General features: G+C 40.0%; 1 protein-coding gene across 1 annotated transcript; it reads right to left on the reverse strand.

Moving 5' to 3' along the window:
- Positions 1–18,033: 18,033 nt before the first annotated feature.
- LOC142103776 (4-galactosyl-N-acetylglucosaminide 3-alpha-L-fucosyltransferase FUT6-like) lies at positions 18,034–50,292 on the reverse strand. The gene is made up of 2 exons (XM_075187972.1): positions 50,240–50,292; positions 18,034–22,944 (listed from the first exon to the last, which is right to left on the reverse strand). Exon 2 carries the CDS (start codon positions 22,935–22,937, stop codon positions 21,885–21,887), a length of 1,053 nt encoding a protein of 350 aa, XP_075044073.1. The 5' UTR covers positions 22,938–22,944; positions 50,240–50,292; the 3' UTR covers positions 18,034–21,884.
- Between the last annotated feature and the right edge of the window lie 21,797 nt (positions 50,293–72,089).

Consider the following 72,089-nt stretch of genomic DNA (forward strand, 5'->3'; position numbering starts at 1 on the left):
TTTTCTTGATGTTTGTCGGCAGTGTTGATTGCTCATTTTATACTAGTTCATGAATTGTAACCAGTAATCACTGCTTTACTTGTTTCATTTTCTTTTAAAAACTCAATAAAAACCTTTTAAGTTAAAAAAATAGGACTGAGGGCTAGATTTACTAAGCTGGTTTGAAAAAGTGGGGATGTTGCCTATAGCAACCAATCAGATTCTAGCTTTCATTTATTTAGTACCTTCTACAAAATGACAGCTAGAATCTGATTGGTTGCTATAGGCAACATCCCCACTTAGTAAATCTAGCCCTGAGTCTTTTATTTTTGCTAGGTAGACAGGGAACTAGTGGGGAGACCAGAAGATTTATGTATAAAAACTCTTTTACAGGACTATGCTTTTGTGTCAAGGCTGTAGTGCAGGGAGAGATAGGAACTTTGGCACTGAGACACTAAAGATAAAGAGTGATAAAACCCACTAAAGCTAATTTTTGCAGTGGAAATCTTACACAAGTTAAAGTGAAGGAGACAGTGAGTTGCAACATCACAGTAAAAAGGAGTGTACAGCACGCATTTACTACATGTGCATCTAGGTTGTATTTACCATATGTGAAACAGAAGGAGTATTTGTAAGTTCTCCAGGAAAGATTTATTATTATAGCAGGCAAATAAAGCAACCAGTATCATTGTTGAAAATCTTGTGTTTTTCATCAAATAAGTGACTCAGGGACTGTGATTTTGGTCTCATACATTTTGTATTTGTGCATTTCCAATCTGGAGTGAACATTTATAACTGATTTTCAAATTGCATATTTCATGTTAAGCTGGGTACACACTACAGAAATGTCATGCAATTATCATACAGATCACACAATAAAAGACTGGTAAGATATCGCATTTGTGAGTATACTCCCACCATCATGTTTTATTGTACCAAAGCACATTGTGTCGTTTGATTTGGTTTTATAAACTTCCTAAAATTCATGATCAACGATGGAGTGATGTTGTGCAAACTTGGAAGTGTGTATGTACTCACGACCGTCAGTCCAACAATTCTGCCGATAATTCTTCCAACAGCGATTCCTATTATTTGTCTCCTATGTGCTTTATTTTTAATTTTAGGGTTATATGTTTTTCTGCATTTTGTTTTTCTTTGTTGAGTAATACATTTGTATATATTTGCAATTTAGAAGACCAATCCCTTTGTTCTACTAGTCATATTATGTGTACACTCTAGTACAAGGAGTATAATAATTTTCATAGTGCTTTTTTATGTTTTTGTATGTGGTTTCTATGTGCCGTGTTGTCTAACTGTAAGATATAAAGCATATGAAAACCAGTGATCTTTTGAGAGCAAATAAATAGTAAACCTTTTATAGATGCTCCATATGTCATCTATTTGTTCTTCTGTGCAAGTGATTACAACATCAGTTGTTAACACATATGCAATTAACATTCTCCTGGGGTTAGATGACCACACTTTACTCACTTCAGCCAGATAAATCACACCAGTCCAGTGCTTTGGTTTAAATAGCCTCAGATAGTTTTATTCACTAGCATGAAAATAAAACAAAACAAACAAAATCTTTGCCGTCTGGTTTCTAACAAATACACAGGCACTCCCTGTCTAAAGTGAGGGACCTGGTGGCCCACAAATATACAAAACGACAGAACTTACAGATCATAAATTGCAGCATCGCTCAAGAGCCATCTGACCTCTTCCCCCAGGTAATGAGACTGAATGAGCTGCTTTGCAGCCTTTTACCAGCACCATGCAGGTGCAACTCCTGATTATCCAGCACTGACACAGGTAATTTAGAAGACCTGGAAATGGGCCTTATGTATGGAGCTCACCTTTCACTCCATACATAACCACAGGGACCCTTACCAGCTTTTCCTATAGCTGAAGACAACTTTGGGAAGCTCCTTTCCACACACAAATAATATTCCTGGGGCTTTAAACATACTAGACAGAAGTCTATGAAATATATATCTGCCTTTGATGGCTTTACCAGAGCTTATGTCAAAATCTATCTATCTATCTATCTATCTCATATCTATCTATCTATCTATCTATACACACACTATAGATTTCCACTCTGAAGTTAAATGATATAATCTATTATGGGCAGTATAAAACATATGAAGGGGCAATTCGCATCACTTTGACCCCGCCCCCATGACAAAATGACTATTTTGTCACAGGGGAGGGGCCAAAATGTTGCAATTCCCAGCGAATCGAGTCATTTTGACACCCGAAGAGCAGGATGCGGGAGACTTGTCTGCTCTCTCTCGGGAGTCCAGGAGACCTACTCAGAATTCGTAAGTCTCCCGGACATTCAGGGAGAGTGGGCAAGTATGAGTATATATGATGTAACTACTAAATGCTACTGATTATTTAAACCTCATTGAAAGCTGTATACTATTTTACAATTAATACAACTATATACTATATATACTGTATACTATTTTACAATGATAGAACTATATAGATAATTTAACTTTGGAGTTTGCTAGAGCCTTCCAACAATATTATTTCATATGTGTGATACAAATCAATATAATTTTTTTTTAGTTGAATTAATTTCTTTTTAACATCATTAATGTTTCTCCTCATTGAATTGAAATATTCTTGCAGCTTTGCCATCTATTCAGCCATATCCATTACATCACCGGAAGCCTGAGAACTATTGATGTTTGGCCCCTCCTTCTCTCCTCTCAGAACTATCGTCTGAAATGGAGATAGTATCTAAACAGACCCGAAATTTAGTTATTTATGCAATGAAATGGGCAGGGTAAATGGGCAGGGTAAAACTTTACCTTGACAGCCATGGCCGTCTCTTTTAGGGTGCCTTCCAATTTGATAACAGCTACCAGTGTGAGTGCTCCAAAAAGACAAGATATTTCCTCATGACAAATTGCACACACTCCACCCACTGTACCCATTTTACTTACACTCTCCAATCCACCCTCAATGCATTCGCTCTAGTACCTGAAAATTAAGTCTCTGCACTCATCTCATCATATTACCTACAACCTGTTCACTTGTTCCTATTCCCTTCCAACTTCTCCGCTCCCTCACTACCACTGTATACCCACTTCTAGCTCACTTATTCAACCTGTCTCTCTCCACTGGCACATTTCCATGCTCTTTTAAACATGTGTTCATCGCATCAATTCTAAAGACATCTTCTGCATCACTTTGCAAATTCATACACTGGGTCTTAATCCAACCTTTCTCTCCAACTATCGCCCTGTTTCTCTCCTCCCATGTGCCTTCAAACTACGTGAGCATCTGGTGTATAGCTGCCTGTCGCACTTTCTCTCCTCTTACTCCATTATTCATTCTCATCAATCAGGTTAACCCCCAACATTCCACTGAAACTCTGCTCTCACAAAGTGATATATGATCTACTTATAGCAAAGTCTAAGGGCTAGATTACTAAACTGCGGGTTTGAAAAAGTGGGGATGTTGCCTATAGCAACCAATCAGATTCTAGATGTCATTTTGTAGAAGGTACTAAATAAATGAAAGCTGGACTAGAGTGGAACCGGATTGGAACCTAAATGTAGACTGCACTGTCTGAACAGAAATAACTGAGAAGACTGCAGACTGCTGGGAACCAGTTTGGCGTCTGAGAAATCAAAGTTGCACTGGCAACAGGTTAGGGCTCTAGGAAGTGCTTTAATCACTAACTTCTATCACCTGATTGGAGGCTGCGGTCAGCTGAACACCCTGTGCCTGGCCTCTAAAGTTACCCTTTGCCAGCAGACTGGTGCCAGTTCATCAATTGTTTGCTGTTCCTGTTCTTACTCTGAGTACTCCTGTGCCTGATTTATCTCCTTGCATGAGACTCCTGCTTGGCTTATCATTTCTTACCTTTTTCTGTGACCCTGACTTCAGCTTCTTTGACTTTGCTTCTGCTTGCTCCTTGGTACTGTTGTGACTCTACTGGTTTCTGACCTTGAATTGCTGACCATGCTCCTGTGTACTCCTTCTATGGAGTCTCCTGCTATCACTTGTGGATTATTCAGCGCCTTCTATAGCTGCTACTGGTGGAGCATTCAGTTGCTGCTACCTCTTGAGGGTTTTCCAGCATCCAACTTCTGCTGAAGACAACATATATGTAAACCTTCCGTTCCTGTCATTTATAGGCTGTGCCTCTGAGGATTTTCCTATATGCAGTGTGTAATAGGGTGATCCTAGGAGTATGGGGTTTTAGTCTCCCTAATATTATATATATATATATATATATATATATATATATATATATATATATTATTCAGAGGTCGGACATCCAAAACAACAACAACCGACACCGACTAAGGATGTACGCAAATACAATCCATTCTTGAGCATAAGGCAAAGGTTCCCTCTTTACAAGAACCACAATGGTGAAAGTCCGGAGAAATGCCAAATAGAACAGCGTGTTAACCCAAAATTTCACGATTGAAGTATGGTAGAATGCATAGAACTTCTGAGTAATTGGTAGTCTTAGAGTTTTTGTCTGAGTCTCAATTTCATCCTTCACTTCTATACTGTCACATACCTGCACTTCTTTAAATACATTCATGGCAAAATATTTAAATATGTATTGTGTGAAAATGACAAGTAGGCTAAGAAAAGTAATAATGAACTGATATTTATATCAGTTATATGAAACAGTTATATTTTTAAATTTTGCTAGAGGATGGTTATTTCAAAATTATTTTATTTTATATTATTTTAAGTCTGCTGCCTCAGTTTTTATGATGGCAATTTGCATATACTCCAGAATGCCATGAAGAGTAATCAGATGAATTGCAATTAATTTTAAAAGTCCCTCTTTGCCATGACAATGAACTTTATCCCCAAACAACATTTCCACTGCATTTCAGCCCTGCCACAAAAGGACCAGCTGACAACAGGTCAGTGATACTCTCGTTAATGCAGATGAGAGTGTTGACGAGGACAAGGATGGAGATCACTCTATCATGCTGATTGAGTTAGAATAACAAACTTTTTTTAAAAGTTTTAAAAGTAGGGTGGTGCTTGAAATCATTGTCCTTCCTCTGTTAACCATGGTTATCTGCAAAGAAACACGTGCAGTCATCATTGCTTTGCACAAAAAGGGCTTCACAGGCAAGGATATTGCTGCTAGTAAGATTGCAGCTAAATCAACCATTTATCGGTTCATTAAGAACTTCAAGGAGATTGATTCAATAGTTGTGAAGAAGTCTTCAGGGTGCCCATGAACATCCAGCAAATGCCAGGATCGTCTCCTAAAGTTGATTCAGCTGCTGAATCGGGGCACCACCAGTGCAGAGCTTGCTCAGGAATGGCAGCAGGCAGGTGTGAGTGCATCAGCACGTACAGTGAGGCGAAGACTTTTGGAGGTTGATCTGGTGTCAAGAACGCCTGCAAAGAAGCCACTTCTCTCCGGTAAAAACATCAGGGACAGACTGATATTCATCATCATCATTTATTTATATAGCACCAACATATTCCATAGCGCTTTACAATTGGGGACAAATAATAGTAAACTAACAAACTGGGGATTGGACTGCTGAGGACTGTAGTAAAGTAATTTTTTCTGATGAATCCTGTTTCAGATTGTTTGTGACATCTAGGAAAATGCTTGTCCGGAGAAGGAAAGGTGAGCGCTACCATCAGTCCTGTGTCATGCCTATAGTAAAGCATCTTGAGACCATTCATGTGTGGGGTTGATTCTCAGCCAAGGGAGTGGGCTCACTCACAATTTTGCCAAAGCACACAGCTATGAATAAAGAATGGTACCAAAACATCATCGAAGAGCAACTTCTCCCAGCCATCCAAGAACAGTTTGGTGTTAAACAATGCCTTTTCCAGCATGATGGAGCACCTTGCCATAAGGCAAAAGTTATAACTAAGTGGCTCAGGGATCAAAACATCAACATTTTGGGTCCATGGCCTGGAAACTCCCCAGACCTTAATCCCATTGAGAACTTGTGGTCAATCCTCAAGAGTCGAGATGACAAACAAAAACCCAAAAATTCTGACAAACTCCAAGCATTGATTAGGCAAGAATAGGCGGCCATTAGTCAGTATGTGCTCCAGAAGTTGATTGACATCATGCCAGGGTGAATTGCAAAGGTCTTCAAAAAGAATCACAAAACTGCAAATATTGACACTTTGCATAAATTTAATGTAATTGTCAATAAAAGCCTTTGACATTTATGAAATGCTTGTAATTTTACTTCAGTATACCTTAGCAACACCTGACAAAAAGGTCTAAAAACACTGATGCATCAAACTTTGTGAAAACCAATACTTGTGTCATTCTCAAAACTTTTGGCCATGAATGTAAATCATAAATCAGCTTTTCATGATAATCTTAATATCCTGCATATGCATATCTGTAATATATTGTTATTGTATTTTAGCAGCCTGACATGTTGAAGAAATGCCAGAGGAATCAGGAGCAACAACAATGCATGTCACAATGCCAGAAGGTAACATATTTCTTTAATAGATGTTTTCAAAGACATGTCTAAAATATATTTATTTAAATCACTTAATATTTCTTTCAGAATCCATTCATGGAGTGGAACGCTCTGAAACACAATACACTACCTATCCTTTGAATGTGGCAATTGAAGGATGTCCATGAGCCATAGAGGAATCTGGTAAATATGTTAATCAGACTTTAATGACATTACACAGATAGTTAATTGTATACATTTTGTTTCTCTTTCCTATGAGACCAACTCTTAAGATGACCAGGAGGGGCCGCACCGCTTATTATGAGGAAAACACATATCACAAGAAACAGAAGGATTACTAAAGTAAGAAATGTACAATAATATTATATGTGGCTTAAAACTAAAAATAGGGACAGTGCATTTATCTTTTTTTTTTTATTTCAGAATCATCACCAAAAGAATATTCTAAAGTGGAACATTTCATTTTTCATAGAACAATTAATTCAACATGGTCATGGAACCAACATATAATATTTGCAAGAAGAATATTTTTTTTGCATTTTCTGGGGGTTTTAATAGACTTTACAGGAAGAATCATAACTGTTTATTCTTCAAAGGTTTCACAGATAAGTTGTCTATCTGCAACAAGCTATAGCAGTGTGCTGGGGGAAAAAATGTTGTGTGTATGTTCCTTGCAGGATAACCCCACCCTTTCAAGCACCTGTTATGACCTATAAATTGAATTGAGCAGCTTCCACTTTTGTATTTATCTGCAACAAGTGTCAGATGGGAGCAGTGGTTGTATTTGTAGTTTCTACTAGTGACACATTGCTATTGTTTTGTCCGCTTGTGACATGTGCTTAATATACAACCACTACTCCCATCTGACCCTTGTTGAAGATAGACGATACTTTACAGGAACACATATAATTGGTGATTCTTCACAGGTAAGATTCCTATTGCAAACAAGTGTCCATCCATGCCTACAGGAATGTCCATCCATCTAGTCCTTTTTGAAGGTAGAAGATACTTTATAGGTACACACATATTGGTCATGGGTGTGGCATCCAATCCCAGTCACTCATATGCAATAAGAAAGATAGAAAGATATGGGTTAATGATACATATCAAATCATGATTTGCTGACAAGACAGAGAGTGATGTACATAGTATGAGTATTTGTTATGCTGATGGTCTGTTCAAAAACTCACCTTTAGCAGCCGTCTTTCCCATAGAGCTTTATACGCTCACCAGTACTCAGATGCCCCCAGGACTTAACTCCAGATGTAGTGTAAGTTTGTAATACAAAACCGTAACGGTAGGACAGGAGGCAGCGTAGATGGCAGTGGATGGTCAGACAAAAGCAGAGGTCAGAGGTCACTAGCAAGCAGAATAATCAAGTAACACGCCAAAGGTCAGGGGTCACTAGAAATACAGCGGGGGTCCAAGGTACAGGCAAACAAATCAGGGTCACAGGCAAGCAGGCAAGGTCCAAGGTACAGGCAGGGGTCATACACAGAAGTTCAATCCAGAAGGTATACACCAAACAGCACAGGAGCAGGTTAGCAGATAGGGAATTGGAAGCTATAACCGGCAGTGAGGCTCAGACCTCACTCTCTTAAATAGTTCTAAGAGCCAATCAGGACAGAGGAGAACAGAGCTGACAATCAGCCTCAGGAGGCTGCTAATTAATACTAGCTAGAACTGGCATAGGTAATAACATAAACCAGGAAGCATGTATAAAAATATAAATGAACCAGTTTAAATAATATGAGAGCTCCCCCTGGAGTTAGAGGATGTCCCTACACCCTCCTACATCTATGCCACAAGGATAATCCCAAAGAATAAAAACAGAGCATAGAAACTAGAGCACGTGCCCGGCTGCTAGATCACGCCAGGATGCGGCATACCGCCGCGGCTCGTGACACTATTATGAGATTATCAACCTTTTTTTGTGGTAGACGCTGGCCTGTCGTCCTGTCTCATGTCAACAGGTATTTCCATCCAGATGTCCATCCTTTATAGTGTGGCATGAAATAAAAATAATCATTAGTTTATTTAATCTATTACACCTGTTCCATTGTTTTAACAAAATATGTCCCACTTAATATAACTTACACGAAAGAAAAAACAGGAATTACACACTGGTGTAGCGTTAAAGCAAAATGTTGTATAATTGAATAGCTTCTCTACGCCTGCTTATACTTTCAACAGAAGGTAAAACTCAAAGTGATATTTTTTTTAGAAAATCGGCACATTAAATTTTGAATTAAGTTGCGTGAAAAAATATTGCCTGAGAAATTGGGAAAAAAGCGCAAAAAATAAGATCTACCTGGTGGGGAAAAATAAAACGTGCCTAATTGAGTTTCCCCCATAGAGCCTGATTCAAGTTCGTAATCGAGCACGGAACTTGAGTGTATTCACACCAAAGAGGATCTCAAGATGCGCTTCAATTTAAATCTTGTTGTAAGTGTTACTTGCTGCATGTTAACAGACAGAACACAGTGCAGGATATGCATATGCATATGGGCAATATAAAGTCCCATCGAAACACATGCAAAAATAATAAATAAATGATAAAATAAATACAACTCATAACAATATAATCATAAATAATAATGTTTTAAAAAAAATATATATTTTTTTATATTAAATAATCAGGATGTTCTTCAAGCGTGCTGTACATATAATGTGTTGCTATATACTCTCTTACTTGCATACAAATGTTCCACTAATTCCGCAGCGCTGTACAGAGAACTCACTCACATCAGTCCCTGCCCCTTTGGGGCTTACATTCTAAATTCCCTAACACACACACACACACAAACACACACACACACACACACACACACACTAGGGTCAATTTTGTTAGCAGCCAATTAACCTACCAGTATGTTTTTGGAGGAAATTGGAGCACACCCACGCAGACACAGGGAGAACATACCAACTCCTCACAGATAAGGAAGTGCTAACCACTACGCCACCATGCTGCCCAACTCAGGACTTGAATTAGCCTTACTATACATTGCCTACATCCAGGGCTGCCAAGAGGAATTCAGGGCCCCAGTACAACAACTTAATGGGGCCCCCTTATAGGTGTGCATGTTGAAAAATTTGGGAGAAAAGCGCTAGGCCCTGAATTCGCCAGAGCGTGACATATGTCTAAGCACTCCTGCCTTTCAAGACATCTAGCACCACAGTGTAGTACAGAAAGAATGCAGTGTGTACACAGAGAGTTCACAGTCTTGGCCTGTACCTTACATTGGGCAGAACACTCACCAAAAATTTACATTGTCCCACTAGAATCACAACATTTCACACACTGCTCCTGCTCTAACCTACCTGTTCTTCTCACTTTCACCCCATGTTGCCGTAGGTTTCTTTAGTTGCGGCTTGTCTGGGTCCCGGAATGTTGGGGGACCCTATTTGGAAAAAAATGGCTACATTTAGAAAATTACAACCAGCCCCACCGTTAAATCAAATGCACCTATGATTAATAATTAGGCCTTCCTCCAGCCCCAACATTAAAATAGTTGTCACGGGCACTAGGAGTCTTTACCCAGGGATCACCAGGTGATAAGCTTACCAGAGCAGTATAGGTGGTAATATGGTACTCTGGTAGCGGGGTGATCACGGAACAGGAGACAGCAGATGATAGAGATGCTCGGGAAAGTCTATGACTAGCAGCACTGGTAATATATATGTAGTAATACACGAGGAACTGAATGGACAAAGGACACGTGAGGGTAGTCAGTGGTCTGCGGTAGCAAGTTGTACCACTGCTATAGTGAGGAGGAATGTCCAACAGAAACGAGGAGGTGATGAGAGTCAGTGGTCTGCGTTTAGCAAGTTGTACCGCTGTCTGGGTGAAGGAATGGGATCCAGGTGAAGTTATCCGGGAAGTCAGTGGTCTGCATTAGCAAGTTGTACCACTGCTATGTGAGAGGACACTGGAACAGGTGACACTGGAAACAGGAATCAGTGGTCTGCCTCTAGCAAGTTGTACCCCTGAATATATATGTGAGGAGGAGCACGGGGAGAGGCTGCAATACAGAGGATACACGGGCACCTTGAACTTGATCCACAATGACATGCACAATATAGTAATGACTGAACAGCACTGCAATAATACAAAGTCATAGAAACTATCCGGGCAAAAGATAACACAGTCAATGATGGCAAAAGTCTCAGCGGATAGTAAGCTCCAGAGGAGAACAACTCAGTCCAGCAAGATATGCAATACACCAGCACAGTCAATGAGAAGTATGCATACCGTGGTTCAGGAGCAGGCTGTCAGACAGGAGTGCAGAGATACCTGAACGGCTGGAGGCCGGCAGGATGCGAAGTCCCTGGAGGGTGAAGCGGTAATCAAGTAGGTGCAGCGCACAGGTCGGTAGACCAGCAGGGGAACAAATACTCAGGAAGCAGTAGTATGTAGAACTGGACTCCTGGAGGACCCTGAAGAGTAGCGATGGTCTAGACGAGATGAAAGCAGTGAGGCGCAGATCCGATGCAGACTGGCGAGTAGAGACCAGCAGGAACACTGAGAAGCACGGAGAGCGGATCAGCTGCTGCAGACACGAGTAGAACTGAGGAGTAGCAGCCAGCAGGACTCTGCAGGTACACGGAGGTAGCGGATAGCAACCAGCAGGTGCAGCCACGATGAAACACGGGAGAGTAGAGCTGAGCTGGAACTGTTGAGCACGGAGAGCAGCGGATAGGAATCAGTTGTAGCAGTCTCGAGGAAACACGGGAGAGTTGAGATGAGCTGAAGACTGTAGCGCACGGAGGCAGCAGATAGGAATCAGCTAACAGTCACGATGAAACACAGCAGAGTTGAAGTGGTCTGAAGACTGTAGTGCACGGAGGCAGCGGATAGGAATCAGCTCACAGTCACGATGAAACACAAGAGAGTTGAAGTGGTCTGAAGACTGTAGTGCACGGAGGCAGCGGATAGGAATCAGCTAACAGTCACGATGAAACACAGGAGAGTTGAAGTGGTCTGGAAACCACAGGAGTAGAAGTGGTCTGGAAACCACAGGCATCAGCAGCGCTGAATACACGAGGAAACACAGGAACACCTTCAGAGGCTCATGGGGAATGAGACTCCAAGATCAGGCAACGAGGTATGGACAGCAGGTGCTTTAAATAGGGAGTGTTGCCTGATCAGCCAATTAAGTTAAAGGAACCGGTACTGAAGGTTTTGAAAGGGCTGCGCATGCGCAGACCCTCAGGATGGTGGACGGCCACGGTTCCTAAACACACGGGAAGAAGCACTCACAGTCTGGTGAGTGACAATAGTATTCCCATTACCACGCAAACAAATTAGCAACCATTAATTAGCCACCATCTACCTCACACACACTATATTGCCAAAAGCTCCCTGTGCCATCACACACACATTACTGTGTCCCTTCATCATCATGCTATGTCCCCTTATGATCGCACTGCGACCTCCATGCTGCCTTTGCCCCTTTCTTCATCCCCCTGTGCCATGCTGCCTTTGTCCCTCTTTTCTTTATCCCCCTGTGCCATGCTGCCTTTGTCCCTCTTTTCTTTATCCCCCTCTGCTATGCTGCTTTTGTCCCTCCTTTCTTTATCCCCCTGTGCCTCTCTGCGTTTCTCCTCTTTCACTTACCTCTGTATTGCTTTCTTTCATCTTTATTTTCTTTTCTTCTCTCTTCTGTCTTCTGCCTTCTTCTGTGCTCGGCTCTTCACTGAATGTCGACATTCATTGCAAACAGAGAGGGGAAGAGGGACGCCGGCACCGCGATCATGTGAGTATTTCTATTCACACATGATCGTGGCGCCCCCCCCCCCCCCCCCTCTCGGCTGCGGGGAAAAAAAAAATTGAAAAAAAAAAAAGTTTTTTTTAAAAAAAAGTAAAAAAAAATCCAAAAAAAATCCAGAGTGAGGTCCCGGGCCGGGGCACCTGGCATGGTAATTAGTACCCGCTCCCCCTTCCTCTCAGCGGCCCTGCCTACCTCCATCCACCCCTTCCCACCACTGGTCTGCCCTTCAAGTCATAGGCAGTCGTAAGTGTCATTTGCATTCGGACATGAATTACATGCAATTTACGTTCATTGACATAAGTTCTCTTTAGGAGCATTCACAGAACTATTTCACACAAGATACAGCATGCAAAGGTACCTACGTCTGAACGTGAATTAGGACCATACACTTCAATAACAATCTTGCACAGTTTAAGATAGATGATACAATATATTATCAAGTTTCCACTACTCTGAATTCTTTGCCTGTTTTATAGATGCATGCAAGCACTTTCCTCATGTATGTGTGTGGTGCGTGTGCCTCACAGGATCCATTACAAGTCCCACGTTGCTCAGTCTAGATATATATATACTGGCTGTTTTTTCCTGTAGGAAACAAATACTTGATAGCTTTATTTTTATACTAACAATAACAGTTGATCTAGGACATGCCCTACCCCAATTATAAATCTGTCCTCACATTTTTGTTTTACTTATCTTAATGAATCAGGCCCGATGTTATTTCTATGCCTACATAGACATACAGCTAGATGCAGATGAAAATTGTTCATATAGCGATGCTTTATTTCAATATTTACTCTGTCATATAACATTAGATGTACCTTAGACTGCTACCGATATCTCCAACCTGTTCTCTACCTGGAACTGGTAGCAAACCAAATGAAGCAGAATAGGATTATGTCTTCAAATGAGGTCATTCTTGCTGTGTGACTATAATTTTCCTAAATTCTTAGCACCTTTTAAAGGAAAAAAACGCTACACTTGTTCTGTACTTCTTTTCAATAGCTGTGTAGCAAAGCACAAAAGTTTTCTGCCAGTCATTATTTTTAATGAGATCTACCGTACAGACTTTTATAGTTGGGAACTTCTCCTATGATTTCAGTCCCGAGGTAAGGATTAGTATCAAGGTTTATTACACCATTCACTAAAAAGTTCAGGCTTCTCACAAATAACTGAGTACCTGTAGAGGAAATTCTGACCTCTTTTCATTACTACGGGCTGTAGTGCACTGTTATAAAATGATGTCGCCTATTTAAAATAATTACGCTGGATGGCACAGGTGCCTTGTATGACTCCCGATCCTTTAAAAATAGAACTTCTGCCTGAAATTGCTCATGACAATCCACGCAATGGCCACAACAGTGTGTTTGCCAGTTTACAAAAGATGATTTCATGTAGAAGTATTAATTCCAGTTCTTCCAGTAAAGTGTAGCCATAGTTAGATGGATCATGCAACATTCTTGCAGGGAGTTACTCTTTAATGATGTTGCTATTCTCTAATGGCTAGTGTATTACATGTGTGAAGTTATCAGCTACTACTACAGTACCTGCTTTTACAAGTTGTGACAGAGTTACTGGTCTGAATGGCAGATATCTATGTCCCAGGCTGTCTGACTTGCATGTTTTTAAACCCAGGAAGATTGATTTATATAGGAGGGAGATTATTAAAGAGTATGTTTGGCTTATGAAAAGCTGGTACGGGTCCCTGGTGTTTTGTATGGAGAGAGCAGGGTGGGCTCCATGCAAAAGGCCCAGTCAGGGTCTTCTGGGCTGAAGCCTCACCGCAGATTGAAGTAGCTTGAGAAAAGTGTAAAAAGTTGGAGGGCCCGAACACAGTAGCTCACTGAAGAGGTTGGAAAGTTGAAAACTGATATTGCTAGGCTAAATGCAGCCCAGAATACAAGTCAAAGTCAATGTCAGAGTGCAAAAGAAGAAGCTGAAAAACTGAGGAAGGAAAAGGAAAATCTTCAGATAGAACTTGATGCCAAAGTCGCAGATATACAAGAGAAAGTTAAGACTATAACCCAGGTTGAAAATGGAAAGCAATACAAGAATCAGTATGAAGAATTTAAGGTTCAATATGAGTACTGAGTATTTCTCAATTCAGACAGCGCAGTCAGAAGGGCAAGCTTCTCAAGTGTTAAAAGGTTTTCGTGCCCAAGCTGAAACAAAGATGTCAGCACTGGAAAACTAAAAAAGGTCTGTAGATGGAAATGAAATCTCAGCAGGAACAAGTCTCAAAAATTCTGGCAGAATTCTCCAAAGTTCAAAAAGACTTTCAGTATGTTACTTAAGCTTTTCAAGACAATGTAAAGCAAATTAACGAGGTTCTGTCTGAAAACATCAGTAGAATACAAATTGTTAAGGATAACTGGGAGAGGTTTGACCTTGACTTTGGGACACCTTTCACTCGGATTTCAGAAAAAGAAAAGTGACCTAGAATTATCCAATACTTTACTGGAGGTTCAAGTCACAAGAACTCTGGAAGCTAGTAATGTTCTTCAAAAGGTGTTGCAGACCGTGAAGGTTACCAACCAGTCTCTGCAGCAGTTGAAGGGGCCAAAAAGTCAACCACATCAGGAAGATGAGTTCCTGTCCTCGTCTATTGCTTCGCTGAAAGTGGTGCAGATGTTGTAGCAAAAGAAGTGTTGAGTACACCCCGCCAGCCTCAAGTTTTGTCATGGCGACCTGCAGTGGACTCTGGTAAGACTGTTTCAGGGGAAAAGGGTGCTGGGCGGTGGAATGAACTGAAATATACAGAGACTGTAGGCTCAGAACCTAAAGATTGGCCAGTTAGGCCAAGAAGGTTCCGGCCTCGTAAAAACTATGGTCGAAATGTGATTACTTGTTTTAAATGTGGTGGTTTAGGCCATATTACGGTTAATTGTTCATGTGCCTATGAATTTGTGCAAAGTGATAATGCTTATGTACATCGCAGAGTGTCTTTGTTTGCCCAGCTAGCCTGAAATGTAGACAAACAGGCTGACAAATTAAGGTGTGAGATCTCGGTAAAAGGTAAATGGGTAAAGGCTCTGCTAGATTCTGGCAGTATGATTTCTCTTGTGAAAGCAGAGTCGGTGAGTCCCTTAAATCGTCCAGGGAAAGCTGTTGATGTAACCTGCATAGTCACTGTGGGTTTGGTTCCTGGTTTGAGGTTTGATGTAATATTAGAGAAGAGATTTTACCCACTTCTGGAAGCTATGGAAAACTCAGTTGGCTGCAAAAGTGAGTAGCTCAAATCAGCATGGTAAAGTCACTGATACAGTAGTAGAGGAAGTGTTCCCCAATTCAGTAGTGTTCCCTTCCTCTAATGTGGTTTGTGAATCAAAAATTTACAGGGGCAGCAGTAGAGCGCAGGGCGTTACACATCCTACTGAAGTAGGAAATATTGTTGAACCTTTTAACTGTATGCCTTTTGTTAAAATAAGGAATTGTGTTTTCGCCTTAGAGCAGTTACAAGATCCCACCTTAAGAAGGTCAGAACGGACTTATCATGAGAGGTTTATGAAGCCGTAGAAAGCCAGTGCAGCTCTGGCAGCTACCTCAGGAACCTCTGTCCCTGTGAGTCCAAAAGAAACCGTAGCCAGTGCTCTCGCACCCTGTCCACATCTTGAGTCGTTAGTGAGAAATGGAGGCGTGCGTAGGGGTTACGAGTGTTCCACCGTAGGTGGAAACAGTGGAGTGGGATATGTGACAGAGTCACTGGTCTGAATTGCGGGTATCTATGTCCCAGGATAACTGACTTGCATGTTTTTAAACCCATGGAGATTCCTAAACAGTATGTTCGGCTTAGGATAAGCTGGTGAGGGTTCCTGGTGTTTTGTATGGAGAGAGCAGGGTGGGCTCCATGCAAAAGGCCCAGTCCAGGTCTTCTGGTCTGAAGACTCACAGCAGACTGATAAGGAGCTGCACCTGAGATGTGCCTGTTAAAAGGTTGCAGATCTGCTTCAATCTGGGTCTCAGTCCTGGGTAGAAGGCTGAATGCTGGAGGCCTCCTGAGAGACACTTTGTGTGTGGGACATAAGGTCCTTCACATTTACGAGAGGGTCTGCACAAATATTTAAGGAAGTTTATTTATGTTTTGCTTACTTTGATTATGCTAATAAAACTGGTTGAGCCCAGTTAATCCGAAAACCCTGAATTTAAGTAACTTATTGCTGCTGTCACCATCTTCCCCAGGATATGGTACCTATTCCCCTCACACGGTTACAAACTTAAAGTTATATTGTATGCTCAGTGTTGTGACAGGATGGTCAGACACTTAGAACTCTAGGACATTTGAAAAATGTGTGTATACTTATTTTACTACCCAAATATAGTTTTAAAAAACAATCCCAAACAGATTGTTTTCACAATAAGTCATTTATTAGCATAATGCACAGGAGATAGTACTAAATGATAGTATATAATGAGTGGCGGTAAGCGCACAGCGGGAGCCAGAGATGCGATGAAGTCAATTGCATTATCGAATAGTCACTAACATATCACATCTAAAGTTTCTTTTCTTGTTTTTTTGTTTCTTTCTTCAAAATAATTTTAGAATGCATAGTTTACTTTATTAAACATAAATATGTCATATTTGTAACTCCACTCTTTTCTGAAGTTACAAATTGATCTGCATTTTATCTCTGATTACGGATTATACTGTGACTTTCCTAGAATGGGACTGACAGTCGGCAGTTGGTTGCAAATGATGATTTATTCGTAGCACTGGGGTCATGAATTCGAGTCCCAACCATGGCCTTATCTGTGTGGAGTTTGTATGTTCTCCCCGTGTTTGTTTGGGTTTCCTCGGGGTGTTCCAATTTCTTCCCACACTCCAAAAACATACTAGTAGGTTAATTGGCTGCTACTAAATTGACCTTAGTCTCTTTCTCTCTCTGTCTGTGTGTATGTATGTTAGGGAATTTAGACTGTAAGCTCCATTGGGACAGGGACTGATGTGAGTGAGGGAATTAGTGGTGCTATATAAATAGCTGATGATGATGATATAGACAATAATATTGGAAAAGACAGATACCGTAACATTATCCATTTATATGATTAATTTAATCAGTTTCCAGTAAAATACATCAACTAAAACTTTTGTTTGCATTTAGAATTATTAATTGGAATGGGGAGAACAATAATCTGAGCACTGTTTAGTGACTGCAACAGACAAACTAATGCCAGCGAACAGTCATATTCTAACAAAACAAATGTCAGAACAGCTGTTTGGATTTATTAGACAGTAAGGGGCATATTCAAATGTTTGTTTTCCGCGCCGCGGAAAAACTATTACCGTTGATACGGTAATAGTTAGCGGTATTTCAGCTTGCGGCTCAGGGAGCTGCGGGCTGAAATCCAGCGAGAAAATTACGGAATTAAGGGGTTTTCCACGCACGATTACCGTAATAACGGTAATCGTGCGCGGACCGCGAGATTCTCACCGTTTCCGCCGAGAATTGAATATGCCCCTAAAAATGTTTTTGACACTATACAAAATGACAATGTTTTACATTTTTGTAAACAGTGTCACTTTGTGTGCGTTGTATATGTTCACCAAATACTAATCTACCTCTATCCTCACTAAAGGGGGTCATGTTAAGTTGGACACAAATTGAATTTTTGGTGTATAATGTGCCTTTTTACTTCTGCGCAAGTGCACTTAGCACTAGCTCCGAAAGTAGTGCCCTGTGCACAGGCGCAGACGTAGAAACAATTTCACTTGACGCTTCATAAGTTACTCGTCCCACTTTGCGACAGAATGATATTTAACACTTTAGTAATTAAAACATGACAGTGTTATGTGGAAACACGTTTATTTTAATTAAAGCAACCAATTCCTTAAAATGTCTGCCTTTATAGCAGAGTAGAAGCATTCACATTAGTCGTAGCACATACATTTACATAAACAACAGACTGAAGCCTTATACGCCATAATTGTTACCGATTAAAATAAAAATAAATCACTTACAATACAAATATATTATTTTGAAATAAATCATATTTTACAACACTAAGTAACCAGCAATAAACAGCAATAATGACAAACAAAACAATTACTAACAAAGTGGGATGACCTCTCCGTTAGTAAAACAGATCTAATTTAAATAGTAAATTATCCAATATTATTTATTTAACAAATTCATATATGGGGTAGTTTTAAAAATATGAACAACTTCACATGTGCAAGAAAGTGCAATGTCTATTAAAAAGTAGTAAAAAGTGTACAAATGTGTGTTACCATCAGATACGCAGCATCCACTGGCAATTTATTATGTTAAGGAGCCTATTTCTCAAAAGGACAAAATGCACTTTTGCCAGCATAAATGGGGGTTTACACTGGTTCCAGGGCTTATAATCGCTATGTTGTATATACTAATGGGGTTATCGCTGGCAATAACCCAATTTTCGCTGGTTGCTGCAGTTCTCAAAGAGTTCTCTGGGGGCGGCAAACATATATTACTCAGCAACGTTGAAAAGTTTTTCTCTGCAATAAACAGTTTCTCACCGAAGCCTCAGGACCATTATCACATAAGCAAAGCAGCAGAAATAAAATAATTTATTGATTAAATAACTTATTTTTGCAAAGCGGGTTTGTTTAAAATAAATAGGGTTAATATCCTATTTATTTTCTAGGGGAGAAATGGTAGCTACAATATAACTTATATATCATGTTTTCCAACATATCTTATGTATAAAAGCTTTTATTTACAGCAGTAGAACTAGCAATGATATTCCTTTAATAAATATAGGTCAAAAGGTAGGTTTTTTTTTGCCGCAAGTAGAGTCAAAAAGTCATGACAAATAGGCCCCTTAATCTTAGGGGCATTCAATTGTTGGCGTTACCCAGAAAAGTAATGCAGCGTGCGCACTATTACCGTCATTACGGTAATAGTGAGTGTAATTACTGTTATTACGGTACCTTTAACGCTGGATTTCAGCTCGCAGCTCAGGGAGCTGCGAGCTGAAATCCGGCTTAGGATTACCGTAATAACGGTAATATTTTTAACGCCATGGGAAACGCCAACAATTGAATATGCCCCTTATAATCTTGCAATGCCTGATGGAACTTTTAATCATTATTAAATTTGCCAACATGGTAATAACCACTCATTTATAGTTCTGCATCAAGAAAATGTTATTTGTTTTATCAATGAGTACAGTAAATTTTCTTTCCACAGTACAGATTGCCTAGGAAACCAGTAGGCTGCTTTGGCTATAATACAGAAGCAGCATGACATGATTTATCAGGATTAAGACTGCAATTAAAGAAGCCCTTTTATGTTACGATTTTGATTAGTCATCTTGACCAAATTGACAGATCATTATAGTATGGGTGAGCTTCAAGATGAATACTCTGCCTCAAAGGTCCCTCTTGTAGATGACATACTATTGTAGGAGGAAGCACTAAGTGATTATTCTGTATGTCAAATACATAATTAAAATAAAGTCTTATTGGATCAACTTTGATCTGCTAAGGAGGAAAACCAGATACAATCAGATTGCATGTGTTGGGTTATGGAATCTCTGAGAGCAGTGCAAAATGTTGATATCCAGTTAGTCGGCCTGGTGCCTGTACATCAGTGCAATTTGACCAAATTTCTCACTGATCTGGTCATTGGGCAGTTGTGTCAAGTAGCTGGGTTAAAAAATTAGCAGCTATAAAAGCATGATTTGTGGGTAGGAAACAAAAGGTATGGGCAGCACAGTGGCCTAGTGGTTAGCACTTCTGCCTCACAGCACTGGGGTCATGAGTTCGATTCCCAACCATGACCTTATCTGTGTGGAGTTTGTATGTTCTCACTGTGCTTGCGTGGGTTTTCTCTAGGTGCTCTGGTTTCCTCCCACACTCCAAAAACCTACTGGTAGGTTAATTGGCTGCTATCAAAATTGACCCTAGTCTCTCCCTCCCTGTCTGTGTGAGTGTGTGTCTATATTAGGGAATTTAGACTGTAAGCTCCAATGGGGCAGGGACTGATGTGAATGAGTTCTCTGTACAGCGCTGTGGAATTAGTGGCACTATATATATAAATAAATGATGATGTGCACTTTTGCAGACAGCAGTGGAAATGTTCTGTTTTTGGTCATTTTAATCAGATCGCCATCCATAATGATGGTTTGCCATTGGTTTGGAGGGTGCATGCTTGTCACAAGAGTAACCACTGTTTTTCAATTTAGTACATTTTAACCCTAGCACCCACCGGCCAGGAGTACAACAAAGGACCCAATGCTACTTCACCATTGGGCCAGGTATCTCTAGGTGTGTGGACCCAAGAATTTATTCGGAATCCCTCATAGAGGACTGAGTCTGAAGTGGAGTAAGTTGGGCTGTAACAGAAGGAAAGGGAGATTTTTATTTTTTTTGCATTATTTATTTAGTTATTTATATTTACATGTTCTGACACGCAAGATAGCTAAAACAGTATGGATTTTGAGCTATCATGCCTCTCATAACCACTTCTTTTTTTCTGATGGGATTTCCAGGGGTTTGGTAAACCACACCTTAATGTGGCCAATTGAAAACAAGCAGTTGTTCATTGGTTTGGCCTTTAGTGACCTGGCAGTTTGAAAATTGTTCCTAAAATGCTGAAAAAATACTGGTTACACTAATCTGCCCTCTAGTAAATTCCCCCCAGGAATATCGAATTGAGAAAAGCATCATAAATTCTTTCTATTTATATTTTTATGGGTGATGCTAATTAAGTGTCTTCCCAACATCAACACAACTAAGAGACCACATGTAGAGCAATATTTAAACTGGACTAGTATATACTGTATAATCCAGTGTTGGTTAACCTGTGACACTCCAGGTGTTGTAAAACTACAAGTCCCAGAATACCCTTCCAGCAAAAAGCTGTTATATATTGGCAAAGCATGCTGGGACTTGTAGTTTCACAACACCTGGAGTGTCACAGGTTAGCCAACACTGGTATAATCTAACATCTTCTGGTACATTTTTGATTCTTTATTTTTTATGATGCTTACTAATTCTTGCTTACTTTTGTAGTCATTATCCTTTACTTAATCTGTTTTCAACTCTATAATTCCCTTTGTTGAATGGCAATAGCATATGATTTAGGAAAACTATCACTTAAAATTGAAATTAAAATAGATCAGTTGCATAGTTTAAAACATATTCAAATTCACAATCAAATTATAATTTAGCAAACATTTCCTCTAGGAAAAATAAAACTAAAAAGATATTTCTGTTTCTACAAAGTTTCTTCCATTGCTAGGACATTCAGTCAACCGGGACTGTCCTGTAGAAGTGGGGTGGTAGAATTTAAACCTGCACATTTTGCCAGACTGGTGAACCTTGAGGGAGGACTGGTATAAATCACATATGTCTAATCCATTATTTTACTGTGTTTCTTGACATCCAGCCCAGTGAGACGGAACAGCAAATAACAGTTAAGTGTTGGGCATGGCAGGTAATTTGGAAAATGGAAATACTTTATGTTGCAATTTGTGGGGGGGTTAAATCCCCCTTTATATGTGAAGCTTTAAGTCCATTTTATTTACTTCTGGGTGTGATTAAACATTATTCTTTATCCCTGAAATATAAATAACCTTCAATAAGCACACGTTAATTTGTAAACATACGTTTCTATTCAAATGCTATCCACTGACAAATCTCTTATTGGATTCCTCCTTTTTTTTGTGCAATGCTAATGTTATAGTTTTGTCATGTGTACCATTTGGAGAGACTTGGTAGGCTTCTATATGAAGGAGCCTTATGCAGTGCTATACAAGCTTTACAGTAATTTATATTCCAATCAACTTCTGCTACTGGCCACAGTTTTGATCTCCAGTTGAAATATTGCTCATATTTCTGGTTGTTTTTGTCAAGGTCAAGCAGGTAGTCAGCCAGTTCTTTTGGACTAGGAAAATCATCAACATGAATGAAGGAATCTGAAGGAATAAACCTTTCATAATTTTCTCTAGTTGAGCCAAGAACTATAGGAACAGTTCCAGATTTGAAAGCATTCTTCCAGAGTTTTTCTGTAATATAATCCTTATGTAGCGAATTCTCAAATGATAAGTAGAACTTGTATTTAGATATGGCAGTATGTATGTCTTGTCTAGCTAAAGGCAGATGGAATTGACCATAAACATCTATGGTTATATGTTTCTTCATTTCTTCATAAAACTGTACCCGTTTGGAATGGGGATTCCAGTTACTGACAACCCAAGACACTAACTTAGACTTTTTTGGGATGGTAAAGTTATGAACTAAGTCATTTTTCTGCAGCCATCCGTAAGGAGTGAAGATGTCAGAATCACTTCTGTAAGACATGGTGAGGTTGATGAGGTTGTCCATGAAGCCTAGGTTAGGGCTATGGCTTGGAGACTCCAAGTTAAACCACACCCAATACTGTCCTTCTGGTCTTGGAATCTGAGGCATTTGAGTTTTGGAACTGCATACATCTCTGTGATGAAAAATTACAGCATTTGCCCTATTATACCAGGTACGGTTGGCTGTCATGAAGCACCTAGGATCATTAAAGGGTTTTGCACACTGGTTTAAAGGAAAGCGGCTACCAAATGGCCATGTCCATAGCAGGACAATCAAGTCTGCTTCTGTCTGGGAGGAGAGCAGTGAGGTAGAACAATCTGACACTATGGTGCTATCTTTATTGAAGGTGCTATAATTAAAGATTAAGAAGACAACGAAAACTTGTAAGATGAATATGATAAAATATTGCTGATATGATTTTGATTGCTGCTCAGCCTTCATTTCATACCTAGAAGTAGGAAACAAAGACAAAATTTAAGAGTAAAGTAAAAGCTAATCCCTAATGTCATATATCAAAAAAAGAAAGTGGTTCTCAAAAAACAAATATAATTGGCCAAGGAAAACAGGAAGTTCTTGTGTGTTTAAGTACTCATTACCACCAATCTGTGCACGAGTAAAGGTGGAATTTTATTTATCTGCTAGTGCTTCAGATCTTGTTGTGTTTGCCGGTTTATTGACTTTGGCTTTGTCCCTCATGATTCTACATTCTCCAACCCATCAACTTCAGCATTGTCCCTCACTACCCATCCTGTCAGGATCCAGTGACTTGAACATTCGTGGTGTGTCTCTGATAGCTAACCCAGCCAAGTGATCCTCTCCCAGGAGCATTCAACACTATTTTGCTTGTGCGAGCTGAGCGCTTTGAGGAACCTATTTAGCTAGGAAAGTTTTCTTTGTCCAAATGCTCATTGCTGAGAGAGTTGTCCAGAATGAGTTTGAGTCATCTGGAAATGGTGTTGCTCACCGGAACAGGAGGAAAGTTCAATGAGAATTGGGGCAATTCTTCCTCCATGTTACTTTCTGCAATGTAAGCTGTCTATCGTACTCTATTGGGAATGCTTGCCTCAAAGCCTCCTGAGATACTGGAGCCATGGAGAATTTCTTAGATGTGGACTTAGCCTGCAAGATGGTGCTACCCTTGCTTCTGAAGACTAGGTCAACTTGCCATAAAAGCTTATAGATAACCAATAATACCAGTTTTCGTAACCCTGAGACTTTGATGATGGGAGTCAACTATAGTGACTAGGAGCTGATCTCTTTCTGCACCATCCACACTACAAAGATTTCAATCAATCTGAGTTACCACCAGTTATACATGCACAAGCCAATGATCAATTGGAGGGCTAAAAAGATACAGGAATGGGACAAGTCATGCGAGACCACATGCCTTCAACTAGCAAATGTGGCAATGGTATGTGGTGCTACCCAAAGAGAGGAGTCTAGACCAGAAAGACTGCCTGAGCAGAACCAAAGTTTCAGGAGGGACTATGACAAAAAATACACAGAGGCACTATTACTTCACAGAGAATGGGACTGCCCAATCGACCTGTTGCCTGGCACTATGCCTCCAAGTGGCAGGAAATACCGTTTATCTGAACCTGAGACAAGCGCCATGACCATCTACATACAGAACAATGTGGAACAAGATTTCATCATAGAGTACAGACTGACAACAAGAACATCCTTCAGCCCCTCACCTTCTTTTCAAAGATGTTCACCTCTGCTATGGCCAACTCTGACATGGGAAACTGAGAATTGCTAACCATCATCACCAAGAAGAGGCATCTTTTGTAAAAGGTCCATCTCTCTATTGTCATCTACCACAAGAACCTGAAGTTTATTAAGGGGAAGAAGAGGTTGAACTTTGAGCAGGCACGGTGGGTGCTATTTCGAACCAGGTTTTATTTAGGTTCATTATTTTTGAATTTATTACTGTTTACACTGCATATTTGATTCATGTCTATCCAGCAGTAAAGAGTTCTAAGTTTATCTAAACATCAACCTTCCACTCTTTAATCTTGGGACACAATTGTGTGAGAGAGGGGCAACAGGAATACATCATCCAGATCATAGATATGCACAGATTCAGGGAAAGCATGCAATACCTATTGTACTGGATACGAGGTTCCCCAAATCACTCAGACACAATATTAGAGGAAAAATGTAAGGATGATTTATTCTGCAGAACAGAATTAAATGCAGCATGGCCCCTTAACAATTGCAGGTCCAACAAGTCAGGAAATCAGTTCAAATATATCCAGTGGGATAGGGACAGCACAGTCCCCTTAACAATAGCAGGTCCAACAAGTCAGGAAATCAGTTCAAGTAAATCCAGTCAGAGAGGTTCCACAGCACATTTCTGGTGGAGCATCACCTCTTGGCCAAAAGTTAGTCCAGCTCCCATGGTAGCCTCTTTTATCACCACCTAATCCCACCTTGGGAACTGCCTGCCCAGGGGAGTTGCAAAAGGTCTTGATTGGTGGGCTGCTTACACTATCCAGCCCCTCCCTCACCTCCCCAGGTGTCTTCCCTCAGGTGACCCCTGCCTGGTCCGGCTCCTGGCTGGCTGTAGAGCTCACTAGTGGACAATAGGGAGCAAACAGAAATAACAATGGTAGCTTAATTCACTCAACTCCTGAGTGTTTCCTATGGAGGTGGAATTTAACACCTGAAGTACTTTTCCAAGGAGATGTTATAGTTACATCACTAAAAAGTGCAGTTCAGGTATGGATTAGATTCAGGGGTTGTAACACCATACACCATGCCCGTTGCTTTACGTTCATTCTTTTATTAGGTTGATTAATGATCACTCACTTGCTCTGCTTTACAAATACTTCAGGTTTCATCCTGCTAAGTCTAGCGGATTGCACCAATTGTTTCTCTCCTGGGAGCAACCAACGCCATGACACTCTGCAGTTCAAAGCAAAATTGTCTTATTCGCAGACAAGCAAAAACAACAAGACAGAAAAACAAAATGGGATTCTTTCATTCATGATCACTGTGGACTGCCAAACATTATCTCCCTAGACATAATCAGAGAGATTTCCATGGTGTCTGTAAGCCCCATTCTTATATCATATAAACACAATAAAAGGGGACGCTCTATATTATAAAAACCTTTTTATTCAGCAACTTTTCTTTTAAAACACAAATTAGGTGCATACCAGAATGAACAGTAAACTTATTTATCAACTCAATGTGATAACCAGAACAGTGAGATACACAGAAGACACAAAGAGAACTGTTGTTTAAAGCGCTTATAGTGAGCCAAGCGATGAGCTGACTCTTTTTGTCAGAAGGACTTCATGGGAGGCAGTGGCTTGCCTTAGACTACTCTTATAGAGTCTTCAGTTACTCCCTGGCTTATCCCAAGATGCAATCATAACCTAAATAAATCAGAGATCCTGTAAACCAAGACTATCTGACACATGAATTATTTAAGGACACAAAGACAGAATGCTAGTAAATGAGATTTAATATGACAAAAAAGTAACAATGCTTATTGAATAAAAATGGTGCTAACAAATTGACATAAATGAATATAAATACAAGAAAGTTCCTTTAAAATAAAACAAAAATAAACAGAGAAATGGAAGAACCATCCTCACATACTCTTTCGCATAATATGCCAGCTGAGGTATGCTAGAATATATGGATAATTTTATTAGGAGCTGACTGATCCTCAAATATTGATATAGTCTAACATATTCCACTGCTGTTTTAGACCTTTTTTCATTGTTGTCCTCGGTAATATCACCGAAAAAGGAGTGTTGGTATGCAAATTTATTAATACTTTTTTATTGCCCTATTATCCAAGAGCAGTTCTAGTAATGGATTCCTAAGAATATACCATAGTCCCTTCTGGTACATAGCAAAGGTATAGCATTGCTTCCACTAACCATGATATCATGATATAATTTTCTGCACATAAACCTATAAAACATCCATATGTTATATGGATTCCTTGGGGAGATAAATTCATTATGGGGCTTGGACTACAAATCATTGACACATGTTATGTTGTTACTGTCAGGGATTACAAATTAGGGTAGGAAAAGTGTTGCTTATGCTTCCCATAAGGATATTCTCTGAACTGGGGGTGACCCAAACATGGTCATTTTTGGCCAAAGGGATTTTTATCTTAAATGAACAATAAAAAGAGCTGATTCCTCTTCTTTGATAAATAGGGCACCTCATAGGTTCCCCCCGCCGACCCAAAAAAACCCCCAAAAAATACAAAAACGAGAGAGAGCTGCTGTGCATGCGCAGCAGCTCCGTTTCGCCAGCGCTGTCCTATACAGCAGCCGCGGCGCTGTCTAAGAAGCGTATAGGACAGTGGCCACTTAGTTTGCGCAGGGGGGGGGGTTTCTAGAGACTCAGAAACCCCCCCCTGCGTGCGCCACTGGGCTTCACAACCAGTATGGTAATCTGATTCTGTAAATCAGTGGAGAAAAAAAGCTGACCATCTAGTAACATGTCTGCCTGTCTTAGTTAAAAAGATCATTTAATTCCAACATTTAAACTTTCAGATAAAAGGTAAAATATATACTTTAGTATTAACCAGACATTGCACTGCAGCTCTGTTGAAGATAAAGAATTATTTCCACACTCCATTACAGCTGAAGCTACTCCTACACTCTACAAGCTCTTTTAGAGAATCGCTTCCCTCCTAACAGAACACCCTACTACATAGAAGTCAAAGAAAGTATGGTGGAAATAGTTATTTAAAAATTCTCAACTCCACTTATTTAATGTATATTATACAGCTCAGTAAAATACAGCATTTAATATTATAGTACTGCCAAATACTGGATTTGGTTGCTCAGATATAGCAACACTGAACAACAGTAATAACAAACTATGAAATTTGTCTTGTAAAGATTACCTCTGAATGTGCTCAACACAGGGTGGTGAAGATGCCTTGACGTTGGCAGGTGAGCTTATTCCAGTATAGCAATGTTGTGCACAAAATTCTCCTACTTATGTATAAGCTGACACATAGTGACTTATATATTGTTTGTTTCAGATCGCCAAACTATAATTTCTTTTGTCTTTTGTCTTTTGTCTGCACATACAGAGTGACATCAATTGTCCTGGCTGCACTCTCAGTCACCTGCCAATCATGATAGGACTGTGGGAGGAGTGTAAAATATAAAAATTTGTCTTGTTCATTGTTCATTGCCAGATAGTTGCTGGTGTCTAGAGAGAAAGACTGAGTCTAGTCAGAGTTAGGTGGCCTGGTGTCATCTGATTCAAATTAGAGATGTTCACTGACCCCCGTGTTTTGGTTTTGGTTTTGGATCTGGATTCACTTCATGTTTTGGTTTTGGTTTTGGCAAAACCGCCCTCATGTGTTTTGGTTTTGGATCTGTATTTTTTTTAGAAATATAGCTAAAGTATGCTAAAATCACATAATTTTGCTCGTTTTTTGTTCCTACATTATTATTAACCTTAATAACACTAATTTTAAGTCATTTGCAGTCAATTTTGACCACCTCACATGTCACAAAATTATTTTTAAACACTTTCAAACAAAGACTGCAGCGAACTGGCTGGATGCTAGGCGACAAAGCAATGACTCAAACACACGGCAGTTCCTAGCACATCTAGGGCACATTGCCACACAGCAGTGTCAGTAAAGAAAAGTGGTGCAATTAGCAATGGAGCAATGGACCTCTCCTCTTTGTGTACAACCTATATAACACAGTACAATGTGACTGCAGATTTACACCAAGCCTGCCAGCCCTAGTATTTGGATTTCACCACTGACAATTAGCAATGGAGCTCTCCTCTTTGTGTGTTACCTATATAACACAGTACAATGTGACTGCAGATTTACACCAAGCCTGCCAGCCCTAGTATTTGGATTTCACCACTGACAATTAGCAATGGAGCTCTCCTCTTTGTGTGTTACCTATATAACACAGTACAATGTGACTGCAGATTTACACCAAGCCTGCCAGCCCTAGTATTTGGATTTCACCACTGACAATTAACAATGGAGGTCTCCTCTTTGTGTATTACCTATATAACACAGTACAATGTGACTGCAGATTTACACCAAGCCTGCCAGCCCTACTATTTGCAATGCAGCAATGGTGCTCTCCTCTTTTTGTTACCTTTATAACACTGTACATTATGGGACTGCATATTTAGAAGACTAAGCCTGCCATACCTATTAATTCTTTCTATTTCAGCAATGACAATTAGCAATGGAGCTCTCCTGAATTTCACTGTAGACATTGAAGAACACTGCTACTCCTCCTCTTTCTATTCTACCTATGATGCTGCCCAACTGCTCTACAGACTGCCAAGAACTGTGCTACCCCTTCTGTGTCCCACTATGAAATGTCGCTAGATCGCCGTGGAGGGCGGTACTTATAGAATCCAAAACTCGCGAGAGTCGAGATCCGACGACGTAACAATGACGTTTTGCCTCGTTTTCAATTCCGAGGGTGCGCGAAAGTACTGACCCGGCTCGGCTCAGTACTCATATCTGCTAAGTTTGGGTGTGTTCGGTTCTTGGGGAACCCATCCTGAGCATCTCTAATTCAAATTGGGCTACTTATCTGTGAAGGGAACAAAAAAGCACCATTTATTCAGCAAGCAGTTGTATGTGTATGCATCCCCAGAAGTGTGTCCATGTTACAATGTATAAAACATCTCAAATTCTGCATACAATCTTTGCCCCTATGATGTGTTACATGTACCTAACCGTACATGATTATCTATTCTTACTGTATAAATGTACATCAGAAGGCATGTATATGTGGTTGGGTGAAAATTATGTATATTGGGCCTATTTCATGTTTGACGCACCTTAAGTTTAAAAACCGAGCATGGACCTTGAGCGCAGTTCTGAAAATATTCAAATCCAAGCATATCTCAAGATATGTTTCAATTTGAATCTGGGTGTAAGTACACTCTGCCTAACTGATTCTTGCCGTATGTTAACTGACAGAACACGCACATATAAACTTCCTTCAAAATGAATGCAAAAAAACCCATATTCTATAAAAATAAATGATCAATAATACAATAATCATTAATAAAAATGTGTTTAAAATATACCGTATATACTCGAGTATAAGTCGACCCGAATATAAGCCGAGGTACCTAATTTTACCACAAAAAAATGGTAAAACTTATTGACTCGAGTATAAGCCTAGGGTGGGAAATGCAGCAGCTACTGGTAATTTTTTTAGATTTATTCATTATTATGTTTTTAATTTACATCTCTATATGCATTTTTATATCATGTGTGTTGTTTGCTTGTCGTCTAAGTAATGGATTGTTAACCAATTTATGACTTTCCAAAATGTATTTAGCGCACCTATACACTGTGGTGAAAAGGCTTTAACATGTTAAATGGTTGAAAGATGTTACAATTACCTTGGTGGTGTAAGGGGGTTCAGGGTGCATTGAGTGGCATTAGGCCATCGCTCCAGTATGTGGTGTGCCACGGAAATCCTCTATCCTTATGGTTCAGTCTGGATTCCGTGGGACTTGGGGGTGTTGCCTGCCTTCCATGCTCCAGAGTTCCACGAAAAAGGAAGGCAGCGATGGGAACAGCTACAGTAAATCTCAAGCAGGCACTGCGCTGCGCCCTAGAGTCTCTAGGGAGCAAAGCTCCACAGCCGAGTTTCTGGCTACAGCCTTTTCCTTCCCCCGCAGTGGAACGCATGTGCGTTCCACCAACAGGAAGTTCGGCATTTGGAACGCAAGTTTGCATTCCAAATGCCGAACTTCCTGTTGGTGGAACGCACATGCGTTCCACTGCGGAACTTAACAACTGAGGGACGGGACACCAGGTAAGTTCACCCGTGTATAAGCCGAGGGGGCCTTTTTCAGCATACAAAAATGTGCTGAAAAACTCGGCTTATACACGGGTATATACGGTATTTTTTTTTAATATTGAATACATAATTCATGATGTTCATAATGCATACTTTACATACAGGGCCTGATTCATCAATGAACACAAAGTGAACACAATTTGTGTTTTATAAAACCGAACAGTAATTGCATGCACGTTTACTCGTATTCAAGTAGAAGCAGATCTCAAGAAACGCTTCCAATTGAATATGGGTATAAGTATGCTCTGCTATACGGTATTTGCCGTATGCACACAGAGAGAATACGCACATGCATATGCAGGGCTGCCTTCAGAAAAAAAGCTGTTGTACCGGGCCCCCTGGTGAGCCCGGGCCTGGTACAACAGTACCCCTCGTACCCCCCTGATGGCAGCCCTGTGCATATGTGCAATATAAATTCCCATCAGAATGCATGGGAAAAAATAAAGAAAAACACTCTTATTCATTAATAAAAAAATAAAATAACTTTTTTTATATTTTTTTTAAATAAAATACATATATCAGGATGTTCTGTACATAAAGTGCATTTTTGCAGTTGCTCTTACTTGCAAACACATGTTCTGTCATGCATATGCGTCTGTTATAACTATCAAACTTACACCTGCTCTGTAGCTGGTGCCAGTGATAAAGCTAAAAGTCACCTCAGAGATGCTCAGAGCTGAATCAGACGAATGTGCATGTACTTGATCTTGGCATGCCCTAGGCATGTATATTGCCTATGCCCTTTCACTCCCAAGTTACGCTCTTGAAATCGTAGGCTGCCAGAAGTGTCATTTGCATCCAAACTTGAATTTCATGCAAAATATAGCACATAACGGGACATTTCTTGGTGAGTCAGTCCCACAATGCATTTTTATATTCTCTCTTACTTGCATACAAATGTTCTTTGTTATCTAGTGGCGCAAACATGTAGTTTTTTTAATAGAAAAACAATGCCATGACAGTCATAACTATGAGTCGGCACTAATACCCTGTAGCTGGTTTAAATGATACAGCTAAAAAAAGTAATTTAGAGAAGCCCAGGACTTGAATCGGCTACAACTACATTGGCACGTCTTACTGCACATTGCCTACTTTCATCCAACGCTCACTCCCATTCTGCCTGTCACGGCAATAGGGATTCTGGGATCCGTCTCGGGACCCTTGGGACTAGCTGTGGCAGGGATGAAGTGGAAACTAGGAGGCCGGATGAAGGTCTTGCTCATAGAGGGACTGGACTCAGCACTGTAATAAGCAATTGAAATCTGGACCTGATAGACTGGAACCTGGACGCAGGAACAGAGAGACTGAACCCAAGACCAGAGATTCAGCATCCCCAAGGATCCAGAAACTCAGAAGATTATAGTACCAAAACTGGGACTATGAAGGCACCGAACTCAGGCAGCAGATTATCAGAGGTGACTATCTCCTGAACTGGATAAACCTGGAATTGGCTTTGTGCAACTCAGGACTCAGAATCTGTGTCAAGCCTGGAACTGGAAGCCTGTACCCAGGGACACAGAGAATGCTCCATAAGTTGAAAGACTCAGAACAGTCACCTTCCATCCCAAATAGCCACTAGGTAATTCCGAGGAATAGGCTGAAGAGAGCTGGATCCACACGAGGGGTGAGAGCTGGAATCTGTACAGCAGCAGTTTAACATAAGCAAACACATTGATTTAACCAGTTCCTCTGATCAGTGAGCCATGTCACACTATTTCTAGGAATTAATTCACAAACACATACTTGCAGATTTATATGCCTCAAGAATTAGCTTGCACATGACAATGTGAGGAGACCCAAGGTGGGCCATCTGACTATATTCTGATTCAAGGATTATGCCAGAGGTGCTCCAAATTGGTGGAGGAATCAACAGAAGGTGCATATTTTTTATCCTTGCAAAAAATATATGAGTGTAAAAAACTTTCTCTCTCTCTCTCTCTTTCTTTATATATATATATATATATATATATATACAAGTTAACCCGTGCATGATACTCATGCATTCTAGTCAAATCAAGCTACTTAAGGTGTTAAAAAGGTTCTTGTCATGCATTTGGGCCATAGCCCAGGCCTCAACCACCAACCACTCCCCACTGTCACCCCCGGCAACCACCAACCACTCCCAACTGTCACTTCTCCTTCAAGAAATGTATATATAATTTTTTAAAATCTTTATAAACACTTTTAACAATTAACAAATTAAATTAAATGAAAAACATCTTAGTATACCAAATTTCAGCCCTTTCTGATTTTTTTTCCCACACACACTAAGAATTTAGTAGGTCAGTGTATAACTCCGCCCAGCAGGTGGCGCTGCAGCTTGATTTTATATTTTCCACACACACACAGACAGACTAACACACGCCACTAGACATTTATATTATAGATATATATATATATATATATACACACACACATATATACATTTTAGCCCTTAGATATCATAGGATTCTGCATTCTGTTCCAACTCCAACTGACCCTCATCTCATCACTTACTTTATGTCCCTTTTTTTTTTCTTGGGATTTTTTGGTCTGTCATCTACTACCATCCTGGTTCACTCTCATGTTTCCTTGATGCCTTCTCTACCTGGATAACTTTAATTCTCTCTTGTATGACAGACAGATTTTAACATTCCAAGTGCTTTCATGCTTCTCTCTTTAACCTTCTCCTTTGAACTCTTGCTGTGTGATGACTGTTGCACTCATTCTAATGGCTAATTACCAATTTTTCAAACTACCTTTTCTTTCTTCCTGACCATAATCATCTATTCTTTAATCTTACTATATATACTTCTCCGCACCTGTCCACACACCACAACAATGTTCATATGGATCCCTACCAAAATTCATACCCTACTATAGACATCCTGAGATAAATATCTATGTATATATATCTATATATCTATATATCTATATGTCTATATACACCGATATATGTATATATATATATATATATATATATATATATATATATATTATTTTTTTTACCTTGCAAATAATTGACCCACTCTGCTTTTTGAACGGTTATGCGTTCTCTCATGTATTTTAGAAATGGTGCCCAAATGTAATTTTTACCCTGGAACCACTAATGTGGTTAAAGATAGGGATGTCTTTTGGGGGCATAAATGAATACACATTTTTTTTAAACCATTATATATGGAACCCAGTAAAAAAGAAGTAAAATATACACTTTTCCAGAAGTCTGCCCACATGTTACCCTTATATAATTAATGTAACAAATATATTTCATTATTAGCTATTTTATGTTTTGAGTATATAAAAAAAACAAATACATGTTCTTTTTGCAAATGTTTATTTAGCTATAGCACAAAGCTGTAGATATTATTTTTCACACTTTTACTTAACAATTGAATACCTTAATAAGTTGAGAAGAGTCATTAACAATGTCACCTGATGTCTCTTGCACATATAGCAACTTTTCCACCCCAGTAGTCCTAGTATAATGAACAGGTCCCTAAGCCCTCTCCTCATTATACCATTATACAAAAGAGTGAAAAATATAAAACAACCATGCCCAATTATCAAATAAAATGGAATGAAATGCCCCACAATATTCTTGTTCATCAGTTTATTGGCTGTAAAGTATTATATTTTCCTTGATCCTTTGTAGTCCGAATGGGAAAATAAACCTGAAAAATCCCCCAAAAAATGACCATTCCGCACACTATAAACTACCAAAGTAAAATAACTAAAGATTGAATTCTCCTGGACTGACCTTCCCACCACCCAATCATAAGCAGCTAGAGTGGGTAAATGCTTGTGATTGGCTGGTAGTGCAGTTGAGCCTACTTTGATAATTTCACCTTGGTGGTCTGCAGTGCATGGACGGATTTTAATAATATTTTCAGGTTGCTTATTTATTTTTGTAAGACTGGGGATCTCTGGTGGAACAAAAATAATAGGGGTATTTTGTACAAAACACTTCAGGTTACATTCTGCTGGCGAAGCATGGGAAGTTTTACTGTCAAATGCAAAATGAGGTTAAAATTCAATGAAATGTAGAATTATGCAGGGTACCCTTTGATGCACATCCACTGTTGCCTAAACTGAGTTGCTATAGCTTTGTGTTTGAAGGCAGATAGAGGAAAAAACTGTGAGCACTGATAGACTTGACCTGTCTAAAAGGGTTCAACGTGGAACCTGATTAGATGACCATGGCTCCTGACAAATCAGGTGCTGATTTCACTGCACACATCCAGCTTAGGCAGTGGACATCTCCCACAAAGTCATCACTATCATGCTGAAGTCTCCTCCCCGTTATTCACTGGGGAAATATTTGGGTTATACTTCCCAGAAAGGAGGTTTCCACCAAAGCTCTTTCTGTGGAGAGGGATTAATTTAAACAGGGGTAGGTGTTTAAAATTAAACAAACCCTTTAATATCTTTTATATAAGGATACATTTTTTAAGGCATTGATAGACACATGCACAAACCACAGTAGACTTACAGATACAACATAAATGACTACTCTATGTATATTTATAAAAATGAAAATGCTAATAAAATAATTAACAGAGTGAATAATTTTTGGATCATTTGGATGATTTAGAGGGAGGATTGGCTATTTGCACAATTGTGACAGGAGGGGTTGGGGGGGAAAGTGCCCATGCTCTGCATTGTATGGTGGTAACTAGCATGCTCTCTGTATTGTATGATGGTCACAATGATCCTCTCTGTGTTATATAGTGGTCTCTAGAATGTTTTCTGTATTGTATTTAGGGTGCTAGGATAATTTTGCATTGTATGGTGTTCTGTAGGATTCTCTCTGTATTTCAGATTGGTCACTGGGATGCTCTTGGTAGTGTATAGCGGTCAGAACACTCTCTGTAGTGTATATCTGTCACTAGGATGTGCTCTGGGTGCCTCATGTAGAGTTGGACACAATTTATGCAAGAAACGTAGGCTTTAAAAATTCTGTAAAAAAATCTAAATACACATTTTACATAGTATTTGGAGCTGTAGGTATCTTAAAATACCTACGACTTTGCATAGTAAGTAAAATGTGTTTGTGTGAGCAACATGAACTTAAATGTGCAGAGACGACAGTCATCATCATCAAGTTAATGATTATGAATGATGTGTGAATTTTTGGATGCTTCCAAGTACACCAAAATTCTTGAGGGAAACCTGCGGCCCTCTGCTAGAAACTGAAGATGGGTAGGTGATTCACCTTCCAGCACGACAATGACACTAAACATAATGCCAAGAAAACAACACAGTGCCTTAAGGATAGGAAGATGAATGTCCTTGACGGGCCAAGTCAAAGCCCTGACTTAAATCTATAAGACAATCTCTTGATGGACTTGAAGAGAGCAGTCCATTCTGCTCACCGCAAAATTTGTCTGAACTTGAACAATTCTGCAAGGAAGAATAGGCAAATATTCCCCAATCTAGGTGCACAAGGCTGGTAGAGACATATCCAAACAGACTGGTGGCTGTATTTACAGCAAAAGGTGGCTCTGTAAAGTATTAAATCAGGGGACTGATCATTCTTCCAACCCTGCTATTCTAGTTTTTCACATCTTTTATTTATTTTCAGAACTGTTGCCTTTTTTTCCATTAGTTGAATGTTGTAATGCGAAATGTGTTAATAAAGCTGGAAAAAGTTTGATTTAATTTTTTTAAATTTCCATGTTATAATGTGACAAAGGTACTGATTTTTACAGGGAATTATGATTTTATATAGGCACTGTATATACAAAAATATACTGTATATATCGGGCAATAACATTCCCTGGCAAGAACATTCTACCTAAAGTGGTTGAAACATAATTATTTGCATCAGATTTGCATCAGATTTACCCACTGGTGCTAAACACCACCATCTGCACCTTGGGAGCTGTTCCTCTTGCAGCCCCTACAGGTGTACAAGTCCCTGCTTTTCCTGAACCCACTCATGTGTTGGGTAGCAAACATGGTGTGGGGTACGTGTTTATTCTGTAAAACACATATCTTCTAATTTGAAAACAAGGTCTCTATGCCATGCTCACAATCTGCATAGACTGATTATTATTATTATCGTTTATATATATAAGGTGCCACAAAGGGTCTGTGGCGCCGTACATGACAAATACAGAAAGCAGTGATCCATAACGCATAACATGACACATAAAAAAGAAAAAAATACAAAGACCTGCTGAATGAATACAAATACAGGTAACATGGTAATGTGCATCAAATTATATGAGGACAGTGAGTGAGAATGATGGTAGTAATCCGCGGGATCTAGTAGTAATTTAAGCTTTAGAAAACAGGGCTAGGGAAGCAGGTCAAGAGGTGCAGAGGGTGATGGAATAGTAGAAGCAAAACTCAAGGAAAGAGGGTCCTGCTCGTGAGAGCTTACATCCTAAAGGAAATGGAGAGACACAAATAGGGTGACACCAACTGGGGGAGAAACTTGGGACAAAGGAGTTAGGAGGAAGGCTGATAGGCTTGAATAAAGAAATGAGTCTTAAGTGCATGCTTGAAGCCTTTGAGAGTAGAGGCTAACCTGATGGAGCATGGGAGATTATTTCACAGCTGAGGAGCAGCCCGAACAAAGTCCTGGATGGGACAAAGTGGGAAGAAGTAATCAGTGAAGTAGTGAGGCGACGGTCAGTGGCAGAGGCGAGGTGTGTAGGTAGAGATAAGGTTCAGATGTGGGGGGGTTTAGAGCTTTAAAGGTGAGGATGAGAAGTTTAAATTTAACTATGTAGGCCATGGGGAGCAAATGTAGTGACTGGTGGAGGGGGACAGCAGAGATAGAGCGGGGGAGAGAGAAAAATGAGGTGAACAGCAGCATTGAGCATAGACCTAAGAGGGGCAAGGTGAGAGTCAGGTACACCAGAGAGACGGGGGTTACAGTAGTCAAGGCTAGAGATTACAAGAGAGTGAATAAGGGTTTTGGTGGCTTCAAAACTAACATCAAGACTACACCCCCAAGCTGTCCAACTATGATCCAAAATCATATACCACATCACTTTTTTACAGTAGTAAAATGGAACTGCCCTTTGAAAAACAGAATTCCTGGGGAGAATGGAAATATGTGGAAGTAATTGCACTCAGGGTCAGACTGACCCACCAGGAAACTCCTCTGTGGGCCCCACTGTCGTGCCAAAACCATGCACAAAGGATCAACATGCGATCACCCTGGGACCCACAAATTGTCATTAGTGCTGTGCTCCAAAGTGGAGAAAGTGGAGGAGCAGGCTGTGCAGCTCTGTAATACTGAGGAGTTTCCTGCTCAGGCAGGAACTTCCCAACAACCCTGCTGTGCTCTGATTGGCTGAGTGACAATACACAGTCACTCAGCCAATTGGAACACAGCATGCCCCTTACCTGCACTGAGGAATTGTGAGGCAAGCACACCAGCAAGAGGTGTGTGTGGGTTTGTATGTGTTTGTATGTCAGTGTGTGTGTAATAAATGAATATGAGTTATTGCGTATGATAAATGCGTAGAGTGGGAGTCAATGTGTGTGTCAGTGTGCATGAAAAATGGGTGAGTGTTTGTGTGTGTGCCACTGTGTATGTGTATATCCTGTCTGCAAGGGGTTAAGTCCTCATCATTTGTTCTGGATCCTGAACACCCGTGCCTGATCATTATAGTCTATTTTTCAAACAGACTGGTGACAGTTCATCAATTGTTTGCTGTTCCTGACCTCACTCTCAGTACTCCTGTCATATATAAACTATGCCTCGGAGTATTTTCCTATATTTAGTGTATGCTATAGCTGGTACTCATGCAGCACTGAATTTCTGTTGTTTACTCAGTGCAGTAAAGGCAAACTTGCCTTTACAAGGCATCACCACTTTATGTTTTCCCTGCAAAGTCGCTGATTTCCGGCAATTTGCAGAAATCGCTCTTTCATACATTTATCGATAGTACGAAACATCAGAAGAGAGAAGACAGAAACAGAAAGCGAAAAAGAAAGATAGAAGAGATTACCTTAACCTTGGTATAGGTAAGTGCATGTACAGTATTTTTTTAATATATTGCTATTACAAATATATTAATGTTTTTATTTTTAGAATTAAAAAAACTTTCAGATGGTGCAAATTTGTTTAAATATATGTGCTATATAAATTATATTATAGTAAATGTTTTTTTTTTTACCTTAATAAAAAAATGTTTTTCTTCTGGTACTTGTTAATTATACTGTTGCTTCCACTTGAGCCTCTATTTTCAAATCTTCTGCTGCCTGCTGACGTGATGATTTAATCCCCCTGGCAGCGGGGTATTATAAAAAAGCAGTTCAAGAGGAAGAAGCAGCGCAATGCTGAGGAGCTACAATGATATCCGTATAGTTAACAAGTACCAAAAGGAAAAATGTGCCCCCCTCCCACATCTCCTCTAGTTGCTGACCTTGTCCCTCTGGTGGCTGGCCTTGCCCGTTCAGCTGCGCACACACAATATTAAATGGGCTCTGTGGCTGGATCGCTATTAAATAACTTTTGGTAAAAATTTATTTAAAGCAAAAAGCGCAGGGCACTTATTTATGTAATTGCACGTGCACTTATTTTTAATATTGTGCATATTGTGAGATAGGAAATCGTTATCTCTAAGACCAGGGTAGAAACGTTGTTTTTTCTGTTTAACCTTGCTATAGGATATGCCTATTTCTGATGCATATATCTGATACAATGAGCCTGTGTTTACCAAGCATTTGGTGTATTGTGATGTGGGGAAGTGGCGTGTTTTGGGTTTTTTGTTGTTCTGTGGAAATGTGTATACGGCGACTGTCTGAAGTATTCATGCCAGCCAGACCTTTTGACTTGCTAGTGAGTCTCCTGCCTCTGAAATAAGATCCAGGAAATCACAGCAAGGTTTTTAAGAATTTTATAGCTAAGTATAAATATTAGTGGCTTTGCAATGCATGTAAATCCATGTTTGTGTAAATAGAGTACATCCTGATTCTAAAAATAGACTATTTCGGAACTGTATAAAAGATGAGCTGTGTGAGTATGTATCATTCTGATGTTCCATCTGACCTGACCACTGATACCTTAAATCAGTGGGACTGTCCTTGTCAGGACACTTGAGCAATAAACATCACTCTGCTTCAAAGACCTGCTTGACAACTTCTTCAATATTGCTATAATCCTGTGACCTGCCGATTAGACCCTAAAATCTAATCCGTTCTCCGGCTGATTCTGAGGTTTGGACCCAAGCTTTTCCAGTACCACCGCTCTGCCTGCTACCTGCCGCTCTGGTCAGTATGATAGGCCAGGGAGGATCCATCCACAGCAATCTGGATCCATAGTAAGAGGTCCAGAGTTACCAGCCCAAGTGTAACAGCACAGGAGTACACTAGGAGTGACAGTTACCCAGAAGGAACGTCGTTCTGAGCGCCATAAAGGAGCTCAGTGGAGGCAGCATTATAAGCCCTCCTACTGCGGCAAGAGGGTGCATTTGGGATAACAAAAGGGAACGGTGGCAAAGTAAGCTCAGTCGGTTCCCATCAACAACAGACAGGCGGTCCGTCCTGTCACAGGCTCCTCCAATACATTCCCCTGGTGAGCCCTTCATGACCCAATCCGACAATGTCAGCACTTTCCACTTTCTGTCAGGAAAGTAAAATAAAAGCTCTTCAAATCCAAAGTTCACTTTACTATAACTTTTAGACCACTTCCTTAATTTAATCTTAACTTTTTCATTTTTGTCTTGAAATAACGATCAAGCTTCATTTGTGTCTTTAAATGTGTTACTAGTATCATTCTTTAATCACAACATTGTGCCCCGCCAACTGTGGTATGATGAAACAATGTGCATCATCTCACACCACCCACCAGGGCATGATGAACTGATTTGTATAATCATACTTGCGGTAGACTGTTATGGTCTCACCCACCACAACTAATAGAGTTACCTTCCCCTCTGAAAAGTCAACCACTGTGGTTCCAATTGTATTTTAGTATTGGTTGCCGTTTAACTCACCTAATACAGTTAGGTTAGATACACATTGAAGAATTGTCCGACAGACTTGTTATCTACAACGATTGTACCTGCGACTGAAGGTCCAATCAATTGGACAATTCATGCACACATTAAACAAATTTACCTTCAGATCTGTGCTCTTCTGGTCCAGTAGTCGTTTAGAGAATGACAGCACAATAGTCACTCGTTCACTCATTCCTGTCACACTGATTAATACCACCTTGTTATAACTATCCACATGTCCTTACGAATTTCGTTAGCCTCTGTGATTCTAAAACAAAATTTTCAGTCTCAGAACTAGCAAACAAACTATTCCATCTACAGCACTCGCTACATTTGTTCACCAGGGCATGTTCATTGCCGGCATCCGCTGAAAAGATCATGACTCTGTAAACTCTATGGAGATCGTGAGCGCAAACACACTACATGATCGGCAGGTGTTTGGAACGAGATTATTAACCAGTACGACCAACCAAATGAAACGACAATCGGCACTTTGGAACGATTGTCGTTCATCGTATGAGTATAAACACTAACGCGATGTGTGGCCCCAGCGGTCGTTTATCGGATGATTGGCCTCATAATTGGCTGAAAAACTGTGTTCTATATATAATGTGTAATACCCCACTGTACAGTGCTGCAGAATATCGTGGCACCCTATAAATAAACAATAATAATAACATCCTTAGGGGACTTAAGAATCAAAAATCAGTGGACTAATTGGCATGGTGTGCCACCTTATATTACCATTTTTACATTGTTTGTATCTACTTATTTTTTCAACACTGTTGTACGTATTACATTTTTTAGTGATTGAGATTTCTTGAGGCTAATTAGCATATAAACTGGATTATATACCTGCAGCCATATTATACTATAACTAATTATACATGAGCTCATTACATACATATATAACTTCCCACTGTCACCCCCGACAACCACCAACCACTCCCAACTGTCACTTCTCCTTCAAGAAATATATAGGTCAGTGTATAACTCTGCCCAGCAGGTGGCGCTGCAGCTTGTTTTTTTTCCACACACGCCACTAGGTATTTATATAGTAGATATATATATATATATATATATATATATATATATGTGTGTGTGTATATACTGCCCTTGATTACTAAGGAGATGAGAATAGAGAGTACATCTCCCTCTTTTTAATTAACTGTCCCATTAGAGGTAAATGAGATATATATGCACCTATCATCCCCTTTTTCCCCTTTTCTGATCTAATTTAGTATGATATGCCACCTAGTATAATAATGAAAAACCTTCAGTGTGTACCTAGCTTTAGGCGGCTTTTGGTATCAGGAATAGTAGTTATAACAGCCATTAACTGATGTTTAATTTACACTTCGCCAGCTAGTACACTTGCCAGATCATGATACACTCATATAAAAATCAGTGACTCAACTCTTTAATCATCAAAGCAAAACCAAATGTTGCCCTGTCATTTTTTAAACAATATTCTATAATCTGATAATGATCTTACTTTCAAGTAAAACCAAAACAAATACATTATATTTCTGTATGTAGTAATAATGTGTAATCTTTCACCACTCCTTGGGTGTCCAAACAGATCTGTTTACAGGGAAAATAATTATAAGTTGTCCATCAATGGCATGAATTATTAGCAATAACTAGCAGCTATAACTTTTAGAGAATGCATACAGTTGTTTTTTTATAGGTATTTACGTCTGACTGTATCATTAAAAAGTGGAAAATTATCTCAGCTAAACACAATAGAGAACAATAATAAAAACTATAATTTTCATAAAAAGAGGACTAAAAAAGGACTAAACAAACATGTTTTTACATATTAACTGAAGACTTTTTAATAGTGTCATAAATGTTATAGATGTTCCATCAAATACATTTTAATGTTTCTCCCCTATTGGAGGACTCTTCCCCCTTAGATTGTAAGCTCTCAGGAGCAGTGCCCTCTGTCCTCCTGCTTTCTTGTGGGTTCTCTTCTTCTCAAGATGTTTGTCCTTCTATTTGCTTCTTGTATGTTATGTAGTATGCTTTATATTTGTCCAATATTTTTGTTATTTAGCTATTTGTTCATATTGTTCAACTGTGTTCTACATATAATGTGTAACACTATACAGTGCTTCAGAATATCGTGGCGCCCTATAAAAAACAATAATAATAAGATCCTTAGGGGACTTAAGAATCAAAAATCAATTGGCTAATTGGCATGGTATGCCACGTTATTTTACCATTTTTACATTGTTTGTATCCAGTTATTTTTTTCAACACTGTTGTACGTATTACATTTTTTAGTTATTGAGATTTCTTTATGGCTAATTAGCATATAAACTGCATTATATATATATATATATATATATATATATATATATATATATATATATATATATATATATATATATACTGCCCTTGATTACTAAGAGGGTGAGAGTAGAGAGTACATCTCCCTCTTTTTAAATAACTGCCCTATTAGAGGTAAATGAGATATATATGCACCTATCATCCCCCTTTCTGATCTAATTTATTATACTAAGTGGCATAACATACCAATTAGCCCACTGATTTTGATTCTTAAGTATCAAACTTTTTTGCGCTCCTATTTTTGCTAATTTGATTATTTGTTTTTTAACAAGGAGCAGCAGATATAAGTATTTAGAAGGGCGCTAACCACAAAACTGTATATCCTTAGGGGACTGTTTGTTATAGGGAGAAAAGTCTTATCTCAGTTGAATATGCGTGTATTTACCGTAAATAGGGCTTTGCCCTATTCATCAAGGGGTCACCGCCGACAATAGCACGCTTATTGATTGCGAGTGATAGAACCCACTGGCAACAAGAAACTACTAGCCTTGCTGGCGAAAGATTCCTCATGGAAACCTTGGGGAAGCCTATTTAACATGGATTTGGGCGGTACAAATCCTGCCGTAATCCTTCTTCTGTTAACGCTATCTCAGGATGGCGATAACAGAAAATAATTAAAGAAAATAAAAGCTTTATTATTTTAATAAAGCATTATTTTTCATTCGACAATGGTTTAAAAATATTGTAAACTTTTTTTTTATTTTTACATATTTTTAGATATTTTTATTACTATTAAATTTTTTTTTTCAATAATAGAACTGAATGCTCAAGTCTGTATCTGGGCTTTCAGATCCAGTGCGCATGTACGTGATATTGATGAGTGACTGGGCTGCCGAAGTGGTATGCTAACTCTTACTACTCCATGCCAATATCACTGATTCGCCTCAGCAAGATTTTAATAATAGGTTATTGATCTAGATGATTTTCTAGTAAAATCATTCCATATGGGTCAACTTGACACAGTGGTATTAAAAAATATATAAATCTGTTTGTGTGTCTAAATAAAAGAAACACATTTTACAACACACACTCTCACAGCTCTTTTCTTTTAATGTTTCTTGGCCGAAGCTCATTTCCATCTCCCCATATCTCGCATTAAATAAGGTATATTTTCCCTTTGATGCCTATCTGAAATATATTGTGTGGAAGGACGTGACACTTTACAGGCCGCAAGGACGTGAAAGATTCTGATGTTAATGCAGAACTAACCACACTTAAGTTATTTCTGTGTTCAGGTCAGGATGTGGACAAGGAAAGCAGCTGCTCATTTGCAGACAGACGAGCCAGAGGAAGATGGGAGTGCAAGAGAAAACTACCTAATAACTCAGCTTATGGCATTAGATGTTTTCTAGTGAAATAAGAACTAGATGATGGGAACTAAAGTCCCCTGAACACATTGGGTCATTAAGGAGAGCAAAGCAAAAAAAGGAGTAAATTTGGTCCTGGACAAACCATGTTACAATGCAAGGGGTGCAAATTAGTTTATTCTTTTGCCCATAAGGAAAATACTACATGCTTTTTCTTGTGGAGCACAAATACTTGATAGCTTTAATTTTACACTAAAATTTAAAGTTGATCTAGGACATGCCCTACCCAAACTATACATCTGTTCCCACATTATAAATTTACCTCCCCCTCCAATGCAATGTGGTTTTGCCAAGGGGCAAAGTTACACCTTACATAGAAACATAGAGACATTGAATTTGACAGCAGATAAGAACCGCTTGTCCCATCTAGTCTGCCCATTTCTTTAATTTACCTATGGTAACCTCAAACCCTATTTGGTCCTTTAATCTTTGCAAGCATATCCTTATGTCTATCCCAAGCATGTTTAAATTGCTCTACTGTATTGGCCTCTACTACCTCTGATGGGAGGCTATTCCACTTATCCACTACGCTTTCTGTGAAGTAGTTTTTCCTCAAATTTCCTCTGAACCTACTTCCCCCCAGTGTCAGTACATGTCCTCGTGTTCTAATACTTCTCTTCCTTTGAAGAATGTTTCCCCCTGGCACCTTGTTAAAACCCTTGATATATTTGAAAGTTTCTATCATGTCCCCCCTTTCCCTTCTCATTTTTATTAATATACTGTACTTGCAACTTAACTGTGGCCCATTCCCTTCTCTTTCTGTAGTGAACACTGAGCAAAAATAATTATTAAGATGATCTGCTATTACCTTGTCTCCCTCAACAAGACTCTCACTCTGTCTTCACTCTTATTATTCCTCCTTTTGTTTTTCTTCTTTCACTAATATAACTAAAAACAGTTGTCCCCCCTTTACCTACTGACTGGGCCATTTCTCTTCAGCTTGAGCCTTTGCACATCTGATTACCTTCTTAGCCTCCCTCTGTCTAAAACATCTTTGTCTTCATTATTCTGAGTCTGCTTATATTTCCTAAGGGCCATTTTTTTTTCACAATACTTGCTTCTTCTTTTGCAAACCACACTGGCTTCCTTTTTCTTGTGCTTTTCTTAACCCATTTGATACAAAGGTCAGTTGCTTTAAGTATTACACTTTTAATTTTTCCCACCTCTCCTGCACTCCTTTCAAGTTATTCGTTCTGCCAAAGAGTCACCTACACATTTTCCCATATCTCCAAAGTCAGCCTTCCTAAAATCTAACACCTTTGTTTTGTGCAGTATGAGTCAGTCTCTGTCTTTATAGTAAACCATACTGCTTGTCACTTGATCTCATTTACATCAAATATTCTGTCACCATTTGTAAGAATTAAGTCTCCTTTTTTATGCTTTGCTTTCCTTAATGACTCAGTCCCATAATCATAGCTGTTTTCTGAATGATTATAAATATATCTGTAAGTCAGTTGGGAACAATTTTAGAAGACATTAGGAACGCTGACTATACTTTAAAATTAAATATTTGAAAATTATAATACAAATTCTGCTTTGCTATAGGCTTATTTGAAATGATTTATTGTTATTTTATCTTTTCCATAGTCTTTGTAATATATGGAGTATATACTGGCACTTTTCTATAGCATACTTGCCTACTTTTAGGCACTGAAGTCCGGGAGATCCTGGACAGGGGGCGTGACCAGAGGGTGGGAGGGGCAGGCGTGGCCAATTACGTCATTTTGGCCCTGTCCGCGCTTCCGAAATTATGTTTTGATGCTGGGGTGGGGCCAAAATTATGCGATTCACCGCAAATCGCATCATTTTGCTAGGTATTACCGGATGCGGGAGAATTGCCTGCTCTCCCGGGAGTCTGGGAGACTGACCCGGATTTCGGCAGTCTCCCGGACATTACGGGAGAGTTTTCAAGTATGTTCTATAGTGAAATTATCTGAGTTTCTGCATGCAAGCTGCATCTATCACTATGGAAAAAAGGGAGAAACTGGGAGATAACGAAACACAGGAGTGTAGTCACTCAAAGAGAGGACTAACATCTGTTAATTATAAACTAATGCCATCATATACAGATGAGGTGTTCTCTCATATGTTAATAGTCAGAAAGAAAGAAAAAAAGAAAAGAAAAAGAAACAGGAGAGACACTCCAGTCCCCAGAAAAAGCATCACATATTAAAACTAAATTTTATTGAAAACCTGACTAAAATTGTTAATTTTCAGACACAAAGGTGAAATATTGGTTAAAAATAATAATGTATATGCATGTAAACCTAATATGTATTAAAAGATAATAAAGAAACCCTTCAGCGTTACCAGCTAATATTAGAGCAAAACCTTCTACATATATTATAGTCACCCATTATGTATTTTAATATGATTCACACAGTATTCCACCTAATAGTTGATCAATACTGGGTGTCCTGATAAGAATATGAGATATTGGGTCTTTTATTTGCTCATTGGAATTATTCAGAGTCCAAAGTTAGATGATTGTGGGAGTGGTCACATATGTAAACAGACTCAACTTTCCAGGAGACAATTGATATATGCACATGTGCTAGTCTATGATTTCAGGTAATGGACCTCATTTAGAGTCGGACGCAAAGTCCGTTTAAGAACTGTAGGAGTGGGAGTGTGCCGCAGCTTGGTAGGGTATTACGAGTGGTAAGCAACCCCAGTCGCGTTCCACTCGTAATACCCTACCGAGCTGCGAGCAGTTCCTGCAGCTAGCTAACCGCCTGCACCACCTGATTCCTGCCGCACAGCTTTAGCCCTTTTTTGACGTGTGTTGCGTCTGCGCCTCACTGCGACTAGGATGTATTTACATGGTCACGCCTTCACAATTCCGCGTTCCTCCCATTCTCTCTCAGTGAGTCGCAAGCTGTCGCAAGTGTTAATTGCGTCTAAGATGCAGGCGGATTTGATGCTTGCTGCACATGCGTGGTAGTGTTTTTTTGTTCAATGCGCCTAAAACAGACTTTGCGTCCAACTCTAAATGAGGTCCAATGTGTTTATATAAAGTTATATGGTGCTATGCACCAGGTTCTAATGTTTATCACCTATATTGCTGCATCCTGATTTAACACATACACCTAATTGCGCTTGATTCCTCCTAAGTATGAGTCACAAACGGTCTGCTGTGTCAAGCCTTTCCCATAAGTTGATTGGCACTGCTTATGGACATATCTATTGTGCTGATACATTCATAATCCCACATACATACACACAGGCATCCTATATTTGGATGAAGGGTATTCCCCAGTCATAATTCTTGTGTGTATAGAAATGATCTAAGAATGATCTAGGACTTGTTTCTCCAGCATTCAATGCCGATGCCAAACGCCAATGTCGGGCTCCGTGATGTCAGGAATGACGTCACTTCCCAACGTTTGTTTCACCTATAGCTTTGTCAAGGGAGTACTCTTTTTCTTTTATTTTCTTGCACATATATTGATTTGACAAAATAAAAGAATAGTAGTGTTTGCAGTTCAATGAAATAAAATAAATGTTTAAATATATTTTTATTTATTCAAAAAAAATATTTAGTGTTTAGCATCTCTAGTAGACGGTCTAAGCTGCTCTAAAGGCTAGATTTGCTAAACTGTGGGATTAAAAAAGTGGGGAAGTTGCCCATAGCAACCAATCAGATTCTTGCTGTCGTTGTGTAGAATGTAGTAAATAAATGAAAGCTAGAATCTGATTGGTTGCTATAGGCAACATCCCCACTTTTTTAAACCCGCAGCTTGGTAAATCTAGCCCTAAATCTCTTTCACCCTATACTTTGAACATGACACATTTTTCTCCCACTAGCTGCTGTTCAGTAATGAATGACCAATAGATACAGAATTTATCATGTGAGGTTAGTCACAGGATTAAGGCTGGTTTTTGAGGCCCTTCCGTCCACTAAACAATCGTAAAATCACTTTTTATTCTGAATTTATTAAAAATGTATCAACCCATACTTATACTGGTCTTTAAAGGCAAAATATTAAAATAAAGCATGTGAAAAATTAAAGAAAATCTGTGAATTAAACTATGATAAACTCAACAGACCTTCTCTTGAAGTCGGTATCAGATTGGTGTGTTTATATTTTATTGATTCTCCAAAACACATTAGGGGGTATATTTATTAAACGGCTGGTTTGAAAAAGTGGAGATGTTGCCTATAGCAACCAATCAGATTCTAGCTATCATTTATTTAGTACATTCTACAAAATGGAAGCTAGAATCCGATTGGTTGCTATAGGCAACAGCTCCACTTTTTCAAACCCGCAGTTTAGTAAATCTAGCCCTAGGAGATCAAAATAATAGATCAATCTTTACTAATAATAATAACCTCTCAGTCTTTCTTGTCTCCTAGTGTACCATATTACATGAAGTAAGATTGATATAGCACACACAATTCTTAAATATACAATGAATGTCTGCGCAGTGACAATATAAATCCTATGTGGGTCAAAAAAGGAGATATATATTGTATATCAATAATCTGTATATCAATAATCTATGCCTCCATTATATCATACTTTCCTACTTTAATGCACTGAAGTCCAGGAGATCCCGGACAGGGGGTATGACTAGAGGGCAGGAGGGGGCGGGGCATGGTCAATCGCGTCATTTTGGCCCCACCCACCGCTTCAGAAATGTTGTTTTGATGAGGGGGCGCGGGGCCAAAATGACGCAATTCGCGTTATTTTTGCCAGGTATTTGCCGGATGCGGGAGACTTGCCTACTCTCCCGGGAGTCTGGGAGACTGACCCAAATTTCGGGAGTCCCCCAGGACATTCCGGGAGAGTTGGCAAATATGCATTATATATGTCTGCAGCCCTTTAGTAGTAGACAGTAAATTATATTTTGACCAATGTAAAAATCCCGTCAAGCTCACAAAAAGGCCAGACCCAAATCCCAATTACTCTCACAATTATTTTAAGCCACAAATGAGGCTTAACTGAGCAGTATATTAGAAGAAAAGCTGAAAAGTCTAATTTAATGAAAAGGATAGTTTTAAAGTAATAGTAGGTTAGAGTTCGATGTGACGTTTACAGCACAGTACCCCACTGTTGATCTTTCCTTCTCAACAGACGTAGACACGCTCCTAGTTTTCGGACATGTCTTTCGAGAGCCAAGGACTTTTGCGCTGAGAACTTTTTTTCACAATATAATAAAAGATGTGAACATGTGACTCATGACTTGAACAATATTTGCTATTTATTGTCATTGTCAAACTTCTACAAATAGGAACAATTATATGGCAAACGCATGCACTCTGTTATATGGAGCATACAATCACTTTATTCCATCATCTTACACAAAAGTACATACTCCATACTCCCCAGATGCATTGGAACCTAACAGACCGTGAAAAGCAGCAAATATAGTCTCCGATTTTTTAGCTTCAAAACATAGACAAAAATAGCCAAAAATAATGCCACGTTAAATAAATTGTCATTGTAATTGTTTTTAAAGTACATTATTATACTTAGCTTTTTACATGAAACTACTTGTTGGCTTCAAAAATTAGTAAAATGTTATAGAAAAAAATATTTTTTGCATAAAAAATACAGCAAGCTATATAACACAGAACTTACATCTACAGATCTACACTCCCCACACAAGAAAATAATATTTATATTCTGGGGGTGAGGCAATAGCCCTACTAAAGAGAGACAATGTACCCCCTAAACCAAAGGAAGTTACAGATAATTTTATTTTGAAGCAGTAAAAGCTATGGTATATTTTTTAACTGAAATTAGTACTTTAAAAGATCACATTTTAATTGTAAACTAAAAATATGTTTATGTACTATTAAAAGCATCTCACAATACACACAGAACTATATGATCTCTTAAGTCTTAACACATATTGTATGTACACTTGCTACATTATGGAGCTGAATGTAGTTTAGCGTAATTAAATCAATCTTTAGTGTTTCTCCATAATGTAGTTAATGCACTTACAGACAAGAAATAAGATGTATAACAAGTCCCATTATCACAACTTTGACATATCTTAATTTCTGAAACATTCCTGAAACCTTTACATGTACTTATGAATGCTTCAAAAGGCTTTTTTTTTAAGCTCTCTTTAAGCCTTAACTCATTTGCTATAAAATTGTGTAGGATAAATGCTTAGGATCACTGGATGTTTTACCATGGTTGAACACAGTTAAATATTAGCATTTATGTAAAACAGAAAAAGTGGAATTAGAAGAAATAATAAATTGATTTTACCTCCAAAGTGAGCTCCTTCAGTGTTCACGATGTGTCCAAGTGGTACAGGTACTGTGACACTTTGGGAACAGAATTACTAGAGTTTACTCAGGGCGGGGATAGGCTGTACCTAGCTTGCAACATGCAATAGTTCTGGTTAGTAATATGTGTGAGCATTAAACTTACAAAATATATGCATCAGTTTAATACACAGTACATGAGCATTACCCATTTTCCTTCAAAATTGCTTTTTAAGGACAATTTTACAATGGAAATGCCATTACTATTTTTTTAGAATGAGAGCTAAGTTAATATCTAGAGCAGCAGTGTCTAACCAAAAGTTGCACTTGCAGTGAAACAGTTCATAATCCACCACAACGCAAATAAAGACTGAAAATACTATAGTATAATAAAATAATATCATTATAATCACTTACCTAGTTCTAGCGTGAGACTGTACTGGAGGAATTAAAGTGATAGAAATAGTTAATTCTCCTTGTGGCTTGTGGTGTGTTAGACACTGCTGATCTAGAAGAAGCAATATAAATAGTGTAAATGGGCCTGATTCATTAAGGATCTTAACTTAAGAAACTTCTTATTTCAATCTCCTGGACAAAAGCATGTTACAATGCAAGGGGTGCAAATTAGTATTCTGTTTTGCACATAGCTTAAATACTGACTGTTTTTTCATGTAGCACACAAATATCAACTTTAAATTTCAGTGTACAAATAAGCTATCAAGTATTTTTGTGCTACATGAAAAAACAGTCAGTATTTAACTTATGTGCAAAACAGAATACTAATTTGCGCCCCTTGCATTGTAACATGGTTTTGTCCAGGAGACTGAAATAAGAAGTTTCTTAAGTTAAGATCCTTAATGAATCAGGCCCAATGTTATGATTATTAATCTAAAACAAAGACTCTTATAAGATATGGTGCTAATTTACTACCATAGTAGAACCAGGAACAAATGAAGATTTGTGAAAGGGGAACACGACTGAACTAAAAATAAATGGGGTTAAGGTATAAAAATAAGAATGCTAGATATGAAGGTCATTATCGTAAAGTGAATAAATTGGTTAAGGATGCTAGGGTGGGATTACGCTCATAGTGAATTATGAATGGAGGGAAAGGAAGGAGTGTTCTAGGATGGCAGTTTGCAGTGACAAACATTTACATGGCTGATAACGAAGAAGAAGTGCTGGCCCAACTGTGGGCCACAGCATTGGGTAGAGGAGGAGTATAGTTCCAGACCAGGGTCAGAGGACTGACGGGAGACAGGATCCCTCAAAACGTGCATGGAGGTCAAGTATGTTATTTCTTCAACCTCCCCCACTGGCCCAGAAGAGAGATTGGAGAAGAGCAGAACTGGGAGGATCGGGACAGAGTAGTGGACTATCTGGCCATTCAAGGAGGAATAGCATTAGCCGTGAAGAGTCTAGAGTGGGAAGTGTGGCTGCAAAGGCTCTCTGGTCCTACAAAGAGGTGTGCCTCAAACCTTCAAAGTGGTTAGGAGAAACTGTGCAAAAGAGCCCTAGAGCAGGAGTTGGCGTTCAGGGAAAGTCCAGCAGAGACATATGTCATTGGGCATGGCCCGATCAAGAGGTAAGGCTAGTGTGGATGGCAGATCCATGGCAGACCCTCATTGCTCCAAGATACAGCATTTTATTCTAAACACATTGGTGAGAGAATGGGCATTAGTGTAACAGAGGGAAGAGAGTGCACTAGTATGATGAATATAATAAGAGAGTAAAGTATGTTCCTGCATTTGTTGAGTGGCTTTAGATAATGTTTTACAAGCTATGAGGCCTCTGCAGGTAATCCAGTGGGAATGTTACAGCTCTCTCCAGCTGCAGCAAATACCCAATCTACAGAGTGGGCATGGTCCCAAAAAGCCTAATTGAAAGTTGGATGCAAGGGATAGGGGAATCGTCAGTGGGGTCATGTGCAATGTAGGGATCCGGTGGCATTGGATGACAGAAAGCTTGCTTAGTAGGCCAGGGGTGCTCAGGGCATGAAGGTCGGGTCCTGAGTGGGGAACCTGGTGAACTATTAGCGGAGGTTATATTTGTTTTGAAGGGAGGCATTGAATCCACTTCAAGCAGGGAGTAAAGAAAAAGATTTGGAGAGTTGAGTATGTGCAAAAATTCAATCTAGACCAAGTGGATAGAAATAAGAGTAGAAAGGAAAAGGATGATAGGAGGCAGGACAAAATAATTGCCAGGACATTTTGAAATTGATCTTCTGAATTTGCAATTCTGGTTATTGCCATTGGGGAAAAAGGCTGGAAACCTGCTTTTGGGTTTATGGACACCATTTGGGAGGACTATAGGCAGGGCAGGACCCTGTATTACCAGGCCTCATAGCAAAATTTTAGGCAGTCCCTTCAGATACTTTACAGAGACTCCAAGAAGTTGAAAGTACATGAGAACGTAAAGTCAGGATTATCCTGAATTTGCAATTGGGGAAAACGGCTGGAAAACTCTTTGACACTTTTGGGTTTATGGACACCTTTGGGGAGGCCTACAGCCAGAATTGCAAATTCAGGGTAATCCTAACTTTAAGTTCTCATGTACTTTCAACTGCTTGGAATCTCTGTAAGGGATCTGAACCCTTTGTCTAATAACAATGCTGCCTCTCTCTGAATATCTCAGGGGCTGATTTTACATGATGGGCCTCACTTGCATTGACCTTCAATAAACTTCCAGCATGTAGTCCTCCATCTTCTAGCCAATGCCAAACCACCTATTGAAGTGCCATTAAGGCCTGGAAAAGGCTGTTGCCATCCCTTTGCAAGAAATCCCAATGTAAATACGTGTGTAATATTTAGCTTATCTAAACCTCATCCTAGATGGGACCACTTTCTCTGAACTATTCATCACATTGCAAGCAGCAAGAAGAAGTTGAAAGTACATGAGAACTAAATTAGGGATAAATTAAAGTAAGCAAATTAAAGTAAGAAGTGGGTTTGTTTAATGTCTAATTCATACCAAGAATTATATATCACACCGGGTATGGTTCAAAACCCCCAACATTAAATATCAAGGTTGAAAGTCCTCTTTTAAATACTAGGGGGGTGCACCCACATATAATATAGTTTACTAAAGGAAAAAAGAAAGGAGAAATGTGTCAAAATGGGGCACTTCAAAAAACAATTATTTAGAAAAATGAAATATTAAATACTTTATTGGTAAAGGCTAACGAAATATTAAAAGATGAAAATGAAATATGACTCCCAAAATACAAACCAATCAGTTAAAAAAACAGCAAAACGCTGCTAACCAACTCACTTCTGCCAAGTAATCCCTGTATAATGTTTACTTCAACATCAGTGTTATTAACATCAATATGGTAAAAGAATGTTAGATTGTTCAATTAAATATCATGAACCGTATCTATTCTATGTTGAATGTTATTGGGTGTTATGTCTCAGAGGATAAGCCACATGTACCTTTATCCACCCTGTTCTGGAGATTTAAATTGGACCACAATCAGAGTTATTTTCCACAGAAGAAAATACACTTGTTGTCACTCACCGGACTGTGAGTGCTTCTTCCCGGACATTTAGGAACCGTGGCCGTCCTCCATCCTGAGGGACTGCGCATGCGCAGCCCTTTCCATACCTCCAGTGTATGTTCCTTTAACTAAATTGGCAGATCAGGCAACCTCCCTATATTAAGCACCTGTGGTCAACACCACGTTGCCTGATCTTGGAGTCTCATTCCCCATGAGTCTCTGAAGGTGTTCCTGTGTTTCCTCGTTTATTCAGCCCAGCTGATTCCTGTGGTTTCCAAACCACTTCTACCTCTGTGGTTTCCAAACCACTTCTACTACTGTGGTTCCCATACCACTTCTACCATCTACTGTATCATCGTGACTGTGAGCTGATTCCTATCCGCTGCCTCCGTGCACTACAGTCTTCTAATCACTTCAACTCTACCATGCATCATTGGGACTGTTAGCTGATGCCTATCCGCTGCCTCCGTGCACTACAGTCTTTCATTCACATCCACTCACCTGTTCATGATTGTGACTGCCAGCTGATTCCTATCCGCTGCCTCCGTGCACTACAGGCTTCAACCTGCAACTCGTCTGTGTTTCATCATCGTGACTGCTAGCTGATTCCTATCCGCTGCCTCCGTGCACTACAGTCTTCAACCTGCAACCCGTCTGTGTTTCGTCGCGACTGTTTGGCTGATTCCTATCCGCTGCCCCTGTGCGCTTCAGTCTTCAGTCCTTGTCAACTCTCCCGTGTTTCCTTGAGTCTGCTGCCACTATTGCTACCCGCTACTCTCCGTGACCAACTGTTCCAGTTCAACTCTGCTCCGGTGTCCCATCGTTACTGCACCTGCTGGTTGCTATTGGCTACCTCCGTGTTCCCGCAGAGACCCGCTGCTGTTACATCTCAGCGCTACTCATCCATCTACTGCTGATCCGCTCTCCACGCCTTCCTGTGTTCCCTGCTGGTCTACCTACCTGTGCTCCGCACCTGCTAGACCACCGCTTCACCCATCCAGGGACTTTGGATTCTGCCGGCCTCCTGCCCTTCAGGTATCTCTGCACTCCTGTCTGACTGCCTTCTCCTGAACCACGGTATGCATACTTCCCATTGACTGTGCTGTGTATTGCATACCTTGCTGGACTGTGTTGGTTCTCCTCTGGAGTGTACTATCTGCTGACTCTATTGCCATCATTGACTGTGTTATCTCATGCTGGATTACTTCAAGAGACTTTCTATATTGGCAGTGTTGTTCAGTCATTTATACATTTATATTGTGCATATTACTGTGGATCAAAGTCAAGGTGCCCGTGTATATATTGTGTTACAGTCTCTCCCCGTGCACCTCCTCACATATATATTCAGTGGTACAACTTGCTAGTGGCAGACCACTGACTCCTGTTTACAGTTTCACCCGTTCCAGTATCCTCTCACATAGCAGTGGTACAACTTGCTAACGCAGACCACTGACTCCCCGGATACCTCCACTTGGATTCCATTCCTTCACTCAGACAGCGGTACAACTTGCTATCCGCAGACCGCTGACTCTCATCACCTCCTCGTTTCTGTTGGACATTCCTCCTCACTATAGCAGTGGTACAACTTGCTACCGCAGACCACTGACTACCTTCACGTGTCCTTTGTCCATACAGTTCCTCGTGTATTACTACTTCTATATTGCCAGTGCTGCTAGTCATAGACTTTCCTGAGCATCTCATCATCTGCTATTTCCTGTTCCGTGATCACCCTGCTACCAGAGTACCATATTACCACCTATACTGCTCTGGTAAGCCTATCACCTGGTGATCCCTGGGTAAAGACTCCTAGTGCCCGTGACACTTGTTTACTAAAGCATTTCTACATATGTTGCACCTTGATACATCATAGTCAATGTGCCATAAATGATTGGTTTCAACCTTTACTTATTACATATCCATAGGAATAACTAGCTATACTGCTGAGATTAAAATACAGTTCACAAATGTTTGGAATATACTCTATTATAAGGGAATGTAACCAAACTACAATCATAATTATCTCCTGATAAACATACATGACTGTTGATTAGTACATTAATTGTACATATAATTATGATATAATTATGTAATAATAAGGGGCCCGATTCATCAAGGTACGCAAACGCATATGCATCTGCTAGTCGACTCTGCGCATGCGCGAAACGACACTTGAGCTGCGTAAAACACCACATACGCTACGCAATCACAGCAGATACAGCACTTAAAGATTAACTTCCACAATCCTCCTTAAATAAGAAATCAATTTAATCAGCTTGTCAGTGTCATTAACTGAAGTAGATAAGTAATGCGGCTCTCTGTACTTTATATGTACAGGTGTATTACTACCAGCAGCGCATCAGCAGCAATGCTTAGGGACAAAAGGTTTTAAAACAGAGACATGAAACACCTTGTGCACCTGTAAGGCATGAGGTAATCTAAAGATTACCGTGTTGATGGTTTCTAAAATCTTTAAAGACGAGGATTCGTCATGAGAAAACGTTTTGCCGATTTTGTCTTTGTCTTTGAAAGGGTTGGGTACGTATTATCGATGCTGAAAAATCCGACATGCTTTATTCCTACAAAAAAAATTGGAATTGTGAAAAGAACGAATAGAATATAAAAAGATTAACCTGAAAACTGAAGGTCCACATCTCCGATGGAAGTGGCCTGCTGACAGGCAGTGATTCCGAAGACACAGGACTCCGGCCCTTTACTTTCACGTGAGCGCGACTTAGATGAAGGTTAATTTAAAGCGACAATGTGTGGACCCTGCAGGCTAAGCGTTTAAACACTCTGATTCCTCGCGGAGGTCCCTTGCATTGTTTGCTGATGAGGATGCTAACCTCTCTCTCGATAGATTATGTGATGGATCAAGCGGTGGATGCAGGTGTGTCCGGCGGTCGCTATCAGGATCCTCTGGCAGATTCCTAAGGACGGGTGAGTGTGATGATGATGATTATTTAGATGACTTGCCTGTTTTTTCGGAGTGTTATAGATCTAGTCAGGATTCTGATATTATTATTATTATTATTATTATTATTATTATCCTTTATTTGTTAGGCGCCACAAGAGTTCCGCAGCGCCGTACAATGCACAGACAATAGAAAGTACAGGGTAAAACATTACTGAGCAGTAAACAAAAATATCAACAATTCACAGCTCCAAGTAGGCTAATTCAGAAAAGACGGAGCAGAAGAGTAGGTAGACTAAGAATAGTTCTGGCATATGCCCCCCTAAGCTACTTAAGACTCTGCGCAGATACTTTGTGCCGCAGCAAGGTGCAAGTAGGTCAGCTCCTTACAGGGTTCTTAGTTAGGCTAGTCAGCTCACGGGGTCTGAGATGCTGCGCTGCGAGAACACAGCCATATATATATATATATATATATATACATGAATTAGGGCTTCTGTGAGGGATAGAATTCTCAAGGGACGATATCACTGAGAAGGGCAAGAAGGTTGCGGCGGCAGCCATGGCAAAGTGTGGCAGCGGTGAAGCCAGTTTTAAAACGTATCGTAGTTGGTTGACAGGAGTTTATAGGTTTATGGCGTGTTATCTTGAGTGTCTGCCTGGTGAATACATGGAGGTGCTGAAGTACCTTCAGATGATACATGGCATGTATGTATCATCTTGTCTTGGTATTTGACTAGCATATGACGAAGAGTTCAGGTCAAAGTATGATGGGCACCTGAATCTGCTATTTGGGTTCAAAGAAGTTAAGGGCCTGGCTAAAAGTCACTGAATAAGGGCGAGTTGCGCCCTTTGCTGCGGGCCGCAGGAGTCCCCCATGGCGAGGAAGGCCTGGCACATTGTTATGTTAGAAGGGGGCAGTGCGAGCGGGGTTCCGCATGCAAGTTTGCTCATACCTGCTGTGGTGGGTTCCACGGAGCTTGGGATTGGGAAAAACCAGCAAGAGGTGGTGGGCCAGGAGTCCCCGCAGCCACCGGAACTCTCTAAAGTGATCTCCCCAATAGTTTTATCAAGCCTCTCCCGTTGGCTGGAAAGATATCAAGGTTTTCGTTTACCAATTGAGGGGGCTGTTGAGACCTCGAGTATGCACAATTTGAAGTCAGCATTCATGTTTCCGCAGGTCTTGACCAATGAGCTAGGGAAGGAGGTGTTTTTAGGGCGAATGTGCGGTCCCTTTCTAGAGCCCCCACTGAAAGACATGGTAATTTCTCCAATAGGGGTAGCGCTTAAGAAGATGCCTGGGAAATTCTGTCTTATTCAACATCTATCATTCTCTCCCAGGGCATCAATGAACGATGCAATCCCAGATCATAACTGTAGGGTTAACTACCAGTCATTTGAATCAGCCCTAGACTTGGTACGTAGCTTCGGACAGAGGGCATTGTTGGCGAAAGTGGACATTGAGTCCGCTTTCTGGCTGCTTACCTTGCATCCAGACTACTTTCCCTTCATGGGATTTCAAATGGGGAATGGGTTCTACGTGGACAAATGCCTGCCAATGGGCTGCGCTATCTCTTGCGCATTTTTTGAGTGTTTCAGTACTTTTCTGCACTGGTGCGTGACAGCAGGGACCGGTCACCGGGGGGATGCTCACTAGATGACTTCCTGGTAATAGGCCCTGGTCAATCGGGGGCCCTCTTTTGCTCTCTAGGTGTTCTGGTTGCGACAATAAAACGGATGGTCCCACGACTCGGCTGTCTTATCTTGGGATTGGGATTGACACTCAGAAGGGTGTGTGTAAGCTACCTGCTGATAAAGTGGAAAAATTGCAATTAATGATCTGCAGGGCACTGCAGGCCCCGAGGATAAGCTTAAGGCAGGCTCTATCCCTGCTGGGATTGATTAATTTTGCCTGTAGGGTTATTCTTATGGGCAAAGTTTTTTGCTGCAAGCTGGAGAGGGCGACTGCTGGCTTTTCCAGACCTCATTATCATATTACTCTGTCCAGTGCTTTTTATGTCATAGAACTGAGTTCCTGCACCTTTTTTTCCAATGGATTTTCCAAGCTTTAAAAGTAACTTTTGAGCATTAGATGTTTGGTCCACGTGGACTTGAATCGCCCTGTCGAGCGTAGCAGGTCGGCGGCAAAATCATTAAAATGGTGCATGCGGGTTGCTTATGTGTCAAGTCCGATGCATGCATACTCGTCCGCGCTGGTTGTGATGGCACTGCTTGGCTTGTGGCGCTGCTCAGCTTGTAATTTGTTGTGCGGTCGCGCGCTGAGTGCTTGCTGCTGGCGGCGACCGTTATGTTTCGTTACACAACTGACGTGTGGGTGTGTGTACAGTGATTTACTACGTGATGTGAGTTCCGGCACCTTTTTTCTTGCAAAAAAAGCACTGACTCTGTCCCAGGAGATTCGGGAAGACTTGCAACCGTGGAAGCTGTTTCTGCAGGATTTCAATGGTTTCCATGTTTGGCCCAAACCTCCGGTGTCAAGAAGGGAATTGCAGTTATTCACGGATGCTGCAGGGTCAGTTGGGTTTGGGGCCTACTGTGCTGGGGACGGGTGCATGTCGCTCTGGCCTAGTGATTGGGTCACCCATCTTTTTTTATTCTACTCATCTTCTAATTCTTTTTCGTTTCCTTCTTATCTTGCATCATGTTTCTTCTTCTTTTAGGGTTGGTCTCGTTTGTCTCGATGTGCAGTGGCTTCAAAGTTTTTTCAATAGCCTATGGGATTGCTATGATGCTCTGTGATGCTTTAACGATATTTGTTTTTGCTGCGTTATAGTGCATGGAACTCCGCTGAGAATCTGGGTTCTGGGTCATTAATTTGTTAATTGAGTTGCTTTGCATCATGCAGCTGGTGACACAGCTGTGCTCCACTGCCCGGTAGTGGTGTCCTGGTTAGGGTGGAGGGGAATGAGGTGGCTGAGTTTTAAAGGACTACTGTCCAGGAAAATTGCGGAGTTGGGGGTCCCACATATTCTGGTTTTACATCTGGGTGGAAAGGATTTTGAAAATGCCAAATCTATAGAGTTGCTCCTAGCCAGAGTGTTCGACCTAACATGGGTGCATGCCTCCTGGCCTGAACTGCTACTGTGCTGGTCCGACATAGTTCTCCGGCTAGTATGGAGATCTTTTCCGAAAGGAAGACTGGCGGACCGTGCCCGTAAGAAGGGGAATGCGATCATAGCCAAATATCTACGGTCAATCTGGAAACTGTGACTTAAGAACCCGAGAATTACAATTCGGAACCCGGGCCTCTAAAAAACCCATAATCAAATAACTCAGAAACCAAATAAAAATAAAAAATATATAGATTATAGAGACAAATATTATATGATATTTTTAGCTTGCTTTTTTGTCTAATTGGTTCTAATTATATAAAAGTTATTTTGCTAAATAAAAATGTGTCTTTGTTTTATTTCTGAAATGCAAATTTTTAATACTGAGACATATGAGATGGTATAGTCTGTGATTCAATGGTGATTGTAAGTATTGAGTAGAGCAAGTGAAAAAAGATAATGCAGTGAAAGGGTTCATTTTTAATTGTCAGGAGCAGCAGTGTTTTACGAAGGAAATCCAGGTAAGTGCATTCTGATGCAAATTAATTGTAAATTCACATGTAGTAAAAACAATGCAATTGCTTAAAAAGCAAACAAAGCAAAATCCAGTACATGTATCTTGAGAAACGCGTGGACTTGAATCTGAGCGGAACCATGCAACATTTGAATGCACTTTTTAAAATATGTAGAAAAGGCGCATTCTGGGTTCGAGGTTGACGAGGTCAGGGGTGTGAGGGACACCCCTCACAATGGATGGGAAATGGTTCACTGAGAGAGATCAAAAGAGGAACTAAGTGAAAGAGGTTTTGTGGCAGCAAGGTTAGAGGGGTTTCATAATCTGGAATATTTATAATATATTATATATTAAAATATATAATATTTAAGAGGGTAGCATAATATATAATAGGCACCGAATAATTTATTTATAAAGTGCATTAAAGATAATCTTTTTGTCAGTTAAAAAAAATAACTCCACACAGTATTGTGAAGCAAATCCAACAAGGCAGGTTGTGACGAAACAAGTGTGATAACACTAACCATTCTGGTTCTCGTTTCTCACATAATGTGGATTATAGCATGTACTTATTATAGCCCTTGCTTTTCTTCCCCAGCTCACCAGACTACAACTGCATTGTCTAATTACATGTGGCTAAGGGGATATTGTAGCTCAGTGTAAATATGTAAATTGTGTATTGAATATTGATGACGTGGCAGTAAGGTTGTTATTCATTATCTTTAAAGTGAAGCCAGGGGGTTATGGGTAAGGATCAGGTTGAAAGATACTGGCGGGGCTAAACTAATTAGTGTCCATTGTTCTCAGAAGACTATTCCAGACAGACAATCTAGCAGGGGAGGTTCTGTGGAAGGACAGCTCATTTTCACTGCCCTCTCTAACCCCCCCTAGTCCAGCACTGACCAATGGTGCAGAAAAATAGGCCTAGTGTTATGTACTTGCCTTTAGTTTTGCCCTCATTCAAGATGGCCGTGATTGCATCATGAAGTTTCCATCTTGGATCTCTGTTATGAACTTGCCCTTACAATAGCCCTTATCCAAGATGGCCGGGACTGTCTCATGAAGATTCCATCTTGGATCCCATTTCCTGTTTGGGCCTAGAAAAGGCACTTCCTGTTATGAAGCCTTTGCACGAGTATTGTGTTTGTATCTGAACCAGATGCTTCCACAGAACCTTGCCTCCTTGTGATTTGGACTACAAGTACTTGATACTTCCACCAGACCTTTATACTCTTGTTACTTTGGACTTTATTTGTTGGACTCTGAAGATTTATTTGTATACCAAAATAAATCCTTTTGAATTCAGAAATACCTGGCTATTGGGTTCGTTTGTGATACCAGAAGTGTGACAGGATACTCGTGCCCAAAATGACGGAGCCCGCCGGGTCAGAACCATCTGCTTTACAGCGACTTTCGGATCTGAGTTTCCACATGCATTCTGCTTCAAGACAACTACAGGAATTTCAGGCAAAATTTCAAGAACTGGAGACCCAGTGTACAAATAATTTTCAACAGCAAAATCAACACGTAACGGAGTTGCAAATAAATGTTCATGAACTCAAAGATCAAATAACGCTACAAAATGGAGTTATTACAGAACTACAGGTGCGGCTTCAAGAAGTTAATGCTGTAGCACCTTCAGCTGCAGTACATCAGCCCACACTCCCACTACCTCCGGCCCGATTCTCAGGTGATCGTAAAAAATACAGAGGTTTTATTAATCAATGTAATATGCATTTTGATTTACATCCTACTTATTTTTTGACTGAGGTACAGAAAGTACGTTGTATTCTTTTATTGTTGAAAGATGATGCCTTGGCATGGGCTTCTCCTTTGATAGAAGCAAAAAGTCCCATATTACAAAATCTTTCTAATTTTATGGATGCAATGAACCAGATATTTGATGATCCAAATCGAAGTGCTACTGCTGAGTCAGTTTTATTAAAAATGCGTCAGGGAAGACGTTCAGTGGCTGAATACACCTCTGATTTCCGAAGATGGATTTTGGACACTGATTGGAATTCGGCAGCTAAGCTGTCTGTTTATCGAAAGGGGTTATCTGAGTTCATTAAAGATGAATTATCTAGAGCTGATGCACCCACTGAATTTGAAGCCTTTGTTAAACATTGTATTCGTATTGATGCTCGTCAAATGGAGAGGAAACAAGATAGATGGGGTTCCATGTGGACTCGTCCTAATTATCCAGAACCAGCGATATCAAATTACTCTGGAACTCCTGCAACACAACAAATTGAGGAGTCTGAGCCAATGCAAATAGATACCATTCGCAAACAGATTTCTATTGAAAGAAGAGATCAACGACGACAAGAAAATCTCTGTTTGTATTGTGGTAAATCTGGACATTATGTTTCTAATTGTTCTCAACGACCTCGCAAGACAGTTGCTACATTAATGGAACCTAAAGACTCTGACCAGGAATCTATTATTTCATGCTGCTCACATCAACTGAATGCTATTATTCCTCAAATCTCTTCACTGTCTACATTGGAGAGAGAGAACAGAAGAATAAAGAATCATTTTTCAATACCAATACAACTTGAGATAAACTCTCAACTTATTTCAACCATGGCAATGCTGGATTCAGGAGCCAATGGTAATTTCATGGATATAGATTTTGCTAAACAAAACCATATAGTATTTCAAGAAAGAAAGACCCCTGTATTGATGGAGACAGTTGATGGGTCCCCTCTGAATTCTGGTCCCATCACACATGAGACAGAACTTATGTCTTTGATGATAGAACCCAAGCATAAGGAGGAACTCACTTTTTTTCTCATCTCTTCTCCAAATTTTCCCATAATTTTGGGTCTCCCTTGGTTCACTAACAATAACCCAGCCATTAACTGGGAGTCTCAAACCCTAACGTTTCAAGATCCTATCGGTATGGTCCCGCTTGCACAGGAGGAGAGTCAGATCTCAGTGTCCCCCTCTCCTGTGGAGGAACAATTGCCTGTTCAATATCAGGATTTTGCAGATATCTGTAACAAACAAAATGCTGACAAATTACCACCCCATCGACCATATGATTGTCCCATTGATCTATTACCTGGGGCTGCTATTCCTTTTGGTCGGATTTATTCATTAGCTGATCCTGAATTAAAGACACTAAAGACTTACCTGGAGGAAAATGAAACTAAAGGTTTTATACGTCCTTCAAAATCTCCAGCAGGGGCTCCTATTTTTTTTGTAAAAAATAAAGATGGATCTTTGCGGCCATGCATTGATTATAGAGAATTAAATAAAGTTACTATAAAGAACAGACATCCACTTCCTCTCATCCCAGAATTATTAGAAAGACTGCAGACAGCAAGTATTTTCACAAAGCTTGATTTAAGAGGAGCGTACAACCTAATACGCATTCGACCAGGTGATGAATGGAAAACGGCTTTTCGAACAAAGTATGGACATTATGAGTACCTCGTGATGCCGTTCGGGTTATGTAATGCCCCTGCTACTTTCCAACATTTTATAAATGATGTCTTTCGAGATTTGCTTGATCTGTTCATTATTGTAAATCTTGATGATATCCTTATCTTTTCTAATTCTTTACCAGAACATCAAGAACATGTTCGAATTATTTTACAACGGCTACGTATAAACCAATTATACATCAAATTGGAGAAATGCGAATTCCATCGTACTCAAATAAAATTTTTGGGTTACATTATATCCCCTCAAGGACTGTGTATGGATCCCTGTAAAGTGCATGCTGTGGTAGATTGGCCCATACCTAAAAACATCAAAGATGTGCAACGATTTATGGGCTTTGCTAATTTCTATCGACGTTTTATAAAGGACTTTTCTGGAATTGCTGCCCCCATTACTCAGCTCACAAAAAAGGTTTCCTCCTTTCAGTGGTCACCAGCAGCTGATAAAGCTTTTTCCATTTTGAAAACTAAGTTCACGTCAGCTCCTATATTAATTCATCCTGATCCTACACTCCCATTTGTTTTGGAAACTGATGCATCAGATTCAGCTATAGGAGCAGTAATTTCACAAAGAGTAGGAGAAAAAATGTTACTTCACCCCTGTGCTTTTTATTCAAGGCAAATGACTGCTCCTGAAAGAAACTATGATGTTGGAAATAAAGAACTTCTTGCCATTATAGCTGCTTTTTCAGAATGGAGACATCTTTTAGAAGGTGCAAAGCATCAAGTGATAGTCCTCACCGATCACGGGAATTTGGAATTCCTTAAATCAGTAAAAAGATTATCTCCCCGACAAGCTCGATGGGCTCTCTTTTTAAGCCGTTTTGATTACCTAATTTCCTATAGACCTGGATCGAAGAATGGAAAAGCTGATGCCCTCTCAAGAGCCTATGCGGAGAATCCTCAACAGGTAAAGCCTGTTCAAACAATAATTCCTGATTCAAATTTTTTGGGGGTTATTTGTACAACGGAGTTATTAACAGAGATCAAGAAAGGATATGATATGGATTCTACCCTCATGAATCCTCCAAAAAATGTTAAATTATCTTATGACAACAGAGTCTGGCATATGGCACATCAACTATAGGTTCCAGAAAAAGCACGGTTAAAGGTCATGCAACTATTCCATGACTCTAAATTAGCAGGCCATAAAGGACTTCAGAAAACTCAAGAACTGTTAAGCTGTTCATTCTGGTGGCCCAACTATAAGGAAGATATAGCAAAATATGTATCCTCTTGTACAACGTGTGCCAGATTTAAGACTCCTCGTGCTTCTCCTTTTGGACTACTACAACCTTTGCCAATACCTACACGTCCATGGGATTCCATTTCCATGGATTTTATTGTAGAACTTCCGAGATCTAAGAATATGACCACTATCTTTGTGATAATTGACAGACTGACAAAGATGGCTCACTTTATACCCTGCCAGGGTACTCCTACAGCAAAAGAAACAGCCGACTTACTTATAAAAGAAGTTTTTCGTTTGCATGGCGTTCCTAATGATGTGGTGTCAGACCGAGGCGTTCAATTCACATCACGATTTTGGAAACAGTTTTGCAAATCCCTTGGCATTGTGGTGAACTTGTCCACTGCATTTCATCCACAGTCAAATGGACAAACGGAGCGAACAAACCAAACACTTGAGCAATATCTCAGATGTTATATTTGTCACCTACAGGATGATTGGGTTGATATCCTCCCCATGGCTGAGTTTGCATACAATAATTCTCAACATTCATCTACAAGATTTAGCCCTTTCTATGCTAATCTAGGATATCATCCAAATATTTGTCCCAATCTACCTTGTGACTCTCCAATTCCTGCTGTGGAAGATAGACTGATTGTTATGCAAAATAATCTTGAATTATTAAAAGAGACTTTGAAAACTGCTCAAGAAAGATATAGACGTGATGCTGACAGATCACGAAGGGCTGCTCCAACTTTTAGTATTGGTGATGAAGTATGGTTGTCAACTAGACATTTAAAAATGAAGGTACCATCTGCTAAATTGGGAAGTAAGTTTATTGGTCCATACAAGATCATTGCACAGATTAGTTCAGTGGCTTTTAGATTGGATCTTCCTGATTCCATGAAGGTACATCCTGTTTTTCATGTATCATTACTAAAACCTTCAGTTAAGAATCCATTTCCTGGTCGCTCTTTGCCTCCTCCTGAGCCAATTCAAGTTGATGAGCATGAGGAATTTATTGTCGAAAAGATCCTGGACTCTCGTATGTTTCGAAACCAATTACAGTATCTGCTACGTTGGCAGGGATATGGGCCAGAAGATGACTCTTGGCAATCTGCAAAGGATGTTCATGCCCCACTTTTGGTAAAAGCATTTCATCGACAGCATCCTGGGAAGCCTGGTCCTAAGTCGTCCAGAGGACGTCGTTGAGAAGGGGGCATCCTGTTATGTACTTGCCTTTAGTTTTGCCCTCATTCAAGATGGCCGTGATTGCATCATGAAGTTTCCATCTTGGATCTCTGTTATGAACTTGCCCTTACAATAGCCCTTATCCAAGATGGCCGGGACTGTCTCATGAAGATTCCATCTTGGATCCCATTTCCTGTTTGGGCCTAGAAAAGGCACTTCCTGTTATGAAGCCTTTGCACGAGTATTGTGTTTGTATCTGAACCAGATGCTTCCACAGAACCTTGCCTCCTTGTGATTTGGACTACAAGTACTTGATACTTCCACCAGACCTTTATACTCTTGTTACTTTGGACTTTATTTGTTGGACTCTGAAGATTTATTTGTATACCAAAATAAATCCTTTTGAATTCAGAAATACCTGGCTATTGGGTTCGTTTGTGATACCAGAAGTGTGACACCTAGGGACGAGAAAACACTGTGGAAATTTGACCCTATATATAAGGAGCCACTCCAGGGGAGGGAGGTGGTGTTCATTCTGGGATTTCATTCATGGAAGGTGCAAGATCTGGTTTTTGAGTTGTCGTTCTCTACTAGGGTCTACATATGCAGCTGAGAGAGATCCATGGGTCGTCCAGTCTGGACAGCCAGTTGACTGTAACTCCCTAGATGGTGAGATAAGGGACAGGTGGTGTGGAAAACCTCCCTGGCATTTATTTACTGTGTGTACATAATAAATTAGTGTTGTTTTTATTACAATAAATGTACTGTTGTACTTTTCTAACTGCATTTGCTTGAGTGACTATATGAATCCTAGAAGGTACTGGGTAGACTTCTCTGGCATAGTGAGGCATCCGTGGGTGGCCAACCAGTGTGAAGTGGGTAGCATTGGGCCAGAAAACCCAGGTATCTTCACAGAGGTACATATAAATCCAAAAAGAAGAAAAAAATTGACCAAGAAAGCACTCCAAGGGGTAAATGTATTAATGTCCGGATTCTTCAACTCCGGCGTGTTCAGCGTCTTCGGCGATTAAATTTAAAGCGGCGCTGCATTGTAAAGGGAAACTTCGCATTTACAATGCAGCGCCGCTTTAAATTTTATCGCCGAAGACGCTGAACACGCCGGAGTTGAAGAATCCGGACATTAATACATTTACCCCCAAGTATGAACAATTAATTACATTAATACAATTAACTTTATTGGTATTTATTAAAAATGATTAAATGGATAAACAACCAAAATGAAAAAGGAGCAAAATATTAAATTAAAGTGTTGAATAAAGTGAATTAAAATAAGATGACCTGATGGTGGAGCTGACCTTGCATAGTAAATGCCTCAAACCTAAATTAGCTAGTGATAATTCCCTTTATAATATGTAAGCAGGATTTGATATCCTATATCATAGAAGAGAAATTACATAGACAAATAGAAAGTGGCTTACAGGTAGTCCATAAGAAATTATTTACATATTGTTACGAGCCGCGGCAGCTCCAGGCACCGCCGTGACTCGCTCCCCTCTGTGTCCTCGCGTCCCGGCCGTCGTCATTTCGACTGGGAACGTCACTTCTGGTTCATCCCGGCTGTTGCCAAGACATCGGTCGGGACGCTCTTGTGGTGCAGCGCCGCGTCCCGGCATTCAGGGTAGCCGGGCGCGCGCGCAAGTTAAAGTTTAGCCCGGTGGCTAATTACTGGAAGGCAGGGAAGGGCAATCCTCCCCTGCCGGTTATAGTCCCTGCTCCTGCATACTTTTCCTGCTGTGCTGCTGTTGCTGTGTTATTCATTTACTCTCTTCTTTTGCCGACTTTTACTTGGATTCTGACTTTGATTGATTGCCTGTGACCTCGACCCCTGCTTGTATTAGACACTGCTGATTTCCTTGTGACCCTGTACCCTTTGCCTGGACTTGAACTCTGCCATACTGCTTGTGACCTTTTTGACCTCGGCCTGGACCTAACACTGCAGTTCGCCAGCCACCATAGATCCTTTGCCGGGATCTTCACTCCATCTCTGTGTGAACACCTGCGCTACGTTCTCAGGTATCAGCTCCTACTACTAGAGTACAAGACCTGGGGGTATCAGAGTACCTGTGAGCGCATCTAGCTAATATATACACAGATGCATATTAGATACTAATTAATTTTAATAATGTTATAATTTTCGAAAAAGTAAATAAATGGTGTGCTTTATGCACTTACACTATTTTATAAAGAATACTAATATGAAGATCTTCAAGAATGCATTATTAGAGATAACCAAGGGACTTAAGGAAGTAATCTTTACATTCTGAATTAATAAAATCAACACATGGATTGTATTTACAAAATGGAACAATAATCTCATTTTTAATTAGTTAATTTTCCATGTGGATTATACCTGCATTACATCATAGAGTCCAGTAAAGAGATCCACTATTGCTTGGTATAAGCGTCATTGCAACAGAAACATACTGATTGGTCATGAGCGGTATAAAGCTGACCCTTCTCTAGAAGTCCAGTAATTCCCATGACTAAGCCTCAGGGCCGACGTCACGCTAAGCGACGTCAGACCCAGAAGTAGGGGGAGCTGATTGCGGCGTTTGACCGCTAGACTAAGCTCGCTTTCAAACATGTACCTGTGACTGTAGTGGCAACATTCCACTTAATATTATATACTAGTATCTCTGCACTAACTACCCTTTTATCTGTCTAGGCAGCATATTACTTAAGGACGAATGTTCCACACATCATAGCGCTGCACAGAGAGGAGTTTCACCTTAGTAGTCACATAACTAGCTTATGAAATTAAGCAGTGTGATAGACTAATAATAATATAGTCAAGGTACAGTCCAGCCAAAATTGCTGAATAGCAGTGACCCTTTATGCAAGCAGGCAATGATGTGAGAGTAAAAGACAATGATACACCATTAACTGAAGTATATACTATATAATATTACTGAATGGTAGTGTTCACTATATATAGGTACTCATCCTATTCTGCTCCACATACTTTATCCATGAGAAAAACACTATAATAGACAACCTAAGCGGTGAAATATACTACCCTTTACCGCCACCTAGAGTCTGCCGCTATGTAACTGAAACCCAAGTTATAGAATCTGGGTTCGTAATAAGTGCAACATTGTTGCTATGAGTATTATATACTTATTAAAAGGCACATATTAGGGACATTTCGATTCCTACTTATATGTAAATAATTTCTTATGGACTACCTGTAAGCCACTTTCTATTTGTCTATGTAATTTCTCTTCTATGATATAGGATATCAAATCCTGCTTACATCTTGCTTAAAGGAAATTATCACTAGCTAATTTAGGTTTGAGGCATTTACTATGCAAGGTCAGCTCCACCATTGGGTCATCTTATTTTAATTCTCTTTATTCAACACTTTATTTTAATATTTCGCTCCTTTTTCATTTTGGTTGTTTAGTTCTATCTACATTAGCAGGTCCAGATCCTGCTTGGTTAGCAGCAACTTGGTCGGACACCTTTAGGTCAATTAGCACCCCTTATATGTGTGTTGGTTGTTTATCCATTTAATCATTTTTAATGAATACCAATAAAGTTAATTGTATTAATGTAATTAATTGTTCATACCTGGGGGTAAATGTATGAACGTCCGATTTTTTCAACTCGCCGGCAATCGGTGACTTTTCAGGTAAAATTTAAAGCGGCAATAGTTTGTAAAGGCAAACTTGCCTTTACAAGCCATCGCCGCTTTCAATTTTACCTGCAAAGTCGCCGATTTCCGGCGAGTTGAAAAATCGGACGTTCATACATTTACCCCCTGTAGTGCTTTCTTGGTAAAAATGTTCTTCTTTTTCGATTTATATGTTAATGAGTCTTGACCCTAGCACCCCCTCGCGAAAAACACAATTTATTTTGGTTTAATAGTGAGGTTGGTAATTACCTTGTGCGGAGCGGTTTTCCGATTTTCCCTTCCCTTCTCTTTCCCTTTTGACTTAATATTTTCACACAGGTGCAAGGCAGGAGTGGAGTTCCTGTAATAAATTATTAAATTATTATCAGGAGCAGACTCCCTGTGAGAAATATTACAATATATCCAATTTTGCCACCATCATCTTCCGTCATAAGATGTGGATTACTTGATAACGTATGAGTAGAAAGAGACAACGTTCTACAGATCTCCAGAGAGGTAACAGTATATAACAGCAAAACTTACAAATTAATAAATTACAGGTTTTGAGATAACATCAGCATACTGGATACAGGCAGAGCTAAATTGTACATTTAGTGTAAATATAATAGCTACCTACGTTTTATAAACTTCAAAACTATGTTTAATCAGTATCATTTGGCAAGATACAATTGTACTTTATATGTAACTTTATACTTTAAAACATTAAGCCAAACCCAGACAAACTCATTAAATTAATAAAAAATAAATATAATAAAATATAAACTAATCTTGTGTGTTCTGTGCTGCTTTATTAGAGCCACAGACATACCCAGACTGGCTGAAATACTGTATTCAATTGCAACAATTATTTACATTATGCAAAATATAAGTGTATATAATATAAGTGTATATAAGAATACATTTTGATTTGAAGACCTTTGATCAGGAGCACCACGTGTGGCCCAATAGCAATATTTGGTAGGGGGCTGTCAAAGCAGTTCTAACTCCTGGGTCCTAAATTTTGGGTAGGTCTCCCAGACTCCCAAGAGAGCAGTCAAGTCTCCCGCATCCTTCCCATCGGGAGCTCAAATGACGCGATTTGCGTCATAACGGGGGCAGGGCTAAAATGATGCAACTTACCCTGCCCCTTTATGCTCTCCCTCCACAACCCCTCCCTGGGATCTCCCAGATGCCAGCAACACAAAGTTGGCAAGTATGGGATATAGCTCTGTTGTTTCCATAGATGTCAATAGAATTGGGCAATAACATAAGAACTGCATCACAGTGGTGATTACATCCATATGCAAGGGGAACACAACACTTTCATTTCACAAATAAAAATCATTAAACAAAGCATACAACAGTGTATTTAAGATGTGTCATTGGCAGCATTTAGAGATTTAAGATTAAAAAGCAAAAATAACCTCATCATACTCCACAGCACATTTCAATTCAGAACAAACACTGTAATTAAACTGAATTGAGTATTAACAAACAAACATTAAAAAAGCAAAATATTTTGTCCCTTGTGTCCCCCCTCCCTACGCCCCAAGAGGGAAGAGGCACAGGGTGTCCCCTAGCCGCCTTTTAGAGGCATCCCTGGTCCTCCTCAATAATAGGCCGTGCCGTGTCACTTTCAGGACCCGCCAATGGTACCTGTGCCTTTTACTCATCTTCCACATTCCTGCTCGACCTTGCGCCCTTTCCCCACTTCTCTGCCTCTCGCTGCAGCAGTGGGTGCATCTGCTGCCACCAATGTACCCACCTTCTGCAGCTAATATAGCAGCCGGTGATGTGCCCAGCAGTAAGGCCCCTCCTGTTTCCCCCAGGTGGCTGCCTCCTCAAGTCCCCCAGTGCCCGCACCCTATATGATGGATTCCAACAGGGAATTATTTTTTATGCAGCCTGTGCCCTCAAGGCTTCCCCTTCCCCTTCTCATTTGCCACTTTGAGCGGCCTGACCTGTCCATCCGCTTTCCCACTTTCTTCTTCCCTGCTCTCACCGCTGCCTGCCACTGCGACCCAGGTCCCAGAGGACTGTGTCCCCCATACCTAACTTGCCTGTCCTGTTCCTTTCCCTGCTCCTGTGGCCCATTCCTCCATCCCCCAGCCCCCACCACCCGGTGTCTGCAGCCTGTCATTGGCTGTTTTGTCCACCCCAGCTGTCCTTGGCCCCTTCTCTGCCGGTCTGTTCCCCTCCTATTCCCAGCTCTGGGCATCCTCCCTACCTGACCCTTCCACCCAGTCCCTGGGTTCCTGGTGCTGCCTCCCCTGGTTATCCTTTGCCAGGTTTTGTGTGTGGTTTCCCCCTCCTGGTCTCACCTCCTTTCTGTACAGCTTCCTGCCATTTTCGCCAACCCTCCCCTTTTCTTTGTCCCCTCTCCCTGGTTACTGTTAGAC

This window comes from Mixophyes fleayi, chromosome 10, assembly GCF_038048845.1.
Source record: "Mixophyes fleayi isolate aMixFle1 chromosome 10, aMixFle1.hap1, whole genome shotgun sequence".
Classification (NCBI taxonomy): Eukaryota; Metazoa; Chordata; class Amphibia; order Anura; family Limnodynastidae; genus Mixophyes; species Mixophyes fleayi.

Coding starts and splice junctions, on each gene's coding strand:
- LOC142103776 (XM_075187972.1), bottom strand. CDS start 22,937: ATGAAGGCTGAGCAGCAATCAAAATCATATCAGCAATATTTTATCATA.